Genomic DNA, 71,504 nt, shown 5'->3' with positions numbered 1-71,504 from the left:
GTTATTGAGCTCAGAGGGGCATAGGGAGGCCTTATTGAAAATATTGAAGAAGGCTTATGTTCCTCAGGAGATCACCATCAATCAGCTGGAGACGGTCGTATCCAATGTGCATGCTAGCCATGGGTTGGGCTTTACGGATATGGACCTGACAGTGGATGGAAGGAACCACAACAGGGCGCTACACATTGCAATGGAATGCAAAGGAGCCGTGCTTTCGCATGTGCTGGTTGATACCGGCTCCTCATTGAATGTGTTGCCAAAGAAAGCCCTGGCAAAGTTGAATTGTGATGGGCTGATTTTGACCCCGACAGATTTGATTGTGCGGGCATTTGATGGGTCAAAGCGGGCCGTATTTGGAGAGGTGGAACTGCCGGTAAAGATTGGCCCTGAGGTGTTTAAGTCCACGTTCTACGTCATGGATATCCAACCAGCTTACAGTTGCCTGTTGGGTCGCCCATGGATTCACGTTGCGGGAGCAGTTACCTCGACTTTGCACCAGAAGCTAAAGTATGTCTGGGGAGGTCAGGTTGTCACGGTCTGTGGAGAGGAGGACATTTTTGTCAGCCACCTGTCTTCGTTCAAGTACGTGGAGATGGATGGTGAAATATGGGAGACGCCTAGCCAGGCATTCGAAACCGTCAAGGTGGAGAATGCTCTGTTCGCTAAGCAGGAAGAGGAGAAACCATCCATCGCGTCATACAAGCAGGCTGCTGAGGTGGTGAAAAGTGGAGAGGCTCCTGGTTGGGGCAGAATAATGGAGGTTCCTGAGAAGAAGGACAGATTCGGAGTTGGATATCAACCGGGCCGAGGCTCAGGACGGGGCAGAGGACGTCGTACGTTGGTTACCTTCACAAGCGCCGGAATGCTGGATCCGGATCATGTCTGCATGATGAGTGAAGATACTGATAGTGACTGCGACATCGACCAATGGATAAAGCCGTGCGCACCAGGGATGGAAATCCAGAACTGGAAGGCCGAAGAGATCATCCGGGTCACTCTCCTTGAAGAGTAATATTTTTCTTGTTTTCATTCTTATTTGCATGAAAGCCATACGTGTTGCCCGACACGTAATGGTCCATTGTAAGGGCCACCTCATGTTTAAATTTGCAAATTCGCATCATTAATAAAAGGATGTTTTTCAATCAAAAGCGGTGTTCCCTGTTTTTCATTTATTTTTACAGTTTAAAAAAATAAAAACAAAATAAAAATGGCAATGTTTTCATTTTTCTTTTTCAATTTCTCACACCGGTTCTAAAGCAATGCATGAATCAACATTCATGCAGATGCGATTCCTCCCCGGATCTCATTGATAACAATCCTGTTACACCCTTGTATGACTTCGACAATCCGATCTATCTTGCTGAAGAAGAAGATGAAGAAGATTGTGAACTGCCCGGGGAATTAGCCAGGTTGTTAAAACAAGAGGAGAAGGTGATTCAGCCGCATGAAGAACAGATTGAGGTGGTGAATCTGGGTACCGACGAGGTTAAGAAAGAGGTGAAAATCGGGGCTGCTTTGGAGGAAAGTGTCAAGAGCAGAATGGTGGCATTGTTGAAAGAGTATGTCGACATCTTTGCCTGGTCTTATCAAGATATGCCAGGATTGGATACCGATATCGTTGTGCACAAGCTACCGTTAAGAGCAGATTGTCCTCCGGTGAAGCAGAAGTTGCGTAGAACTCGACCTGATATGGCAATGAAGATTAAAGAGGAAGTGCAGAAGCAGTGGGATGCTGGTTTCCTTGCTGTCACTAATTATCCGCCATGGGTTGCGAACATTGTGCCAGTCCCGAAGAAAGATGGGAAGGTGAGGATGTGTGTGGACTACCGAGATTTGAATAGAGCTAGTCCGAAGGATGATTTTCCGCTACCTCACATTGACGTGTTGGTGGATAATACAGCTCAATTCTCGGTGTTTTCCTTCATGGATGGCTTTTCTGGCTATAATCAAATCAAAATGTCGCCAGATGATATGGAGAAAACAACGTTCATTACACCGTGGGGTACCTTTTGTTATAAGGTGATGCCATTCGGTCTCAAGAATGCCGGTGCTACTTATCAGAGGGCCATGGTGACTTTGTTTCATGATATGATTCATCATGAAATCGAATGCTATGTTGATGACATGATAGCAAAGTCCCAAACAGAAGAGGGGCATTTGGTAGATCTGGCCAAGTTGTTCGACCGGTTGAGACAGTTCAGACTGAGGTTGAATCCGAACAAGTGCACGTTCGGAGTACGGTCCGGTAAATTGCTGGGGTTCATTGTGAGTGAGAAAGGAATCGAGGTTGATCCTGCAAAGGTAAAAGCAATAAAAGAAATGCCTGAACCGAGAACAGAGAAAGAGGTTCGTGGTTTCTTAGGTAGATTGAACTACATTTCACGGTTCATATCTCATCTAACGGCCACGTGCGAACCGATCTTCAAATTGTTGAGAAAAGATCAAACGGTCAGGTGGAATGATGATTGCCAAGCGGCATTTGAAAAGATAAAAGAGTATTTGCAGGAGCCTCCGATTCTGATGCCTCCTGTGGAGGAAAGACCATTAATTCTGTACCTGACAGTCCTCGAGGGGTCTATGGGGTGTGTATTGGGGCAGCATGACGAGTCTGGTCGAAAAGAGCATGCCATATACTACCTTAGCAAAAAGTTTACCGACTGTGAAACAAGATATTCACTGCTCGAGAAAACTTGTTGTGCTTTGGTCTGGGCTGCTCGCCGACTAAGGCAGTACATGTTGGTTCATACCACTTTATTGATTTCCAAGATGGATCCAATCAAGTACATTTTCGAGAAGCCAGCGTTGACCGGACGGGTTGCGAGGTGGCAAATGATTTTGACTGAATATGATATTCAGTACACCTCTCAAAAGGCGATTAAAGGGAGTGTATTGTCTGATTACCTCGCCCAGCAACCTATTGATGATTATCAACCGATGAAGTTTGAATTCCCTGATGAGGACATCATGTTTCTCAAATCGAAAGATTGTGAGGAACCAATCCTGGAGGAGGGGCCTGACCCTGAATCCGAATGGATTCTGATGTTTGATGGGGCCGTTAACGTGAATGGAAGCGGTGTTGGTGCTGTTTTGGTTACGCCGAAAGGATCCCACATTCCTTTTGCTGCCCGGCTAACATTTGAGTGCACCAACAACGTGGCTGAATATGAAGCTTGCATACTGGGGATTGAGGAGGCGATTGATTTGAGAATCAAGAACCTTGTCATATATGGAGATTCAGCTCTGGTGATAAATCAGGTTAACGGAAAATGGTATACGCATCAATCTCATTTGGTTCCGTATCGAGATTATACGAGGAGATTGTTGACGTTTTTCACCGAGGTGAAGTTGCATCATGTACCCAGAGAGGAGAATCCTTTGGCTGATGCTTTGGCTACTCTAGCTGCCTTGATTAAGGTGCAGAGGTGGAATCAGTTTCCCAGTGTGGAGGTAGGTCGTCTGGATAGGCCGGCTTATGTATTTGCTGTCGATACAGCGCCTGATGATGAGAAGCCGTGGTATTTCGATATCAAGCGCTATCTTGAGACGCAGGAATATCCTGAGGGAGCATCTAAGAAAGATAGAAAGACTCTGCGGAGGTTAGCCATGGTATTCTATCTGAATAAGGATGGGGTGTTGTATAAGAGAAATTTTGATTGGGTCTTGCTCAGATGTGTTGATGATGCAGAAGCAAGCCAATTGATGAAAGAGGTTCATGAGGGATCGTTCGGTACCCATGCCAGTGGGAATGCAATGGTAAAGAAGCTGCTGAGAGCAGGTTATTATTGGATGACAATGGAGGCCCAATGTTTTAACTTCGTGCGGAAGTGTCATAAATGCCAGATTTATGCTGATAAGGTGCACGTGCCTCCAAATCCATTAAGCTTGATGTCGTCTCCATGGCCGTTTGCTATGTGGGGCATTGATATGATCGGAAAGATAGAGCCTACAGCTTCGAATGGGCATCGGTTCATATTAGTGGCTATTGATTACTTCACCAAGTGGGTTGAAGCAGCCTCTTATACGAACGTGACGAAGCAGGTTGTGGCCAGATTTCTCAAGAGAGACATCATTTGCCGATATGGGGTTCCCGAGAGAATCATTACTGATAATGGTTCTAATTTGAATAATAAGATGATGGCAGAGTTGTGCCGGGAATTCAAGATCGAGCATCACAATTCTTCTCCCTATCGTCCGAAGATGAATGGGGCGGTTGAGGCAGCCAACAAGAACATAAAGAAGATTGTGCAGAAAATGGTGGTAACCTACAAAGACTGGCATGAGATGTTGCCGTTTGCATTGCATGGGTATCGAACGTCGGTGCGTACATCTACTGGGGCAACTCCTTTCTCGTTGGTATATGGGATGGAGGCTGTGTTACCCGTTGAGGTTCAGATTCCCTCGTTGAGAGTCCTGATGGACGTGAAGTTGCAAGAGGCTGAATGGGTAAGGACCCGATATGAAGAGTTGAGCCTGATTGAGGAAAAGAGGCTGGCAGCCATTTGTCATGGGCAGTTGTATCAACAGCGAATGAAGCGTGCTTTTGACAAGAAGGTGCGACCTCGGGTATATCACGTAGGTGATATGGTGCTGAAAAGGATCCTTCCTCCTCAAAACGATCGAAGGGGCAAATGGACGCCGAATTATGAAGGTCCATTCGTGGTCAAGAAGGTTTTCTCTGGTGGAGCCTTGTTGTTAACAACCATGGATGGTGAAGATTTTCCATCCCCTGTGAATGCGGACGCAGTTAAAAAATACTTCGTATAAAGAGACCCGCTGGACGAGAAGAATAAAATAGTCCAGGCAAAAATGGGCATCCCGGCGAACCAAAAACAGAAGAAAGGTTCGGGCAAAAATTAGGGAAAAAATGAAAAAATGTATACCCGGCAAGTCGAAAACCTGAGAAGGCGACTTGGGCAAAAAGGGGTATCCCGGTGGACTGAAAACCCGAAAGGGCGGTCCAGGCAAAAGAGGGATTGAAACGAATAACTGCGTCCAGCATGATCGTTTTTCACTTTGGTTAAAGCATCAGGGATAATACCCGGTAGGGATCAATTGGAATCGTCTTGTTCGGAAGGCAGAAAGCATGGAGAGTCTGAGGACATATGGGGTGTAACCGAGTTGGAACTCGATGAGATCACGGGTTTCACGTTGCCATTAGGATAGATTTTTCCTTTTGTGCGCAATTACCTCTTTTCAGGAATTGCTTCCTTTGTATTGCTCAATTTGAGCCACACTTTTTCCAATCAATAAAATGCATATTCAGTCAAATAATTTTGTTTTTGTTTTTCATTACCGCTTTGATTGCAAAAACATCCAGATATTTTTGATAAAGAATCTTGCATTTTAAGACATACAGGTTCCTTCCAATGCATGTTTATAAGATTGAAAACTTGAAATCTTATTTGGAAGGTTGAGTGACCCAAGTGTTGAAATCTTGACACGCCTGGGGCACGGTTTTATCTAACGATCTGTTTTGCAGGAACTGTTAGATATCTTCACTCACTTGCAGGTTGTGATGTGGAAGCTTTGTAACAGATCCCCAGAGAGTTCGCTCAGGAACGAAAATGGCAAAAACGTTGAGACGTACGACGGTCCTTGATAGTAATCAAGAAGACTCTTCAAAGTCGGAAAGTTTGAAAGTATGTAATTCCCCAGAGAGTTCGCTCAGGAACAAATGAATATGAAAGAATGACGAAGACGTTGAGACGTACGACGGTCCTTGATAGTAATCAAGAAGACTCTTCAAAGTCGGAAAATTGAAATTTCTGTATAAATCCCAGGAGTACGTTTCTCGTCGAGCGCGGGGCGATTTGGAGTACAAGATGATGGAGCAGAAAAGGTCCAGATGAGTCTGGGAGTTCTCAAAAGTGGAAAGCTGATATGAGTATTGGTGGTGGATACCGTGGTTCGACGAGTCGATGGGTGTGGTACCAACTATTCTCATTTTTCCAGCTAGGTCCCCAAGCAGAGTCATAGGACTAGCTCCCCAGCAGATCCAAGGTCTGTAACTTCTCCAGCCGAGTCAGGATGGTTATCCCCGGCAGGCTTAAAACGATGTTTCTTCAGCAGCCAGGCCAGAAGGTTGCTACTCCCCGAGTGGAGCGGGTTTCAATGAAATATATCTCCAGCAGTGTTCATCCTACCAGTGGATTGAACAAGTTCCCGTAGAGGACCGATATCTGCATCCCCAGCTGAGTTGATTCTACCTATGGATTGCGTGGGTGGTCCCCGGCGGAATGGCATTCGTTTCCCTAGCAGGGTCAGGATGGTTATCCCCAGCAGGTTTCAAATTGATGTTTCCCCAGTTGAGTCTGGAGATTGCTATTTCCCCAGCGGAGTATCTGTGAGCATTTCCCCGGTGAAGTCAACAGGTATCTGTGAGGGTTTCCCGAAGTGGAATCAGGATTGATATCCCTAGTAAGTCAAAGATGGTCGTATCCCCATAAAGTGTTGGTGATGCTTATCCCCAGCGGGTTCTCGAGTGGATTGGGTGCAAAGGAGGTTCTTCCCCGGCCAGGGTTGCCTATTTCCCAGCAGCAGTGCTATTCCCCAGCAGGGTGGAAATCGGAGCAGTGACGAGTTCCTCAGCAGAGTGTCTCGTATTCCCCAAAAGAGTCCCTTGAGGGGGATGTTTCTTTTTATGCATTCATCATGAAAAAAAAATAACATGGCATATTGCATAGAAAAATAAATAATCGCGTAGCATTTCCATAATTATGGAGCATTACGCAGAAAAATCAATCATGCATCATTAAAAGCATAAGCTAGTCTCAAGCTGTGGTTACCGTTTGGGAGGTGGTGTTGCATCAAAGTTTCTGTCAAACGAAGATGGGAGCGATAATCCAAAGAAATTTTCCGGTGTTCAGACCGAGGCGGTATTCAGACCGAAGTGGCAATCAGGCCAATGTTCCGGTATTCAGACCGAGGCGGTAACCAGACCGACGTGGTGTTCAGGCCCAGTTTCCGATTCTCAGATCGAAGAAGTTTCCGACAATCAGGTTGATGCACTTATGGTATTCAGACCAATGTTCCGGTATTCAGACCGAGGCGGTAACCAGACCGACGTGGTGTTCAGGCCCAATTTCCGATTTTCAGATCGAAGAAGTTTCCGACGATCAGGTCGAAGCACTTGTGGTATTCAGACCAATTTTCCGGTGTTCAGGCCGAAGTGGTGTTCAGACCAATTTTCCGGTGTTCAGACCGAGGCGGTATTCAGACCGAAGTGGCAATCAGGCCGATGTTCCGGTAATCAGACCGAAGTGGTTTTCAGACCAAGAAGAAGGAAAATTTTCGGGGTTCAAAAAAAAAAAAAAGAAAAAAAAAAGAAAAAAGAAGAAGAAGAAGAAAGAATAATAATCCCCGACGGATGTGTGGTGTTCAGGCCATGGTTATCCCTGCGTTACCATTTATTTTGGTATCCAGGTCGACGTCTTTAGAGATTGTTTCTTCGCCGATGCTGACAGGCGTTGTTAATTATATCCCATCAGAGTGCAAATTGTTCGTCTGTTCTTGGTATTCAATCACTCCTCACCCTGATCATCCGAAAGCCGAGGCTATTTCGTATCGACAGGTTCACAGTGGATTGAATAGGGGCAGCTGTAACACCTCAAAATTTGCCCTCCTCTCTTGGGACTAGCATTATCATATTGCATATCATTTTAGGTCATTAGGCATTGCATATTGCATATCATGTGGTTACATTGTGCAAGCTATCTTCCCAAGTCTTTGTTGGAAGATGAGAAAGTCAAAGTGCAAGCCTAGGGTTTATTGACTGATCATTGATCATCTGAGGATTGGGCTGTGAATTAGGGTTTTATGATTCTCAATGGAGATTGGCCTTCATCTTGATTGCAATGATACATCATCATCATCAGGGTTGGATGTCATCAAGTGGTTGAAGCACATTCTTTGAGATTAGGGTTTTGACCACTGGTCAACCCTAATCAGTTGCATTGGGCCAATCAGGGCATGATCAGGAGATGAGGTTTATGATGGATATGGGGTTCATTTTATGATTGTATTGAGATTATTGAGGCTGGGGTTTCACCCTTGAGCCATTTCATCAGAGGATTGGGGCTCAATTTGATCTATGCATTGCCAAATTCATCTATCAGATGGAAAAGTCAACTATGGTCAACTGTACATGATCTGATGGATTTGGAGGTGGAAATGAGTTGGATACACTTCATTCATGTTGGAACAAGTGTTATTTGACATCTCAAAGCTTAAGAATGAAGAAAATCAAGTCAGAACTAAAACTGCCAAAAATAGAAAGTGACTTGTAATAGAAGTTTCCAAAAATGGAAAGTTTTTGACCTCAAGACCACGTGTCCAAGGAAGCTTCAATTGAAAATTTGTTCAACATGAAAGTTGTAGATCTTGTTCTCACCTTTCCAAAAAGTCCAAGAACTTGAAAATCCCATGTATGGTTGGAAAATTATGGCTCAGTGAATTTCAAAAATGACCCATAATCAGAGGGCCATAATTTCCACATGGAGTGTCCAAATTGGAAGTTCTTTATATGCACAAACTCCATTTGACATGTACTTTCATGGTGCATAATTGGATTTTCCCAAAAGTGGTCAATGCAAAAAGTCAAATTTCAACTGGACAGTTAAATGAACCAGGGGCAAAATTGTCCAACTTGTGAAATAATTGGAATTTTGAGTGGGGATTTTTGCAACACCTCATAAATGGTATTTGAAACTTGTTGGGATCATCATAATATGCCTAGGCCTTGTGGTTTGGAATTTGACTTGTAAAATGAAATTGCAAAAATGGACAAAGTGCCACCACATAGTGAATTTCCAAAATACTCATCCAATGAGAGTGAAACAAGTTGCAACAGCTCACACATGTCATTTTGAGAGTGTGTGAGCTGTCCATGAGGTGGCAATGAGCTGGCATGGGAAGTTCCAATTTTGCCCTTACTTGAAATTAACCAATTTCACTAATCATTCCATTTGGTTAATTAAACATGGTTAAGAGGTGATTAAGCAATCATATATATTCCTAATCACAACTAAATCATAACAGAAATGCACATTTCCCAAAATCAGATCTCAAATTCTTGAAATTCTCTCAAATTCTCAAGAACACATAGAACTTCGATTGACAAGAACTTCCTCAATTCTTGCTCAATCTTCGAAATTCTTGTTGTGTTGATCTTGATTCATCATCATCTACTTCTGTTTTTGCATCTCAACATCAAATTCGCACCAAAACTCAACTGTCCAAGTTTGCATCATTCATGGTGAATTGCGATTTGGAGCATTAGGAGCTACTACAGTTGAACCTGAACGCGTCATTCACTTTCCTTATCACACTACTGCATCTGTTTGAGGTTGAATCGCACGAAGAACAGCAAGAACAACACTGCCATTGTCAGGTTTTCATTTTTTCGAATGTCACGATTTGGTTAATTATTGTATGCGTTTGGTAGAGCTGTTCACGTAGATCATGGTGATGCTTTTAGTTTTAGGAATGGATAACTATAGATCGCGTAATCTTGATTAGAAGTTTCGAACCAAAACCCTAACTCGATCGATTCAGATAATATAGCAACATTTAGGTTAAATCGAGTTCACATTCGTATTCTATGTTAGAAGACCTTTCCAATGGATGTTTGATTGTGCGTTTTGATGATGATTCTGTATTCACGTGTTCTTGGCATTGCTGGACTTGGAAGATGAAGTTCTGGAAATAAAACTGTGTTTGATCCAATTTTTGGTTTGAAAATTCAAATAAGCTGTTTACCGCCCCGCGTGTAACTATTTACAATACTGCCATTAGTGAATCCATTTAATTAATTTAATTCTAAAAAAATTGCTAAAAATTCATTTCAACTTTAAAAAACTCATAAAAAATTCATAAAAAATCAGAAAAATATGGGAATTTTTGTGTTGACTTCCTAATTCTCTGTAGAATTTTGTTGACCTATTTTTGGAAGTTGTGCTTGGAGAGAATTTAGTTTGACCTAGGGTTGATTAACATGTGTGCAATTTTGATACATTCTACCATATCCATTGTGAAATCCTCATGCTGTAAGAGAAATACTTGAAAATTTTTGTGATGATTGTGGACTGGCTAATGGTGATTTACATGTAAATTTCATGAATTTTGGATTCCTGTGGATTGAGTTATGAATTTTGGAATCTAGGTGTGACAATTTGTGTCACACCTCATTATGTCAACTTGCTGGATTCATTTGAATGACCTAGACTTGTTAGAATGATGTGAAATTTTGCATGGATGTTCATTAACATGTTAAGATGCTATGTGTATTTTTCTGGATTTTTCCATTGCATTTTCGATTTGATTGCTATTTTTCATCTCTGATTGGTCAATTGTGCAAGCTCATGTGATACATGTTGGTAGATTTAATGTGAAATGCTCATATGGTATTGGATAATCATGAAATTTGGTATGGTTGTTGTAGACACATGGTATGACATCCCTGTTTTGGTCTCATTCATTTCTTTATTGTTTTCATGGACTTATGAATTTTTGAAGTGAATGCATGTGTTGATGTTGTGATTTGGAGCATGTAATTGTGTCTGTTTTTGTTGATTTTCATTGACGTGGTTTCCTTTGTCCAATTAAGCTAAAATTTGATATGCCATACCTTGAATAGGTCCTGTTTAGGTGTAATTTATTTGAGATTTTTTGGATTTGTTTTGATATGGATTTGAATGCAATAGTTCTGTTTGGATGTTTTGTGTTCCATTTGAACTAGTTTGACTTGTTTTATGCATAAAATGAACATGATGAATGATATGGACATGGGACTAATTGTGTTGGCTTTTGTTTGACATTAATTTGACTTTGGTCGGATATCCCTTGCTGTTTAGACATTTTTCTTGCTTTTGGACCCTAGGCTTGGCCTAGTGGTCTAGTTTCTAACATTTGATTGAGTTTTCAGGATGGAAAGGTGCAATGCTTATGGAGAATGATCCAAGTCAATTCAATTGATGTTGTTTGATGTTTGTACACTAACATAACTTTGTTTTGTAGGTTGTGAAGATTGGGCTTGAGCTCATAGCTTGCCTTTGTTGTGCATTAGTTTGTATAGTCTGACTGATTAATACTTGCTGTTTATTTTTGTCTGTCTGAGTACTAACTGTGTTTGACTGTTTCCAGGTACTTTTAGTTGCTCAGTTCCTTGTGAACTTTTGCTTTGCTTTGCTTAAGCAACTTGCATTAAGGTATAACTTCCTAACTTCATGTAGTCTGGAGACCCGGTCTGTTATTTGACCGGGCAAACTGTCTGAAGTCCTCCTTAAGAGGCAATGTTTGTGATTGTTTAATATTGTGCCTAAGCAGGTAAAGTCCTTAATCAAGGCAATTGGTGGAAGGTAGGGATATGCAATCTATCCCCCACTATTCAGTTGAGTCTTCTCCTTGCTCCCATTACATGGTTGTAGCATTGAGATCACAAGCCCAAGATCTTGTGCAGTGCACATTGTGTCAGAGTCTCTGAGTATAGAAGGGTTCCCCCATTCTGGACCCATGCTCATTTGTCAGAAGCTCTCCCTGGTCAGGGATAAGAGCTGTGAGGTCTGATCCTCACTTCACCTTTCATCTGCTTCACCTTAGCCTCGTAATGGCAAGGTTAAGAGCAAACACAGCCCGTACAGATGACTTGCTGAGGCAGTCAAACCTATTGTGTGAGCCCACTTGTTTGGTTATAGTGCGTGCTATGTGGATATCTGTTTGAGATGCTTGTTCTCATTTGATGTATGCTTGAATTATTTTGTATGCTTGTATGCTTGCTTCTTTCCTGGATAGGAGTAGTTTGCTTATGCAAGTAGGATAGAAAACTGGACTTAGGGTAACGATGCATGACAACACTAGGCTCGAGTCCAGCTCCCTGGTAGCGTGTCTTCCCCTGGTTTCTGGCTAGTAATTCAGTCCCTTGAGGGGGAACTACATCGCCCTGATCCTTGTTCCAGACGAGGTATGTAGGCAGGTGGTCGTGCGAGACCACTCCGGGCAACCTTTTTCTTTTTTGCGTGTGTTTACTTGTTGTCTGATTGTGTTTTGGTTCGGATGCCGACGTAAGCCCAGTGATTGGCTGTCGGGCTCCACGTTTGCCCTTTTGAGCGTGTTTTGGTTCGGATGCTGACGTAATTCCATCGAGTGGTTGTCGGGCTCCATGTTTGCCACCCTTGCTTGTTTGGTGTTTTGTGTTGTTTGGCGTGCGTAAGCCGAACTACAGTGGCTCTGATTCTCGTTCCAGACGAGATATGTAGGCATAGGATGCGACGTCCTATCGAGCTCCCTTCTCTTAACTCCACCTGCGTTCCCTGTGTGTGTGTATGATGTTTAGCAACCTTTTCTTTATTTTAGAACGTGGATCCCGTCGAGTACGACGGACGTGAGGGGTGTTAATACCTTCCCCTTGCGTAACCGACTCCCTTACCCTTTCTCTTTGGTCGCGAGACCATTTCCTTTCCAGGTTTCTCTGAGCGTTTCCTTTCCCTATTTTGGGATAAATAACGCGCAGTGGCGGCTCTGTGTTGTGTTTTTATTTGAGCCTCGCCGGTTGTTTTTTCGCAGGATGCGACAGTATTAATACTTCATCATTTTAAAAATACACATATTATTGATTGGATTGATCATACCAATAGGAATATCTTGTTACACAAACATTAATGAACAATAACATATATAGCAAAAATGAAATGTTAAATAGGATTTAACTTTATTCAAAACATACATAACATAATAACATATTTGCATTTGACTTGTATAATAGTGTAGTCATTTGTGATATAATCTTTTAATTTTGTGCATATCTTTTTTTAGCTATTATTTATATTGATTTGTTTTTGGTTATTTTTTGTGTTTGTTGGATATATGAGCTTAACCTCAATTCCTATTCATCTCTTTTAATTTTATCAAAGCGGAAGAAGTTATAATAAGTCTAGTATATGCAACGAGTCTAGTGTATCAATTTTATGTTGTTTTTATACAAATTCGGTATGGTGAAATGTTTCAGGGGAAACACGAAAAAAAGCCTTGATCATACTTTACTTAATGATCAATTCAACTTAATTCTAATGCAAGTTTGTAAGTTTCTAAGCATAAAAAATGGGGACCACAAAGTTGTTATTCTCTCAAGGTTTAGGTGTTGCTGTTTTTCCTGTTTATTTATCATTTATCACTTTTGTAATTGAGTCTCCTCTAAATTAGATCTAGCGAATATCTTAGAATTGAGTGCAATGCATTAAATAGTGTTGAACATAAATCGTTTTTTTGCATGCATGAAATTGAATCCTTAGGTAAAAGTCGATGCAAAATGATTCAAGTCAAATTAGTCGAATATTCGGGTCAAGAAACACATGAGCGTTTGGTTCTTATCATACTAGCTTTAGATTCAATCAAACACCATTTTTAAAAAAATAACTTTTGAAGTTTGATTCAAATCAAGGTTATGCATGATTCGAATAAAAAATTTAAATGTGAAAATAAGGATTTGCCACTGCTAGTTTGATTCGAATCACAAGCTTCTCTGACTCAAATTAGTAGCAAACTTGATTCGGGTCAAGCTAAAGGCTGATTCAAATCAAATGTTCATTTTCAAATCACGATTTCAACTCTATCATCCTAATTCAAATCAAATAATTCATTGACTTAATCACTGATTAGAATCAAAGTGTCAAAACTTTGGGGTTTTTAGTTATTAATTCAAGTAATTTCCTTATTTGACTCGAATCGTTCTCACTGCTTCTGACTCGAATCAAAAGGGTATTTTTATTAATTTTTATGCTCCATCTCAAGCACATATATAAATAATTTGTTTCATTTTCACCCGCACACATATGATCATAATATTATAACTTTAAAAGTTGTTCAAAACTTAGTTTTAGTTTTCAAAGTACATTGAATCACAATTTTTGATTAGATCTAAATTCATCTCCAACCTCTAGAAAAATTGCCATGAGTTGGTTGCTTCTTAATTATTAGAGAGTGTGAGATTTGTCATAGAGGAGGTTCATTTATCGTTATGTATGGGAAGCTTTTGAGTTGCAAATCAAGATTTGTGTTGTGTGGTGTTGCTAGAACTAACAAATCTAGTGGAAGCAAAAAAGAAATGATTTATTCTCCACCAAAGACTTTAGTGATGGCAAGAGAAGGTAGCTGCATAACAAGGTTGGGAGTTTCTATCTCGTTATATTGAACCAGGAGCTTAGAGAATGGACCAGTAAGATCGAGTAAAGATCTTTATGGAATAGATTCTTGGAATGAATCTTTGATCTAAGTAAGAAGACAATAATGGCTATGTGAAAGGTCTTGGGATTTGAGCTGCATGGATTGTGTACAACTGAAGAATAAAAGATTTAGATGAAGTTTTTAATTTTGTTTTAATTCCAGCATCTGGTTCCTTGACTGTATAAAGTCCACGTTGTAAAACTTTGTCAACATAATAGAAGACTGAAAAGTTTCAGTGACTTACCATTGAAGACTAAATTAGGCGCAAAGCATGGACGAACGTGTTAAACCATTATAAATTCCGGTGTAATTTTATCTTTCTGCATCTCCTTTAATTTTTCTATATATAATTTCATGTTTTAGATTTTTACCGCTTTCTTAGAAATCACATTTTGTTAGCTTTCTTTTTTCATAGCGATTTGTTATGTAAAGTTTAGGTGTGATAATGATTAAGTCATTAAAATTATCTTTCTTGTGATCAAATCTTTTTTTTTAATTGTAATGTTAGGTTTATTCAATTTATCAATCAAATTCTGTTTAGACACCTCGTTAAACTATTTTTTTAAGTTGATTAATTTATTAATTGGATAGATTGTTCATAATTATATATTTCATTTTATTGCCTAAACACATAGTAACTTGTTATATCAATTCAACGCATACGCAATAAAATTTATGATACACATTTTTGAAAACTCTAATTTTTAGAAAACTATTTTGAAATAATTTTTTAAGGTAAGATTTATTTAACCCCATCCCCTCTTATAGACCTTTCTCATCCATATTCTCCCCACACATCCTCCCCATCAGTTGGACACTTGACCGATGGGAATACATGTCCATCCTGGAAGGAAATTATAGTGTTATATTTGTAATATCCTAGACTAGGGCGCCCTTGCCCCATACAATCATTCTGCCCATGTGATATCAAAGGCACTTACCTAAAGGCAGCCACGACGTGGATACCAAGGAAGCGGGAAATCCCTAGGTCCTAGAGACCCCTATAAATACACAACCCCTGAAAGGGAAAAGGGATAAACTCTATGTCATACTCATTTTCTAATACCTAAAAGAGCACCACACTCCATGTAATCATAACACATAATTATTCAATTTGCATGCTTGTAATCAAATAGCATCGGCTACCAATAGGGTCTTTCACCTCACGGGAATTGGTCCTCTAAACAACCTTAAAAACCACCGCACAAGGTTTCTATCTGTCGTGAGCAAGTCCTCACCATTAAAACATGTTATACACCTATTAAGGCCTTCGAGTCTCCCCGCCCTTGCAAGGGAACACACATGTACTTTTTGACCAGTATAATGGCGCCCACCATGGGCCCCTGATAAAACAAACATGGGCCACACATTCTCTTATCACCGTCATTCTTCATGTTGTGATCCTTAATTCCTCAATTTACCATCCTTAATTATGGTTGTTAGGAGAACTCAATCCCCTGTGCCGAAAGGCACCAGCGGTAATGGTGATGCCGACACCATGGAGGAGATGCACGCTACATTGGATGAACTAGATGTCATAACTGGACGTTGGAAGATGAAATTCATAACATCAAACAACACCAACAAGAGGTCAATCTACCAAAAGATGGGGAATTTCTAGATCCCCAAACACTCTTAGACGAAATATGGGTGAGCCTACTCTTGAGGGTTTCAAACCTCCCTCGTAGCCAAGTTTGACGAATGCCATGATCCCTACGAGCACGTAGCCTTCATCAACACACAAATGGTCATCATAGGAGCATCATACTTATGAGATGTAAGTCGTTATCAGGAACTTTTAGAGATGTCACCCTTATATGATACACTGGTGCTACCCGTGCTTCCATTAATAACTACCAAGAACTAGTACACCAATTCACCTCTAGTCGTTATAGGAATATGTCTATCATAAGCCTGATTAACATTCGCCAAGGTCCATCAAAATCGTTGAGGGACTACCTCACCCGCTTTAATGAATCAACTACCAGGGTCGTCGCTATGAACCAAGAAATGTCCGTGGGGGCGTTCCAAAATGGACCTAAGGTGGGATACTTCAATGAGTCCCTTGATCAAAATTCGTCACTCACATTGGCTGAGGTTGTCACCGGGGCTGAGTGCTACATCAAAGGTGAGGAGAGCAACGTCAAAAACAAAGCTTGTGATGCCAAGGAACACGTCCCCGACGCTGAGAGTTCAAACCCTCAGAGGAAAAACAATTACACCTTGCACGTGAATGAAAAGTCCATGTTCAAGAGAGCGGGGAAAGTGGCAGAAAGCTTCACGTCTTTGAATACCTGCATAAATTCCTAACATCGTCTACTCCCAAGACTGATGTGATGGGATATGAACCCAAAAGATAGGGAAAATTCCCTAGTCAAGGGACATCATACTAGGGACTGGTACTAGCTCAAGAAGAAAATAAAAAAGTTGATACATGAAGGACACCTCAAAAAATACGTGAAGGGTGACCCCTCCAACCCGATTGAGAGACATAACTCGCACCAATGAGAGGGTGTCGGAAGCCTCAAGTAAAACAAGGACAAAAGAGCATCTCAGGGCAAAAGTAACAAAGCGGCATGTCACACGCTTATTACCATAATAGGAGGATCCATTAGAGGTGGGGAAACTAGCTCCGCCCGCAAAAGGTATACTCGCCAAATTCTAAACGTAGAATGTATCTCTGAGGTCAAAATCATGGAAGTACTAGAAGTCATGATTATATTCTCGAAGAGGGACGCATCTGACATCCATCCTTACAACGATGACCCCATGGTCATAGATGTCAAGTGAGAGGAGTGAGAGATTAAAAGGGTGTTGTTGGATCAAGGAAGCTCCACCAATATACCGTATTGGGACGCATTTGAGAGATTGTGTCTTGATCTCGAAGACTTGAAGCATTTAAAAGGATCAATGGTCGGATTTTTAGGAGAACATGTTCAAGCAAATGGGTATCTAACCCTGAGGATCACGTTTGGAGAACATGACCAAGCCAAATAAATAAAGGTTAAGTATATAGTCATAGACGCCCCCCTCTTTATAAAATATGATTATTGGGCGGCAACTGTCATACCCCAAAATTTGCCCGTTAATATTACAAGGCATTTTTCAAAGCACTCCGACTTATTTTTCAAGACATCGATCTTAAGGGAACAAAGACCCAGCATACAGGTGGCCAAATCCAGAAAATGGCCTAAACTGGCTTGCTCGCTAGGCGAGCAAATCCTTCGCCTAGCGAAGCTTGCGAATACCAGAATTTTTGGGCTTTATTCTGAGCCCATTAGGTCACGAAAAGCATTATAAATACCAGTACTTCAGTCAGGAAAAAGGGAGGAGAGAACGAAAATGGAGGAGAAAGGCAAACACCCACAGACAGCAAACCCTGGAGATTAACCCAGAGAATTCAGAGCAACCCTGAAGGAAACCCTGAAGGAAACTCATCTGCACAAAGGTTACCTCCGCCCAATTCAATCCGGCGCCAACCCCAAGAGTGACTTGCCAATTCAAGGTTGCAATTCAATTGCAAACAGGTTTGCATTACTATTACCGCTTTATATTCTTAATTTACATGTGATATCATAATTGAATTCATAAATATATTTGAGGTTTTTGCAAGTGGATTTAAATATATCTGAATATCTTGAATGTTTAACCATATAATTTCTGTGATAGATGCCATAGGGTTTGGAGCTTGCTGAAATCGTACTGTGATCAAATCCAAAACCCGCAGCCGTTCGCTAACACATCGCTAAGCGAACATGTAGCGAGTACTCGCTAAGCCTTCGCTAGGCGAGGCAGCAACGAACATGACAGTCGTTGCTTTTTTGCTGTTTTGATCTTTGCGCATCTGACCTGTTTTATTATAACCATGCATTGTTTACCTGATACTATTACTGTTTTGTTTGGTGCAACCCTTGATTGCACCCCCATTTGGTATTCTGACCCGTTTGCTGAATGTTGTGAGGGCTCACATACTCCCGAAGAAGGTAGTTTGCTAGGTATTCCACTTTATTTGTGGGATACCCTTATGGAGATTCATCCTAATTACCTAATTGATTACAAATGTTTTGGAGATTCATCCTAATTACCTAACTGATTATAAAATATTGCCTTTGAATATGTGATCTTAGCCCTCTCTTTGTTGCCTTACGGTATTATGGTATTATGGTCATGTCCCGCGAATGTGGGGATACCTTAGCAAAGACCCTTCGATTAAATCATCGTGTCCCTATAAGATAAATCATAGTCCCTCGGATGTTGCCTGCGAATATATGATTTTGTCCCTCGATGACCTGTCGCTGTAGCCTACGGTTAAAATGATGATCGTCCCTTCGAATGCTAAGGTATCCTTACAAATGTTGCCTTCAATGACCAATCGATGACCCTACGATGTCCCTTCACATCCAAAGGATAAAATTACTTACTTCTCAATAGTAAGGACAGTTTTACCCTCATAAGGATAGGAAATGCCCATAAAGACCTCGGGTAGGTATAACTCTTAAATGCTGAATCACAACTTAGAATACTTTTCACACCTCACACTTTGCAAAACATCTACTAGAAAATCACCATTTGGTATACATTCATACTAGAATCATTGCCAAGTTACATTTTTCTAAATAGCTTTCAAAATCAAACGAGATAAATACTTTGTATAGATTCGTACGAGAATTATTACAAAGTTAAACTCTCTTTTCAAAACATTTTCTAAGCAATTCACAAACACTTTTTCAGACAAGAAAAATATAAGTGATCAAGCAATTAAGAGCCCATGGATAACCATGGATACAAAGGGTGCTAACACCTTCCCTTTGTATAATGTACCTCCCGAACCCAAAATCTAATTAAGGTCTTTCCTGTTCTTTTCCACCTTTCCTTATTGGATAAAAGAAAAGTCGGTGGCGACTCTTGCTATCCGCGACATTTGCTTTCCAAAGCAAAAACACACAAAGTCAGTTCACCGTATGACAACAACCTTTAACCGACTAGGAGCAACTTTATCTACTTTGTATTTATGCATGAAATATCCAATCCCTAATGGGCGAGTAGGGGTTGTCTAAGGAGATTAGGAGATCGTCGGAAAGTGTTATGCATATAACCTCAAGTTAAAAAATGGTGCGCTTTCCAAGCGTGAAAATAAAGAAATCCAACTCTGGGATAACGCCCCCCTAAGAGTCGAGCAAGAGCAAGGAAGCTTCTTATCCAACCTCGCGGGACAATGAAGTTTGAGGTCGGGAGGGAATTCCCTCTTTCTCCTTTAGTTATTAATGTAGTCATTTTTATGTTGTTATTTGTTTAAGTTGACAGTTTTTCAAAGGCAAGTATTAAAACTCAGTTGATTGCAAGAACAAGTTGTTTGTCGAGGTGCACTGTTTTCCGTTCGCACTTTCCATGGAGCGAGGTTTTTAATGAGGCATCTCACTTTTATGTTTCTATATCGGGTTGTTATTCCATATCTTTGCAGGAAGTCCAAGCTCAAAAGGAAGCCTCTTATGGAGGCGACTACATATGTTGGATCCCCAAGATGGGATCCTTGTCGCCCATGGAGACGATTACGTATGTTGGATCCCAAGATGGGATCCTTTCCATCCATGGAGGCGATTACATACACTGGATCCCCAAGATGGGATCTCCTCCGCCCATGAGGGAGATTACATGCGTTGGATCCCCAAGATGCAATCATTTCCGCCCATGGAGGCGATTACATATGTTGGATCCCCAGGATGGGATCCTTTCCGCATAAGATATTACATATGTTGGATCCCTAAGATGGGATCCTTGTCGCCGAAGTGATTACATATGTTGTATCCTAGATATGGGATCCCTGCCGCCCATGGAGGATATTACATATGGTGGATCCCCAAGATGGGTCTCTAGCAAAGTATACAATTAAGTGAGGTACATAGCAGAAAGGAGTTGGTAATCACCCAAGAAGTTCTTAGAGAAGGAGAAAAAACGACCGCAAAAATCCATGACATTAAAGGCATTGTTGTTCGATAGATAAGGCTCAAAGGAAATTGGAGTGTCCACTATTCTCACCGCCTCGAGCCTCCCCTTTTGGTTCCTTGGCGACCCAAAAGAGTTATTTTCCCTACTGGGAACCTTAAGAGGGAGAATCGCTTGCCCTCGAAGTTTCACCTCGCACCACCCCTTGGACGTCAGTATGACTGGGAGCAAAAGATAACACTGCTCGCTGCTGAGCTGTCTGCATCTTTACTAGGCGCTCCCGTATTTCTTCAATTAACACCACCATAATCTTGCATGCAAATAAAAAATCATCAAAAACATCCATATAATGAAACAAGAATAAGAAAGTACTTACCCGTACCTAAGTACTCCTCAACATTGTCGTCGTCTTTATGGTCTCGGATGATGAGGGTGTTGTATTCCAGGGGGTAAAAGCACTCCAGAACCTGAATCAGTTCACAATCCAGATGAGAAAGGACATGTGAATCCACCCTTGCGATGAATTTAGGATCCTATGTCCAAGATGGGGCAAACATAGCCTCTCCTCCAACTCTAGCGGTAATATGAGAAGTGTTTTTCTCCCACTTATTCTAATGAGTTTGTCTTTTCAATCCTCATAAGGTTGGCGAAAGGCTTCAACAAACGTACCTTGGGAAATGGGCACAATGTTGTCTAGCCGTTGTTGGAAAGAAACTTCATCCTGTAGAAATACGAAAGCACCATAACAGAAGGGGGATACCCCTAAGTTATAGCAAATTAACTTAAAAGCCTTAAGTATACCCCAAACAATTGGAGTAACTAGGGAGGGGTCACATTTGTGGTAGTTAAGGTTTTTATTTCAAAAGAAGAGAAAGGGACCAAATCCCCCAACTCATAGATAAAAGGGAAATGAAGGTAGAAGTAAAGAGCAAATGAATCACTAGAGATATCCATGTTTTCCCTCTCATCCCTCGAGCAATGTTCCATGAGCATGTCTCTCTCGCATCCTATACTAGAAAAGTCTATGCCATGATGGAACTTGTTAATCATGTCCTTAGTGGAATACAAGGAAATAATATCTTGAACATGGATACGCTTAGTTTTCCTCGCCATAACCGATAAAAATGGAAGCTCAAGGGAACAAAATCTAACCTAGAAATGCTTCTATGTAAAAAGAGGGAGTTGAATGATGCTTCTAAAAAATATATAAGAAGTCCAGAGAAACGGGTTCACACGATCACCCATAGATGACCACCAGAAGCAGGAAAGTGTCCATGTCTGGAAGCAACGTGTGAAGATGAGAAACAAATTTGTTTTCTCGATAAACTCCATCATGAGGTGCATTAGATGTTGCCCGTGCATCTTCCCCTTAAACACTCAATCTAGCCAAAGTGACTGACATTTAGACGTCTTGTAACATCACCTCAAAACAAACATGTTTCTCCATGATTTTTAGCGCATATACCACAAAAGTTCTCTTTTGTTGAGGGACTCGCCTACTAGTTCTCGCGCCCTTAGATAAGGGACTCGCCCGCTAACCCCAACACCTTCAGTCGAAGGATTCACCCTACGACTAAGGGACTAACCTCTGAGGGAAGAACGCCTCTGCAGGATGCAACCATTCCCACTCAAGGGAACCTACAATAGGGCGAGGGATGTACTTCTAAAAGATGGGAGTAGTTTTTAAACACTTCACCCTTAAAGAAAAGTCTTTGTGCTTAAGGGACTATGTAGTGTTATATTTGTAAAATTCTAGACTAAGGCGCCCTCGCCCCAAACAATCATTCTGCCTACTAAGGAAGTATGAGTCTTCGCTAATCTCCCCAAATATAGATGGTCAAATAACCCCCTAATAAGAAGGGAGCGATTAAGACCACGAAAAACGATGAAAACCCCTAGTTCCTATAGACTCCTATAAATATATCACCCCTCAAAGGGAAAAGGGACAAACTTTAAGTCATATCCACATTCTACTGCCTAAAAGAGCACCATGCTCCTTATAACCATAACACACAATTATTCGAACCGCCCGCTTGCAATCAAGCAGTGCCGAACATTAACAGGGTCTCTCACCTCACGCGAGTTAGTCCCCTCAACAATCTCAAAAGCTACGACACAAGGCTTCTCGCTGGCATGAGAAAACCCTCACCATCAAAACGTGATATACACCTATTAAGGCCTCTAAGTCTCCACGCCCTTGTAGGGGGAACACACACACACACATGTACTTTTTGACCATTAAAAAATAACATATGATCTCACATCGACTTGGAAGGTCTACCATTGAAATAAACAAATAATCACCTTCTAAGTCTCCTTATCGATGATTTTCACACACACCCTGAAAGAGATATTTCCTCCTCTCACAAGGAAGCTTACTTATAAAAAACTCTCACACTAGTGAAATACCCCAACTTTCTTTCTAAGACAAAGAGTTAGTCAACAATGTCTTAAATCATCAGATACCCATTATTTTCTGGGTGATGATGGTTGTTTGTGACATTCGACACATAGTGGCGGACCAGGGAAGCTCGTGCAATATTATGTACACTGAAGCATATCATAAGCTAAGTGTATGTTTCATCCTTTAAACATATTATAATGGAAATTTTTCGGGCTTCAACGAGAAAATCACAATACCCTTGGGATACACGAAACTTTCGACGACATTTGGGACCAATTATAAGATTAGAACAATCTCGATAAAACTCTTGACCGTAAGGTGTGACTTCATCTACAATTATATCCTCGAGCAACCTTAGTTGGAAAATTTATGGGCAATTTCCAGAACTATACATTTAAAAATCAAATTCCACACTTTGGAAAATCAAATTGTGTTGTTGTAAGCCGACTTGGCATCAACACGAGCTTGCTTCCTAGCTCTTCCTACAAAGCAAATAAACATCAAAGAGCCGCAAGACCTGGGTGAAAAGGAAGAAAAAGCCATAAAATTAGATTCTTGTATATAAGAAACATTTCCACATGAAGCTCAGGAAGATGACAAGGTTACGCTACCAAAAGCCCAAAAGAAGGCAGAGAGACCTGAATCAATAAGAGATTTTACCCCCATTTATGTAAGGGGGAATCCATTGGAAACCATCAAGATATATGCTGGTCTACCCATACCTATGCGCGAGGCATTAAATGAATATTTTCAAAGGAACTCTAAATTATTTTCATGGTCAGCAAAGGAGATTCTCGGTCATAGCCTGAAGGTAGCATTCCATGCCTTGGCCCATGGAGAATACGCCATTTATGTGGCATATCATAGACGGAAATAATCATGGGAAAGGAAGCCAAGAAGAAGGTCATAGACAAATATCTTAAATTTGGAGTCATAATAGAAGCAAGACACATAACCTAGCTCCCCAACTTAGTATTAGTAAAGAAAGCCAACAAGAAGTGTCATTTATGCTTTGACTATTCTGATCTAAATATGGTATGTCTGAAAGACTCTTACTCGCTTCCCAACATTGATAAAATCGTAGAAAAATCATAATGATTTAAACTCTAACCCTTTATGGATGCCTACTCAAGATATACTTAGATACCAATGAACCTTCTTGGTCGAAGCAAGACAACCTTAATGACTGATAAAGGGAACTTTTGCTACAAGGTCATGCCCTCAACCTCCAGAATGTTGGGATAACATACCAATAAATGATGAACATGGTATTCAAAAATCAAATAGAAGAATGTTGGAGGTTTGCATGAATGATATGGTCATCAAATCTAAAGAGCAAGAAAAGCAAACAACCCACCTAGAATCCATATTCAGGGAGGTAACAAAATACATGATGCAATTGAACTCAAGGAAATGCATCTTTAGAGTAAGATATAAGAAGTTTTTAGGGAATAATCTGACAGAAAGAGGGATAAAGGTAAACCTGGTCAAAGATACCATCAAAGTGGACGACACATTTCACCTAAGATTCTGAAACTTGATCGGATCACTTTCTAGAAAGGATGGAAGAGTTCATCAAGTTGAGCGACATTGAAATATAATCAAATAAGGAAAGGTCAAAGATGGAACAACCAATATATTTAGGTAGTGACACATGTTTTGATATATTTTAGTTGTAATCTAACAATGTAACTCGCTTTTTTGTATGTAATGATGTAATCTTGGTACAATTTGTAACGTACATAATGTCTATTCTACTTTAATGTTATAGAATTCAGAGGTAAAATTTGGACAATATCCCAAATTTTCTTTTTAGGTGTGTTTGACTGGTTCTATATCAATATTGGTTCTATTATGGGTGGATCCGGATATGCATCTTTGGACACATCCAATTTTAATTGTAAAAACACAAACAGGGGCTTTTATAGATGTACATCTCCAAACACACTCTTATTTTGTAAAAAAAAAGGACATGTCTGGATATGCATATCCAAAATATGTCCTAATGAAAGGATAAGGTTTCTAAGGTCCACAATGTTCTGCAACTTGTATAAATAGAGGTTTCTTATTCTACGTCCTTTAAAAAAACCAGAATGAATACATATTCCCATCATGTATTTGTGGATTTCAATGGCGCAATCCTCCACTTCAATTTAGGGGTCTCTGAGGACATACTACCCGTCGATCTGAAATTCAAACTGAATATACTCTCACGCGATATATAGAAAATCAGAGAGTTGTCAAACTCGAGTATTGTTCACTCTCAATTGACAACAAAGGGAAGATACGTTTCACCATGCTTGAACAGAAGACATATGAAGATTTAAAAATTATGTGGAGTATATTTTACCGTTTCTCATCAAATGATTGAATTGAAGTGAATGCAACAATTGAAAGATCGACCGAAGATATATTTCCTGAATATTAAAGTTTAATACAGATATGCATCTAAAAAATTATCAAATATGTAAAATAGGGTGCTCACCAATTTGCCCTAAAATAAAGGTGCATTGGTCTTCGAACGCTAGGGATATTTGTGATTTTTTACGCTATTGAGAAAACCTTAAATGTTGAAAGGGGATTGACGTCCTAGTACTAAATTTAGTTATAGCAAAGTTCTAATCCTGAATTTTGTTGGTACATTTCGGAGTAAAAAGAAGTAGAAGAAAAGTAGTTTATTTATTTATTTATTTATAATTATGATGATGATTCGAACGAAGTGAGAGAAAAGAGTTGTCTCTTCATTTCGTCACTTGGGGTTTTCATACACTGCAATAAACTGTAAGCAAAACTCCAAAACCCTCTCTTTTATCGTAATGCTTTTTTTAATTCTTTTCACTTTCACATGTTCATCGCAATCTATGCTTACTATTCTTGCTTCAATTTTTTCTTCAATATGCATGATTTTATTTCCTCTTATTAGGGTATTTATTGATCAGAGTGATTTTAAATGAATAAATTAGAATGAAATATCGAAGAACTAAATATAGCATTGCAAGTTATGACATTATGTTTTAACAAGATTATACTACTATATTCTTGTGTATGTGATTCTATTATTTAGGTTCTTCTATCAAACTATAATTTGATGATTTTGTTTGTTATACAAATGCATGGATTTTAGTGTAGATTTAAGTTATTGGTACCATTTTTACACCAATGTACTTTGGGTTTGTGTATGTCTTCATGTATTATCATGTATGTTGTTATTAGGGTCGGTTAGGGCGCATCATTATGGAGTGGAATTGATGTTTGCTCTGGTGCAATGCTAAATGCTGTGCAGTATGTTTTCATGTTGCGGCTGTGGTGGCCGGTGTCATGACGTGCACGCAAGATGGCAAGTAGGTTGCTGCAATAGGAGATGAGATGTTGTACATAGAGGGCATCAGTTTTAGGGTTTGGCACATATGGACTTTTTTAGGATTTAACATATTGGGCTTTTTAAAAAGTCGAATGATGGGCCTAAGTATCATTAATGAAGAACTTGTTTCGCTCTTTCGGTTTCTTGATCAGTGACAACTTTTTCCTTCTTTGTTACTTGTCATAACCCTACATGTTATACCATTATCTCAGTTTCGAAATTGGCCGCTTTGCGTCACTATTTGGGATTTACAACATATGCAGAGTCTCTCTTTGAACAAGATCCTCTCGAGCTTTTGTTAGTTAGTTGGTAAAAGAAGAGAATTTGTATTCATTTCATGATTTTAATTTACTCTAAAGGGGAACAAGATCTTTCTCATATATTTTTTTGCCTTTGCTGAAAATTTTATCCAATGCATATTTATTTATCTCTCGGTGATATATTTTGCAGAACTGAAACTTGGAAGGAGTACGCAACATTTTCGCAATGAGTACTGTTGGATACAGGTCAGACGAGGAATGCTCCGTTATAGGGGATAAGGCTGAAATTGGATTTTTAGATTTTGAGGAAGAGAGATCTGTTTGCAGTTACGTTCCTGATGACGGGGCTCCGGTAGTCGTATCTGTCCCGTTTGCATTTGTGAATGGGAAGCCTCAATCAGTATTTCTTGGAGATACTGCTGTCGATCTAATAACTGTTAATAATACTACTGATGAACCAATCGACCTGTGGAGTGTTCATATTTTTGCGTCAAATCCTCCAGACTCTTTTACTCTTTCTCTCATGGAGCCTCCACGGGAAAATTCAGATTCAGAGAGCTTTTTAGAATCTTTCAGAGTGGAGGACAGGATGCTTCAGCCTCGCGAGATCTTAAATATATGGCTCTCTTGCAAGACAAAAGACATGGGCATGTACTCATCTGTAGTGTATTTTGACATTGGAGATGAGAAAATTGAAAGGGTGGTTTTCCTCTTAGTTGAAGACAAGATCTCAAAATCTCTGGCTTCTAACAGACCTTATTCAAGAGGAAGGAAGAAAGAAAAATTTGTTGTTGACTCTTTTGTTCCCGGCTCACGCCCTGCAGGTAAGGCAAATCGAAAGTACGTTAATAGGCTTCCAAGATATGACGTCCCCAAGGATATTAGACTCTTGCTTGAGGACAATCAGGTCCCTCAAGTCGTTGAAGATGGTCTTACAAGAAGGAATTATGCGTCTTATTTCAAAACACTAATCATAATGGAAGAGATACAATTAGAGGTAATCTTTTTTATTTATTTTTTAAATGAAAGAAACTAAAGTAAGATAACAAGTCTGACATATGTTTCTGTTATTGTTTGCTATTGACTTCTGCTTTCAGGATGATATGAGAACTTATGATATGGAATGTATAACTATGAGAACGAGAGGCAATAATTATTTGTCCTTGGAGGTACCTGGGCTTGCTGAGAGAAGGCCATCACTGGTGCATGGGGATTATATCTTTGCCAAGCTGGCTTATGAACAAGACCAGAACACTGCACCTGTTTATCAGGTTTGGTTCTTATTTTGTCTGCATACCACCACATTATTACTTGGCATTTCTCATTTGGATAAATCAATTCTTCAGCTTTGTTGAACTGGAACTCGGTCCTCAAACCTAGTTATCAGATGCATTCTGTAATCATGTACACGTTTCTGTATTTTTTGAAGTGTTATAAATGGAGTCTGATCTGTATTCTGTAGGTATTAAGAAGAGTGGATGTCCTTATCATGGATCTTGATCATTGACCATACAATGCCCTTTCATTGGTGTTAATGTATTTAAGAAAATTACATTAGACATGCATTGATTTGATAGCATTCCCTGAGGTTATTTATTTATAGCTTATGGATTCTACCTCTGCATTGATGGTCCTGAGGCAGCTATGACGGACTGAGCTCTTATGTGGACTTTCCATTTTAGTGGATGTAGGTTTCAAACCTTGAATAAAATTAAAGCTAGTGATTAATACATAATTGAAAAATAAAAATAAAAAAGTGGTTGCTTCATATAATAAATTTGACATGTCTGTCTCTTTTCTTCTCTTTGAGAACCTCCTAGGAGTCTCTTTTACAGAGGATATATCACCAGCAATTATCCACTTTTGATATGCCGGTTGACCATGCACTAGGCTAACCAAAGATCATTTGTTTTTAACTCCTCCGTGTTCATATTATGTAGGTCTCGCCTTTGGTTTGAGTTAATTTGCTTTGGCACTAACATTTTTCAATCTTCTAAGCTGTCTCAATTCATTTGGATATACTTCACAATGTCATTGTTAGGTATTCTTTATATGCATATAAATGGTAAATACACAATTGTAGAATCTACGAAACAGTATTTTTATTATTAGTATTGTTAAGAGTCTCACATTGGATGAGATAAGGTCTGGTAATGAGTTTATATGTGGGAGGCATTTCTCACCTTACAAGTCGGTTTTGTATGGTTGAGTTGAGTTAAGCCCAACCCAAAAATTTAGAGTATTTTTTAAGAAAGCACTAATTGCATGTATGTATGTGTAATCTTTAGAGTAGATAAATCCACCAGTGTCTGTATGTATGAAGTGCATGCTGCTATTAATTGATTTCGGGTATCTTTTATTTTTCACAAATTTACTTTCAATTAGTATAAAAATGTATTTACAGTCAGGATCATTCCCTTTATGCAAAAACTAAAATGATATTTTAATTTATACAGGGATTTATTCACCGGGTTGAAGCTGACGAGGTCTATTTGAAATTTGATCATGAATTTCACTATTACCATAGAGATGAAGATCTCTATAATGTCCACTTCACGTATAATAGGATCAATATGAGAAGGTTATATCAAGCAGTTGAGGCAGCAGAAAACTTGGGAACTGAGTTTCTTTTTCCATCTACATCCAGAAGAAGGTGCATTAAAACCACTGCTCTGGTTCCCATTTCTGGTTCTTTAAATGAGGAGCAAATGCGTTCTATCAAAATGATTCTGGGTTGCAGAAGTGCACCGCCTTATGTGATTCACGGGCCTCCAGGTACAGGAAAGACTAGGACAATAGTTGAAGCAATCCTCCAGCTCTACCAACATTATAAGAATACTCGTATTCTTGTCTGTGCCCCCTCAAACAGTGCAGCAGACCACATACTGGAGAAACTCCTTGCTGAAAAGGATATTGAATTTCGAGATAGTGAAGTATTTAGGCTCAATGCCACTACCAGGCCATATGAGGATGTAAAGTCTGAATTTCTTCGTTTCTCATTCTTTGACGAGATGATATTTAAGTGTCCCCCAGTCAGTGCCCTCAAACATTATAGGATTGTGGTATCCACATATATGAGTGCATCTCTTCTTTTTGCAGAAGATGTTTCCCGCGGTCACTTCTCTCACATTTTCTTGGACGAGGCTGGCCAAGCTTCAGAACCTGAAACCATGATCCCTATAGCCCATCTCTGCAGAAGAGACACTGTTGTTGTTCTGGCTGGAGACCCATTGCAGTTAGGCCCGGTAATATTTTCCAAGAAAGCAGATGAGTATCAATTGGGGGTTTCTTACATGGAACGATTGTTTAAATGTGAGTTATATGGCAATGGAGATGCCAATTATATTACAAAACTGGTGAAAAACTACCGATGTCACCCAGAGATTCTGTACCTCCCTTCAAAGCTGTTCTATTTTGGGGAATTGATGGCATGTAGAGATCCCACAACTTTCACGATGACTGCGGATTTTCTCCCTAATAAGGATTTCCCTGTTCTTTTCTTTGGTATCCAAGGATGCGATGAAAGAGAAGGGAATAACCCTTCATGGTTCAACCGAATCGAAGTAAGCAAGGTTGTAGAAACTGTTAAGAGGCTGATTGCTGGTGGTAAAATAACTGAAGAAGACATAGGCATTATAACACCATATAGGCAACAAGTATCGAAAATAAGACAGACGCTTGAAAATCTAGAAATGCCTGATGTCAAAGTTGGCAGTGTTGAGCAGTTTCAAGGACAAGAAAAAGATGTTATCATTGTATCAACTGTTCGATCAACCATCAAACACAATGAGTTTGACAGAGTCCACTGTCTTGGGTTTTTGAGCAACCATAGAAGGTTTAATGTGGCTATAACTCGTGCTATTTCATTGCTGGTTATAATTGGAAACCCCCATATTATATGCAAGGTACTGCCTTTTGTTTAACAAACCATGACTCAATTTTATCAACTTTTTAGTGTGAATAAATCATTTTTATATACCCTTTCATTGATTGCATTGCCCGTAAGTCAAAGGTACCTCTAAAGCAATACTTGTTTAATTTCCATTATTCATTTCCATTTCGGATGCTTACCAATGTGCTATACCGCTTTCTACATTAACTAGTTAGTTAGTTTGTTTAGTTTTATAATTAAGGTTAGAAAAGATGTAAAGAAGTTTGTTACTAAACAAAGACAGGTTCCAATTATGATTGTTTACTAGACTAGACCATGTTGTTTATGAAATCATTCTTCACTTGTCATTTTTGGCAGGACCATCATTGGAGCCAAATGCTGTGGCACTGTGTGGACAATTCATCCTATCTGGGTTGTGCTCTTCCAGAAAGGATAGAACATTTTGACGAGGATGTTGGAGAGAACTCTGGCTTTGGTTTAAATGAAGATAACACATGGCCCTCAAACAATGTAGAATTTGGTCAAGATTCCTTCCAGTCAGAGCTCCCTAAACCTGTCACCAATGAAGCTGAATGGTCTGATGGGTGGAATTCTAACAATGTAGAATCCGGTCAAGCTGAATGGTCTGATGGCTGGAACAAATTGCCCCCTAACAATGTAGAATCTGGTCATGGTGGATGCTCTAATGGCTGGAACACACCCAACAATGTAGAATCTGGTCAAGATTCCTTCCCAGAGCTCCCTAAGCCTGTCACGGATGAGGCTGAATGGTCTGATGGCTGGAAGTAGTCCAGCACCAAGTACTTGGACTCTGAGATTCACATTTATACTATCTTTTTTGGGCAATTAGTTTATGTCGATTTTTAACATCATTTGAGTTTTGCAATTAGAATGATGTGGGAAAAAAGACTGCCGCGAACTTTATTATGACGGCGATTAGAGAATAAGGAAAGTTATAATTATTTTATATTTTTCACAATGATCTGGTACTGACATTGAATCTGGAAGAATTGATTATTTAGATGATGTTAAACTCCTGACTTGGTTATTTGTTTGGCAACTACAAGTTTTCTGGAAACTATCTATAACTTATATGGAATTATTGCAAGGAACAAATGGCGCATGCAACTCTTACCATGCAATTTGGAATAAACAATGGCCCATTACTATACTCAAAGGGGGTAGGTCTGTAATGTAATGGTCATTCTCAGTTGAAATAAAATCAATGTGAGGTGAAACAAAAACTTGAGCTTCAACTATATATTCCATGAATATACAGGATGATGGTAATGAAAACTAGTAAGTACTAGTAATTGAGAAATATTGAGCATTAAAAGTAAAGCATGTTGAGGTTAAAGAGTGGAAGTATAACAAGTAGCAAAAACTTGCAGTAGTATCCACCATCAATGAGTGTTGAAGTAGAACCATTCGACGTTGGAAAGTACAATGTTGTCCCTGGTCCCTTGCCATTGTGAGGTACCGTTTTCCCTCCTGAAGCACTGGACACTGACCCTGTTTAACCACACACATTATTTCACTGTCAATTTTAATGTAAATAATTGAAGGGTTTTGAACTTTCTACGAAGAGTTCATCCAAATAATATTTATAACAACTTAAAAACTATGCATCAAAAAATATAATTAAGACATGTTATCATTCTAAATATTTTTAAATAACTAAAAATAAAACTAGTGTAATTTTTTATTATAAAATGTTAGTACTTACACAAATTTACAAATAGTTAGCTTTAATTACAAAAATATGATACTCTTATTCGTTTAATTTACATAAGTTCCTTCATAAGTAATTAATGATAATTATGATAATTTTGAACAAAACAAAAACTGAGAGTAGAAAATAAAGAAAACACCTGTTACTGAAGAATTGTTGGGATTCCTTAAAATATCAGCGCTACTGAGAGGAGGCAGAGTCGGTGATTCTGTAATCATGTGAATCAAACAAGAATTAAATTTCGATCAATCAATTTTTTGTAGTTAAATTCCAAAGATTTATTGAAAAGAAAAAGAAAGAATGAAGAACGAACCTCCGCAAAGATAGTTGAGAGAAGAGATGGTTGGTGGAGGCGAAAGACAGAGGGAGGAGAGTGAAAGAAGCCTTGTGGAGTTCATAGGGAAGCCGAGGATGTGATTGTCACGGAGGAGATAGCAGAAACAGAGGGAGTTAGGTGCGAACGACGATGAGAAAGCGCCACAGCATTTGCTTGAAGCTGTCTCCGATAGGTTGTTTGGAGGAGACGAAACGTAAGAAAGACACGGAGAGAATAGAATTAGCTGATCGGTGCATCCTCCTCTGGATGAAGGTGGCGGTGGCTGTGGCGGCACCGCTTCTGTAACTGCAAAGATACTCATACTGAGCACGAGGCGGAGGAGGAGGAAGAAGGCGTTTCCCATGCCGGAAGCAGTTACGAAACAGAACGATCAAACAGTAACGAGATTTGGCGGGAGAAAAACTAACTGATTCAAGTGAATTCTCAGAATTACCCTTCTATCTCTATGAAGGTTATGACTAGTAAAGTAGTAAGTACTTAACTAACTCTAGTAGTTGATAAATATCGCGTCTAATTAATTGTTTTTTTAATGTGTGCATTAGTTATTATTTTTCAAACACTGACCAAATATTAGAAATTGGTTAACAATTCTTTGACTGAAAAAGTAAAAAACATTTAATTAATATTCAATGAACACATATTACATAAAAATACAAATCCACCCTCAATGTGGGTTCACACATATTGCAACAAACTATTGATCTCTTACATGAATATCTAGGTAGGATGTCAAAAACAGCAACCTAGTAGTGTTTAGAAACAGTAAGTCCAAGTACAATGACCATAGCAGATGATAGGAGTGTGTGAGATAATGATCCAGCAGAGGATGGAGTGAGATTGGAGCGGCCGCTTCCGGGTGTTGCGGATGGGATATCGGGATTCACTGGCGAAGATGATGGAGTGGTTGCTTCAGGCTGTGGTGGCAGAGAAGGTGTAATTGGTGAGGGGAGTACAGAAGAACCTGTTCAAACAAAACAAGGTGACATTAGACATTAGTACTCAAACTATCTTTATGTATGCAAGATTGAAAATTTTGTCAAAACATAAACATGGTTTGAAATTGCAGTTCAAACTGCGGTTTGCAGCAGCAATTGCAGCCACAATGTAAAAGTTATTTGCCGCCAAGTCTTTGCCAAAAATCGCGACACGACAACAACCGGAACAACCATTATGTACCTTGAGGACTAAGAGATGGAGCAGCTGGAGTAGATGCTGGGGAAAGAGATGGGCCAAAAGACGCTGGTCCTGTCAAAGTCACTCATAAGATTTAGTAAAACTGAAACAGGAATGTAAATTTTAGGCATACTAGAGTATCGCGACGCAGTTTACCTGGAGCAGGAAGTGGTGAACCTGAGGCTGCAGAAAATAACACATGTTGTGTTAATAACGTAAAATTACTATAAACTTTAATTTTTGTTCCATAAAAAAGAAAGAATGAAGATTGAGGAAACAGTACTTTTGCATTGAAGTGGAACACCGGGCAAGTTACAAGCACGGGGAAGAGAGATAGCTAAGGTTCTGTTGATTGGTAGTTGAAAAGGAACATTGGCAGTGACAAGAAGACATAGACAGTCCTTGCTTCCACTTGTGAGGGACTTGATGGAATTGCAGCAATCAGCAGTGGGTGAGGTTCCGTTGCCACTGCTATTTGTGAGGAAGCTCATGCAAGGGCTCATGGAACTAGTTACCATTGATATGTTACACGGCGTTGTGATCTGGGCATAGGCCGGTGCAGCCATGACAGTAACCACGGCTAATACCAAAGTTAGGCGGTAGAGAGACCGAAAATGCTCCATGTAGAATTATGTTAGGAATTTGAATAGTTAAGAGATTTTAATGTGTTCAAGAGTAAAGAAGAAAATGAGTTTGTGAGTTTGATGGTTGGGAATGAGGAATACAACGAGGGAATGGAATTTTATAGATGAGAACTTGTGGAGGGAGCACAATAGGTGGCTCCAAAGTTGGTTTATAAGCTCAACTACTTTAACTAACCTACCAGATATGAAGATTTTGAAGAATGTAACGTTGGCATTTTGATAGGCTTGTGATCCTTATAGAGCTCCCATTTTAACTGAGCAAATTATGGTCCTTTTTTTGTTGTCACAAAATTATTGGCTTATTTGGTCATTAACCAGTTGGTAATTGTCAAGTCAAATCATTCTTTATTAGGTCAGTTGCTATGGTGGATAACCAAATCCTAGTAGCAATTTTCAATTCATTAAACTTTACCAAGTTATCACATACAACTTCTATTAGATTTTCCTTATACCCCAATTAGAGGGTTTATTTTATTTTAATAGAAGTATTGATATTTAAAGCTTTTAATCAAATTGATCTTATCTCTAAATTTAACTAGTAATTTTTTAAGGTGGATTAAAAAATATAGACCTCAACATTAAACTTAAACTTGTAGACAAACATTCACACTTAATCGATTCAATTTAATCCAAAATCTTTAATCCAAAATCAATGCATCTGATACAACCACCCAAAAAGAGAACTTATCCTAAAATAAAAGATGCAACGAGTCCGAAAAAAACATATTTATTTTAAATAAGTAAATTTAAAGGATACGTTACTCTTGCTTTTCATTTCAATTGACTAGAACATAATGTTTGAAAACATTATGAAAATTTCCTTGTATATATTGGTTGAACTAAATATAGAAAAAGTTTTTGCTTATCGCTTAGAGAGAATTTAGTCAGGAAAAAAAAACTTAAAAGGAATTTTTTTTAGTGGTTAAAGGTCTTGGAAATTCACCTAGCTAAATACTACAATAGAAGTACCAATTAACATGTTTTTTTTAATCAGAAAAGAGAAGATAAATCATAAAACAATAAACACAATTTTTATTTACGCAATTCAACCGAATGTGTCTATGCTTCCCACTATAGAACAATGCCTATCAAGTCATGTTTTCAAAGTCTTCTAAGTTGAACATGATAAAGCTATCATCATAAACAGATAATAGAGGTCACTTAACCTCAGATGCCAAAAGTTGGTAACCTGTTTAACCGACTTCTCTTTGGAATTTTCCACTCAAGCTTATATATTAGTATTATTTGTACTCCTACAAGGGCCCCATAATACAGGTTTGAATATCTTATCATAAAAATATTGCCACACAACACCAAATAGATCCTGTTAGATAGTAGGAGGAGTTGTTCACCCACATCAACTTACTATTGTCAGCTTCTTCCCTCCTTGCTCTATAAAATCTTAAACCCTGTTCTTCCAAAACCATCATTGTCTTCAAGTATTACAAAGGTCTTTAACAAATATTAAAAGAATATACAAAGGTTTCCAACACATTTGCATAAAACAATTCCAATGGCACACAGCAAAATGAACATGGGTCTGGTTTTAGTCGTAATGGCAATGCTCTGCACAGGAGCTGCAGCACAATCGAGTTGTACAAATGTGTTAGTCAGCCTGTCACCTTGTCTTAACTATATCACAGGGAATTCCTCAACCCCGTCTTCAGGATGCTGCTCAAACCTTGCTAGTGTTGTGAGTTCATCACCACTATGCCTGTGTCAGGTTCTCGGCGGGGGTGGATCATCACTGGGAATCAACATCAATCAAACTCAGGCTCTGGCCTTGCCTGGTGCTTGCAAGGTGAAAACCCCACCCACCAGTCAGTGCAAAACTACTACTGGTAAGAGAACAAAATTTCTTTGAAATATGTGTATCCAACCCTTTGTCTGCAAATATCCACCATTATAATAGAGAAAACTAGAAACTACTACTATAAGGAAACCTATATACTCACAAAGATAAGCATGCCCCCTTTTCTAAACTATATCTTTCTGCTAACTTCCAATATTTGTTTTTGTCAACAGCTGTTTCCCCAGCAATCTCACCAGCAGGAACAGAAGCAGAGTCTCCAAATTCAGTTCCATCAGGTACTAATATGCTGAGGAAGTATTGAGTTATACAAATTGACACTCATCCGTGTTAACCATTTAAGTTGATTTTTTTACCTGCAGGAACCGGATCCAAATCCACTCCCTCACCCGGTGATGGATCATCCAGTGGAAATTCAATCAAGCTGTCAATTCCTCTGTTACTTATTTTGGCAGCAGCAACATATGCTTCAGTTTTCTGAACATATTGATTCTTCAATCAGCTGGCTACCCATTTGAAATGCTATTTTTTTTTTGCTTGTTATTACCGATTGTTGTTGTGTAATCATTTATATTATCAAGGTCCCTTGTGCTGAAGGGTTCAGTCTATTCATTTTGTAACCTCTATTGGGTTGCATCATTTTGTATTATGAGAAGGCTTTATTCTCTCCTTTATCAATAAAACACGGATTGAAATTTGTTGTGTCATCATGTTCTTCAAAAGCAAAAAATAAAATAAAATCAATGCAGTTGTGTGGTACTTTGCAGCACTATGAAAGGCAGTAATGAGTCAATTAGCACTTGAAACTGATTAATGTAACTGAATTCATTTAACACATCATGAATAACAACACCTGCCAATTAGCACTTATCAAAATAAAGATTAAGAAACGGGAAGACTGTCTCAAAAACCACTTATCAGGAGATATATGTCTAGTTTTTCCATTCCTATTAGAAAGTTGGGATTCACAGGAAGCATGCTAGAATATCTTGAAGTTGCTTCACTTAACAGTCTGTTTACCAAATGAATATCATATTGCAGTAGCAGAAGCAGGGCAAAAAGTAACTAAATCTAAACGTAATCTCCGGTCATCACCATGAATTTGTCATGATAAACGGGTAAGGACACCGGGCTTCCACCCAGTATCAACAAAGCCATTGGACCAGAATGTTCTAGTACTAAACTATCTTCTTAGACGTGGATGGGAATGAAAGAATCTTTAAATTCTGCTAACCATAGAAGAGGTGCGAGAACCCACATAAAATCTTATTTACACAATAATGATTAAGCCTCCCAAGAGTTGCCCATGACGAACTCAAGCCAAAGTAACAGGTCTTACATTCAAGTAATTGCTCATCAAGGTTGCATTTGACCTTCCATAAAACACAGGCTTTGATTATGAGAACCCAATGCAGTGGCAACAGCAAGCTAAAACAGGGAATAAATTAGTGCATCTACTGCAGTAAAAAAGGGAGAGAAAAAAGTAGGGCATCACAACTGCATAAATGAGGAAATACAAAATGTACAGCCAGATATGGATATCTCTCAAACCGCATCTGATTAAGACAGGAAAAGAAAAACGACCGAGATGAAAGTAGCAGAGACACAAATAACAAAACAAATGCTTTTGAAGAAAACATAGTAAAACTCATTCAAAAGAGTCTACATCCTACAATTACTGATGAAGAAAATAAGTCTAAGTAAAGCTAAAGGTTCCAAATGTTGCATGAAAACTAATATGATTGGACAAGAACTTTGGTAGTATAAATTTGGAGACACATAGCAAAACTAAGAGTTTGTTACAATTAAAAATATTCCATTGATTAGATGTTGCAATAGCATATTAATCTTTTGCACACAAAAAAGTGTAAACAGTATGATATTAGAAGTTGGGAATATTTATCTCATCATCCCTCACACATCATAAGACAACAAAAATTCTAATAATTGGATACAAGGAGCTCAAAATCAAAATTACATACATTGATCTCTAATTATGGGTACAAATCAAGAATGTGATCGCGAGCGCACAAATTCTTCTAGTCTGTCCCACACCTCCAATGCCGCAGCCCTGTCTTGATGCCGCTTGTTCTTACTAATCTGTCATCAAGTTAGAAAAGCATAGTTAGAGTGCAATGCAAGTTAAAAGCTGGAGAGAAAAAAACATGAAGACACCATAACAGTAGTTTGAACAAGTGACCCACCGAGATAATCTTCACATTCCACTGCTTAACAGTCTTTGCCGACTCTATACTATCATCTTCAAACCGCATAAAAAATCCAGTAACTGCAATAATTTGAAAGGGGTTAGTACATTACAAAGAGCTAAGAAAATTGCAATTTTAAATGAAATGAAATGGAAAAATAACCTACTTTTATTGAAAATTTCGACATGATCCTTATAAGGCCAGTCTTTGAACTGCCAATCCTTTCCCAAGACAAAAACTGCGACAACACGGTCCCAATCCTCGGGTTTAAGTGCAGAAGGCTTATCCCTAACTTCATAAGCAGTCACAGCTCTATCCCTACTAAGCTTCTTCTGAACAGTAACACAATCAGGTCTTGCACCTTTCATCTGCTTCACCTTAACATCAGTAGGTATATAAACCCCATCTTCCAAAAACTCCTTCACATTATAGATAGTAATGAGTGTCTGAAAAGCACTAGGAACCAAAATAATTGGAACACCTTCCCCAATTTTGAGATGCATTTTAGGTTTAGGAGTTTGATCATAACCCAACTCATCACCAAAATCATCAGAACTACCCATTAACCTGCTCTTAGCAACAAGGCCGTCTTTCCTCTGGTGAGACTCCATTCTCTGGCGCTCTTCTTCGCGCTTGGTGGCAGCAACGAGAACACTGTAGAAGTCGCGATTCTTACATTCGAGGAGAGATTGGCGGTCCTTGAGAGGCTTCTCTGCGGTTCTGATCATGGAGATGAAATCCAATTGAGGCTCTTGAGCTTGAAAAACGACGTCATCTGAATTGGGAAGTAGAGACGGTTGTTGCTGATTTAGGGAAGGATCTTCAGCAATTGAAGGCTCTTCGGGGAGATATTCGATGGAATCGGTGGTGGGGATAATTCCTTGAAGGTAGTTAAGGATTGGTTTCCGATCAGGGAGGGATACGGAGGGGATGCCGAGAGCTAGAGTGTTTTGAAAATACTCGGTGTGTTTGAGGTGGTGGTTTCTGATGTAGTGAACTAGGGTTTCAAGTGTGTAACGGTTACCTTTGGTGGAGCGGTAAGCGGTTTCGAGAGAGGAAGGGAAGGTGTATTCGTCGCCGAAACGGAAGTCGGTGTCGTGACGGAGAATCTTCTCCAATTCACCTCTCATCGTGAAATCTCGAAGAACTGTCAGTGGATCCATTCTCATTCTCATCGGATTCATACTGTTGCTCTGCCGTGCGCCACCACACGCCCCCTACTTAAACTCTTCTAATCAATGACTTCATATTATATATATATTGAATTTGTATTATTAAATAATTAAGGCTAATGCTATCATGTGTCTTAAAAGTATAAATTAATAATATATTTATAGAAATATTCTTTTAGAATACGTGTATTTGATTTTTTGAAACTTAAAATTTAATTTATTTTTATATAAATATTTAAAAGTAATACCCTTAACTTATGCCTAAGAGATAAGTTAGCGAGACTTAATAATTAATTAAAATCCTTTATTGATTTTAGATTGTTTTTCTGAAAATGTTTGACTTTGAGAAAAATAGTTCTCATTAATCAATTACTTCAAAATAAAAATTAATATAATTATAATATATTAGTTATAAAATTATAAAAAAGATGAATATTTATTATAAAAAATAAAATTAATTATCTTCTTCATATTATCAACATAAAAATGAATAATAATTATAATAAATTAATTATTATTTTTTATATTTAAAACTTTAACCTTCTTTTAGTTAAAAAGAGTCATTAAAGAAGTCTTTTTTTCACTAATCATTAAAGAAGTCTTACATCCAACTATATATATATATATATATATATATATATATATATATATATATATATATATATATATATATATATATATATATATATATATATATATATATATATATATGGATTTAATAGTGATGCTTTCACATTGTAAAAAAGTTTTACACTATCATCCAATAAAAATATATTATTTTATCATATCATACATGTAGTTTAAAGTTTTCAATCTGATTTAGCGAGATGTCGATCGTCATTGATTGATAGTATAAAATAAATTTACATGGTCAAAACATCAACTCTTTTTATTTATTTATTATATTAGTTAAGTTATTTACTTTTATATGTATCAATTAATTACAAACTTCAATCCAAGACTCTTCTTAATGAACACTTAATACTCAATAAAAAAAGCACAATATTTTCTATTTTACATACACCTTCACCAAATACTATGATGAATTAAGAATCACGCGAACTCTTAAGAGATAGAAGAACTTTATAGGTTATAAGATATTCAAATCTAGATTAGGATTATAAACTTCTTATCAATATAACTCTTCAAATTAATATCGTTTTAAGGCTTAGACATTTTTGCCATTTTTTTAAAAGTTTAACAAAATCTTAAAAATTGGAATTATGAAAAATCAATGTTAATTCTGAAAATTTATTGTGTAAAAGTTCTTTAATGTTTTTTGAAATGAAACAAGCATTTATAGGCTCTAAGAAGACATCGTGAAACATTTCAATACCTTAAAGATGTATCAAAAACCATTGCACAAATTGAACATTGAATGAAAAGGTATTGATTCGTGAAAAAGTTTGTTCCAACAAGATATAATCGATTACATGCTTTTAATGCGAGAAAAAAACACTTCCAACAATATATATATATATATATATATATATATATATATATATATATATATATATATATATATATATATATATATATATGATAATCAATTACCACTCTATTTTTACCTCTTTTATATTGAAAACAAGTTATAGTAGCAACATGTAATCGATTACATGTATGTGGTAATCAATTACCATTGTCTAGACTTTTGAGATACTCAATCTTTAACACATATTTCATTGGTTTCTACCTTTTTTAATTTAGAAATAAGTCATCTTTTAATTATATGAGTTTTTATGAGCCTTTTGAGTGATATTTAAACTTAAAAGTGATATATCAAAGATAAAGACAATTGCTTAAAGACTTTTAACCTTAACTTAATGATTTTTTCATTGCTTATGATTTTTCATTGTCTTTGCCTTTTAATTCTTTGTTGATATTTGTTGTCTTCATCAAAACCTAATCGAGTTCATAATATATATCTTCTTCACAATCTTCCCCTTTCTGATGATGACAAACTATATTGTTTAAAATTTTTGCTCGACATTTGATACGTCCCTTGTCTTGTATATCTACCAATTTGTTTTGTAATACAAGCTTTATTATCCTGAAATAAGATGAACAAAAACACACCATACCATTTATCCCTCTTTGAGATTATCAAAAAGAAGAAAAAGAACAATAGTACATCTAATAAATGTTATAGATATTAAAAATCAATTTCATCTAAAATTTCAAGTTCTTTTATAATTATGTAGAAAACTTATATGGCCATGGTATTATAAATATATATTCCTATTGTGCATAAGTATCAAAGAATTCAAGTTTTGCATCCTTTTTAAGCACAAGATCCCTTAGAAAATCATGTTTATGTCAATATGTTTAGTTCTTAAATGCATTACTAGATTTTTTGTGAGTTAATAATGTTGGGGTTGATTAAAAATATACATGTTGAAGAAGTCTCACATTGCTTAGTTTTGTGAATGAAGAGAGAGTCAAAGACTAAAAATAACACACAAGTTCTTTGAAGTCTCATATCACTTAGTTTTGTGAAGTAAGCGGGAGTCGAAGGCTATATATAGGATTCAAGTTCTTCATTCCAAGATGCATAAACCAAAAACAATTTAAGCTTGTATTTTACTTTCTTTGTTCTCTTATACTTTTGTATTAGAGTGTTGTGAGATGTAGTTAAATATTTGTTTTGGAGAGTGTGGGTGTACTGGGGACATGGTTTAGTTAAAAGTACAGTATGTGTTGTAACAATTTTCGCATAGTGTTATTCTCTAGTTGTCTATTGACGACGGTCATGGTTTTTTCTTTGGTGTTGGAGTTTCCATATTATGTTCTTGTGTTGTGATTGTGTTCATATTTTTTCTCTATATTTTATTTGTTTTTTTCCCAACAACTGGTATCAGATCCTGGTTTGATTCGGGAATAAGTGTTCGTAATATGCTATGTGGTTACAGTTTTGTCTGATCTTCCACATTAGAAAATAATGGTAATGTTGTGAAAGAATTGTTGAGTTGCAGTCACAAATTTCACTGTGCAGTTTGGGTTAGAGAAAATTAATGGAAGAATTTTTTGACTTATGGGAAGTTCAAGTCAAAGATGTGTTGATACAATCAAGATTACACAAGGAGCAAGACTATTTCGGTGGTTGAAGAACTTCTTACCAACAAGGAAGTTGCACCATAAATTTTCAACTTGACATGTGAAATTCTTGGAGTGGTTTAACTTCAAGTCAAATTTATTCTTCATGATAAAGTATATGATTTGTGGTGATGACAATGTAAAATTCTTAAAGTAGTTTATCTTCAAGTGAAATATATTATTCATGAAAGAGTATGATAGTTTTTTAAAACTATGATTGTCGGTGAAGACAATGTGAAAATTCTTGGAGTGATGTAACTTCAAATAAATATACTTTTTATGATGGAGTATGATTGTCGGTGAAGACAATGAAAGTTAATGTGTTATTTTCAATCAAGGCGGATACTGTTGAGATTGGTTGAAAATATATATGTTGATATTCATTATGGTGGAGTATGATTGCCGATGAAGACAATGAAAGCTTATGTATTAATTTCAATCAAGGTGGAGATTGTTGGGGTTGATTAAAAATATATATGTTAAAGAAGTCTCACATTGCTTAGTTTTGTTAATGAAGAGAGCATAAAAGTCTATATATAGAATACAAGTTCTTTGAAGTCTCACATCGCTTTGTTTTGTGAAGGAATAAAGAGTCCATGGCTATATATATTATTCAAGTTCTTCATTCAAAGATGCACCAATCAAAAACACTTTAAGCTTGTATTTGACTTTCTTTGTTCTCTTATACTCATGTATTAGAGTGTTGTGAGATATAGTTAAATATTTATTTTGGAAGGTGTGGGTGTACTGGGTTATTTTATGGTTATCTATTATTATTGACAACGGTCGCAGTTTTTTCTCCGATGTTGGAGTTTCCATGTTATGTTCTTGTGTTGTGATCGTATTCCTCTTTTTTCTCCACGCTTTGTTTGTTTTTTTCCTAACAAATAACACTAGTATTATCACATCTTATAGGAATATATCTTAAGTCTAGACCATAATTGTTTTAACCATAGAACTTGAGTACAACAACTTCCAGCAACTATATATTATGCTTCAACAGTACATATGCAACACACATTTGCTTTTTGCAAGACCATGAAACTAGAGCATTCCCTAGAATATGACAAGTTTCGTTAGTACATTTTCAATCAATTTTGCATCTCGCAAAATCAGAATCAAAATAACCAACCAAGTCATTTAAACTACCTTTAGAGTGTGTTTGGATGAGGTAATTGAAATTTTTTAGAAATTCAAAATTCTAAGCAATTCAAATGATTCAATTGAAATTGATTCATTTTTAAATTCTTTTGTTTGGATGGAGAATTAAAATGAATAATTGTTAAAAAATTTGGATTATTTTCGTAAATTTTAAAACTTTTGTGCCAAATTTAAAATATGAAAAATATGGGTCAATTTGCAATTTTTAAAAACTTGAAGGGACCAATTTGTAAAATTTGAAAATTATTGGGGGCTTATTTTCAATTTTTTAAAAAATGGAAAATGAATTTTAAATTTTCATAAAATATGAGAACCATCTTGCAAATATTGAAAAATTAATAATAAATAATTTAAAATTCGCATTATATAGAGTGAAGAAGCAATTTTAAATTCTTTACTTTTTTGTGTCATTTGAAATTCCTTAAAATTAATTTGAATAAAATACTTCATAAATATACATCATTTTAACAATTCTCCATATTTTTTTATCCACGCAATGAATTTTTGTCAAGTCATTTTAAATTCCTTCAAACTAATACTTTCCCTCATTAAAATGCTTCTTTCAAACTGTGTATCTCAAAAAATATGATCCAGCGTGAAGTGTTCGCACGCTCGTGGAAAAATGTGTTCAAATAGAGTCACCACCGAACTTTATTTAATACAATGAAAGAAAATGAAAATATCGATAAAACCTTTGAAAAGAACATGGTCGTCGCAACCATATTCGGGTTTGAGAGTCGATTACGTAATGGAAAGGTATTAACATCCCTCACTTCCGTTGTACTAAATGGTAACCTTTTAGTTAAACTTGTGATTGAATGTTAGCTTATGTCAATTATTTTCTTCGAGTGGTAAATGATTAAATAGAAAAAAGAAAGAGGTCGTAAAAAGATTTTTTATTAATGTGTCTGACAAGATTGTGGGTTTTACTCCTACGTATCTTCAGGTGTGATGGAGAAGTCAATGCTATGTGGTTCTGAGTAGAAAATATTTGTTTGTTGGTCGATTTTAGCGAAAGCTATTTTATCACAATCGGCAAAAAAAATTACTTTATCCAAAACAGGTGAGGAGCGACCGTTTCCATCACATTGAATGGATTTCTACATATCAACATTCACGGGAAAACATCACTTATCTCAACTCACATGATTGTGGACGAAGCATTATCTTGCATTGACTTGAGACATAATACCTTTCATTTAAAAGAGTTTGATTTGTTGAAGGTTTCATAAGTGAATGACGAACGCTTGATGAGAATGAGACATAAGCCTCAGTGTCATACCCCAAAATTTGCCCGTTGATATTACAAGGCATCTTTCGAGGCATTCCGACTTGTTTTGCAAGGCACCGACTCTAAAGGAACGAAAGCCCAGCTCACAACAGGCCCAATCCAAAAATGGCCCAAAATAGCTTGCTCGCTAGGCGAGCAACTACTTCGCCTAGCGAACACTTCGTCATGACACTCGCCCAGCGAAGCATCAGATCCAGAAAAAAGCCCAGAATGGCTTGCTCGCTAGGCGAGCAATTCCTTCGCCTAGCGAAGCTTGCGAAAGTCTGAAGTTTTGGACCTCATTTTAAGCCCATTAGGTCACCACCACTACTACTATAAATACCAGCTCTTCAGCCACGAAAAAGACACACGGACAGAGACGGACGGACACCGAAACGGAGAGACCAAGACGAAGGACGGAAACCCTGGTGCGAAAACCCTGCTAACCTGAAGGCAGCCCATCCGCGCCGAAACTACCGCCGCCCAACTCAATCCGGCCTCCAAACAATCAGTCCCTTTCAATATCGCAATTGCACACAGGTTTGCGTATCACCGCTGTATTACGTTTCCGATTGATATTCTTTACATACATGATGCATTCCGATTAAAGTTTTGATATGTAATCTGATTTCGTATGTGAACCTAAGTATGAACATCCTGTATAATTGTCTATGCTATGCCTGTGATCGAATGCCATAAGAGTGCAGGTTTTCGGAAGTCATGCTGCTGTCAAACTCCAAACCCGTGGCCGCTCGCTAGCTCATCGCTAAGCGAGCCTGCAGCGAGCCTTCGCTGAGCCTTCGCTAGGCGAAGCAGAAGCGAATGGGACAGTGGCTGCTTTGTCTCTTTGCTGTTCTATCTTATGTTTATCTAATTGCGATTTTTGCATCACTTGGCCTGAACTCATAACTGTTATGTCTATTTTATGGTGCAATTGTCAAATCATATTTTATCTTAATGCTCTAACCCGTGTGTTGAATGGTGTAAAAGCTTCCATATCCCCAATGAAGCGGCCGGCTAGGTACTCCACTTTACGTGTGGGAGACCTTCATGGAGATGGATTCTAAATTACTTCACTTTGATGTGAAGATTCATATTGATTGCCTAATTAATTTTAATGTATTAATTTTTAATGTATTGATTTTAATGTGTTGATTTTAATATGGAGATTCATCATAATTACCTAATGAACGTTAAAATATGGACTTTAAATAAATGATATCGGACCCCTCTTCGTTACCCCACGATTACGGTATTACGGTCATGTCCCGCGAATGTGGGGATGCACTTAGCAAAGACCCTTCGGTTAAATCATCATAAAATAAATCATGGTCCCTCGGATGTTGCCTTCGAAATTACGATTTCGTCCCTCGATGACCCTTCGGTGTAGCCTACGGTTAAATGATGATAGTCCCTTCGAACGCTAAGGTATCCTCACAACTGTTGCCTTCAATGACCAGCCGATGACCCTACGATGACCCTCCTACATCCCAAGGATAAAACTACTTACTTCTCAATAGTAAGGACAGTTTTACCCTCATAAGGATAGGAAATGCCCGGAAAGACCTCAGACAGGTATACCCTTAATTGCTCATTCATAACCTAAAACGCTTTTCACACCTCACACATTTCCAAACATCCTTTTTGGAAAATCAACACTTAGCATACATCCGTACTAGGGTCATTGCTGAGTTGTATTTTTCTAAATAACTTTCAAATCTAAATGAGATAATCACTTTGTATACATTCATGCAAGAATCATTACAAAGTTAAACTCTCCCTTTTCAAAACATTTCCTACACATTTCTCAACCGCCTTTTTCAAACAAGGAAAACATAAATGATTGAGCAATTAAGAGCCCATGGATAACCATGGATACAAAGGGTGCTAACACCTTCCCTTTGTATAACGCACCTCCCGAACCTAAGAATCTGAATTAAGGTCTTTCCTGTTCTTTTCCACCTTTCCTTATGGGATAAAAGAAAAGTCGGTGGCGACTCTTGCTAACCGCGACATTGCGATTAAAAATCCATTAAAGTCCAGTTCACCGTATGACAGAACTGGCGACTCTGCTGGGGACTACAAAGAGAGGTCCATCTTAAAAAAAAAAAAAAAAAAAAACATTCATGTTTTCCTAATTGTTCCTTCGTTTTAAAGGTATTGTTGAGTGAAAGATCCTACACCCGGATCTAGTGTACCTTAGGTAAGTAGCAATAGATCATCGCGACTATCCGGCGTATACTGGAATGGTTAAAATGATGGCTACGGTTAATGTGACACTTTGGATGTCCTGATGTTCCTCATGTTTACTTGAGGGAAAATTTGGCATTCGCGTGGTGTCATCAAAGCATTAACCAGACCTTTAGAACCCTAATTGACTCATCCTAGCCATTAGAAAGTAGTGAGATAACTGGCTTCGGTTCCGACTGAGGTTGGTTGATACTCGATACTACACTCTTTGAGATTGGACTTTAGGGAAGCTTCGGTCAACCACTTGGTGTTGCACTGAAGTGGACCTAAAGAAAGGTCGATGATCTGAGATCCTTCTAGAACCCGGTTACTATTCTAGGACAGGTTGAACCAACCAAACTTCAGTGGGGAGGGTATTTACCTATGGAACTCATGCAAGCCTTAAAACCTAGGATTGATTGTTGTGTGACATGTCTCTGCTTGCATAACATCATAACATCATAACATCATGACATCATAACATCATGGCATTATACTAACCATTTCAAGGACTTAGGAATTTAGCTTTGCTCTGTTAAACAGGTTATGGCTTCCAGGAAGACTATCCGGATCAATCTTGTAGCAATCTCTCCTCAACTCAAGGATTTGGTGTCAGAACTCCCCGATCATGCTCAGTTCAACAAGAAACATGGTCATCTTCTCAACTTAGTTACCACTGGTTTCAAAGAAGATATGATGAGAGTCCTATTCCAGTTCTTCGATCCTAAACATCATTGCTTCACTTTCCCAGATTATCAGTTGGTACCCACATTAGAAGAATTCTCCCAGCTGCTTGGGATACCTATCCTGGATCAAATACCTTTCAGTGGTTTAGAAAAGATGCCAAAATCTGAAGAAGTTGCCGCAGCTTTACACATGACAAAGTCTGACATTGAGACCAATTGGGTAACGAGGAGTGGAATGAAAGGTTTACTTGCCAAATTTCTGATAAGTAAGGCCCGAGAATTCCTAAAAGTTATGAATGTCCATGCTTTTGAAGATGTTCTAGCATTGCTAATCTATGGTTTGGTGCTATTCCCTAATCTGGACCAATTCATAGATGTGAATGCTATTAAGATATTCCTCACTCATAACCCTGTGCCTACCTTGCTTGGAGATGTCTTGCATTCCCTTCACACTCGTACTATGAAGAGGCAAGGGATTCTCATGTGCTGCGTACCTTTGTTGTCTAGGTGGTTTATTTCGCACCTCCCTCAATCAGTCTTGAAGAATGATCAAAATCTGAAATGGTCTCAAAGGATAATGGCACTCTCCCATTCAGACATCCGTTGGTGTTCTAATCCCAGAGAAAATGTTATCCTCATCGACCGTTGTGGAGAATTCCCTAATGTACCACTCATGGGGATAAGAGGAGGTATTACTTATAATCCTGCCTTAGCCCTACGTCAGTTTGGGCATGCTCGAAGAGATGGTCCACATGAAATGATTATTCAAGGTATAGTGTTTGACTATGACAATGACTCTCAAGGTCTCCGCCAAAGGTTTATACGAGCTTGGGGCATGGTGAAAAGAAGCACTTTAGGACAGAAAAATTCTATTCCTATGGAGCCTTATCTCAGATGGGTACGCGCCAGAGCTCGTGAACTTGTCATGCCATATCTTGCGGTCGGACCATTGATTGTTGAATCATAGGTCGAAGGAGGTACTTCCCAGATCATTTCTTACCCAGATATGCCTACCGATGTTGAGGAATTGAAAAGATCCTGGACCCAGTTGAGAGAGGAGAGAGATACTTTCGAAGCTCGGTTCAATGCAGAAAGGAAGAAAGTATTAGAGCTCACCAGCCAGCTTAATGAGGAACGAAGACTCAATGCATATCTTCGCCCAAAAAGAAGTCGCCCCTGGGAGACTTGAGCTTTCATTGTATTTTACTATTATTCCTTTTGTAATGAACATTAAAAAAAAAATCAGCAATAAACATTTCTCTCTTGTTGGTGATTTACGCAAAGTTAAATTCCAAAAGTCCTTGAAAACATTTCATGCATTACATCGCATAACATAACATTGCATAACAGGTATTCTAAAGGACCATATTCTCACGGTCTGCCTCTTACACAGAAAAATGGATCTCGAACAAACTGTCAAAGATCTCCAGACTCAGAATGCTCAATTCAAGGAGATGATGCTAAGCTTATCCAAGGGGCAGGAGGAACTGAAGGCTCTTTTGGTCGAAAAGAAGAAAGACAAGAAAGCTGTGAGTTTCATTAACCCGGGAAGAAGGCGTAAAGGACAGGCTACGGGAATCAAATTTGGAATCCCGAATGGTCCAGAAGAGGGGGCGGAGAATGATTCAGAGGAAGAGAATGCTGATTTCTCCAACCCTGAGGATGACGATGAAGATTATGAAAATGAACAGTACTCTCCAAGAGATGACAAATACAAGTTGCTGGAAGAACGTATGCTAGCTATGGAGGGTCAGAAGGCGCCTGGTCTGGATTTCGAAAGTTTGGGTCTGGTCTCCGATGTGACCATTCCTCGCAAGTTCAAAATCCCCACTTTCACTAAGTACGATGGTGCGTCCTGTCCTCAGATGCATCTAAGGGCTTATGTGAGAAAGATTCAGCCGCATACCACTGATAGGAAGCTGTGGATCCACTTCTTCCAAGAAAGTCTGTCTGGCACTCAGTTGGAATGGTATTATCAGCTCGAAAGTTCTGACATCCGCACCTGGACTGACTTAGCGACAGCTTTCTATAAGCAGTACCAGTACAATTCCGAATTAGCGCCTACTCGGCTACAGTTGCAGAATATGGCTATGGGATCTAAAGAAAGCTTCAAAGAGTATGCCCAGAAATGGAGAGATTTGGCCGGCAGGGTCAAACCCCCTATGACTGACCGAGAATTAGTAGACCTGTTCATGGGTACCCTGACTGGCCCATTCTACAGCCACCTACTGGGGAGTTCTTCATCAGGTTTCACTGAACTTATACTGACAGGTGAACGGGTGGAGAGCGGCATTCGAAGTGGAAAGTTACAGGCAGATACTTCTACAAGCAGTAAAAAGTCCTACCATGGGAAGAATGAATCGAATGCTGTGTATGGTCAAAAGAATCATAATAAGAAAAATGGTGACCACGCCATTGGAGCAGTGACGATCGCAGCCCCGCCAGCTCAAAACTTCCAGCAAAGACAAGACAGACCAAGAAGGCAGTTTACCAAGCTCAATATGACTTTAGCACAAGCACTGCAAAGTATGCTAAAGGTAAACTTAATCACTCTCAGAGGTCCTCCTGCAAATGTCAACACTGCTTCGCCTTGTTATAATCCCAATGCCAGGTGTGCATATCACTCCGATAGCCCCGGGCATGATACAAACGATTGTTGGCTGTTGAAGAATAAAATTCAGGACATGATCGACGCTGGGGAAATTGAGTTCGAGCCTCCGGAGACTCCTAATGTCATCACTGCTCCTATGCCTAATCATGACAAGGCTGTTAATGCTCTCGATGACGATTCTCTCATCACTACTGTAGCGGACTTAACATCTCCTCTCCCGATCGTAAAGAGGAATTTGTTGCAAGCTGGTTTATTTCCAGGTTGTACTGAAGATTGCAATCTCTGCATACTCTGGCCCGAGGATTGTTTGAAATTGAAGAATGGTATTCAACGGCTGATGGACGATCGTACAATTCTCTTTGAAAGGGTTTCTAAGACGGAAAACCCTATTGAAGAAGTATCTGTGATTGCAAGGTCCAAAGTTCCAGTGAAGATTACTGCTTCCAGAGTACCTGTGAGGATTATTGCTGAGCCCAAAGTAGCCCCCCTAATCATCACTGCCCCTGGCCCAGTACCGTATTCTTCAAGCAAAGCCATTCCGTGGAACTATGGAGGTGATGTTTACATCCATGGCGTAAAGCAAGTTGGTGATTCTGCTAACCCTAATGACATTGTTGGGGCTAGTAAGGTCACTCGAAGCGGAAGGATCTTCTCTCCAGAGATCTCACCTCCAGTTCCCGAAAACCGAGGAAAGGAACCAGTCAACCCTTCTCAGTCAGAGATACCGATCGAAGCTACTACTGAAGACGTTGCCAAACGAGAAATAGAAGAAGTGCTGAAGATCATCCGCAAAAGTGATTTTGATGTGGTAGAACAGTTAGGGCATACTCCTTCCAAAATCTCGATGTTGTCCTTGTTGTTATCTTCTGAATCTCATGCCAATGCCTTGATAAAATTCCTGAAGACTGCTCATGTACCTCAGGAAACATCCGTCGATCAGTTTGAAAACTATGTTGCTAACCTGGCTGTTGACGATGGCCTAGGTTTTTCCAATGCTGACCTGACACCAGCAGGGAAGAATCACAATAAGGCCCTGCATATTTCTATTGAGTGTAAGGGAATCACCCTGTCTCATGTGTTGATCGATAATGGCTCTTCTTTGAATGTGCTACCGAAAGTCGTGCTCGATAAACTCGACTGTAAAGGCATTGAATTGAAGCCTAGTGACATTGTGGTGCGTGCTTACGATGGTGCAAAGAGTGTTGTCCACGGTGAAGTTGTTCTCCCTATCAAAATAGGACCTCAAGTCTTCAACACTACCTTTCACGTAATGAATATCCGTCCTGCCTATTCCTGCTTGCTGGGACGCCCTTGGATTCACGGGGCAGGTGCTGTAGCTTCGTCTCTCCATCAAAAGCTGAGATATCCAATAGAGGGAAAAATTGTCACCGTGTGTGGAGAAGAAGAGTATATCGTCAGTAGTGTGCATACCTTCAGATATGTCGAGATGGACGGTGAATTCTTCGAGACTCCGTCTCAGTCATTTGAAGTGGTTCCTCCGCCCAATCCTGTCCTTAAGCCAACTCCCCTTGTGCCCGAGGTTATTCGAGCTCCTCCTGCCATGGTTTCCCTGAAGGACGCTCAAGCTGTGGTTGAAGATGGTGGCTGTACTGGCTGGGGTCAACTGATCAACATACCCTACAAGTCTGATAAATCTGGTCTGGGATTTAGCTCTGACAAGAGTCAAATTAATGCTGTAGAAGATGCTGACAGTGATTGCGACCTGGATAGCTGGATCTACCCAACAATTGGCGACGGACTCAATAATTGGAAGGCTGAAGACATTATCCCGATCTCCTTTAGTCAGGAGTAATTGTCATTGTCCATTTAGTATTGCAAATTTTAATTTTTCAATTGAACTTCTTAAAGCATTGCGTCTATGCCCGGGGCACAATAGCTAATTTGTTAAGGGTTTTGTCATTTCATAAGCATATTCATATTCAATAAATCAATGGACTTTGTTGCATTCAAAGGTTGCGCTCTTTATCTTTCCTGTCGTCTTTCAAACAAGCTATGCTTTCTTACACACACTCACGTAACGAATTGCAGATCCGTATCCACCCTGGATCCTATGGATAATAATTCCGCTACTGTTCATTATGACTTTGAAAATCTGATCTGCCAAGCCGAAGATGGAGGTGAGGAAGATTGTGAAGTACCTGGAGAGCTTGCCAGACTGTTACTGCAAGAGGAAATGACTATACAGCCGCATGAAGAGTCACTCGAAGTCGTAAATCTAGGTACTGAAGTGGACAGAAAAGAAGTCAGAATAGGAGCAGGATTGGAAAACAGTGTCAAAGAAAGATTGATTCGGATGTTACATGACTATGTAGAGGTTTTCGCTTGGTCTTATGAAGACATGCCAGGATTGGATACTAACATAGTAGTGCATCGTCTGCCCATGAAGGAGGACTGTCGTCCTGTCAAGCAAAAGGTTCGCCGCATGCGTCCTGAAATGTCTGAGAAAATCAAAGCCGAGGTTATGAAACAATTCAATGCCGGTTTTCTAGCCGTTACTTCTTATCCTCAATGGGTTGCTAATGTGGTGCCAGTGCCAAAGAAGGATGGTAAGGTGCGAATGTGCGTAGATTACCGAGACCTGAATAAAGCAAGTCCCAAGGATGACTTTCCACTCCCGCACATTGATGTTCTGGTAGATAGCACCGCTCAACACAAGGTGTTCTCATTCATGGATGGATTCTCAGGTTACAACCAGATTAAGATGGCGCCTGAGGACATGGAGAAAACTACGTTTGTGACGCAATGAGGCACTTTCTGTTACAAAGTAATGCCATTCGGTCTAAAGAACGCCGGGGCAACGTACCAACGTGCTATGGTGGTTTTGTTCCATGATATGATTCATCATGAGATAGAAGTATATGTGGATGACATGATAGCTAGATCTCATACTGAAGAAGAACATCTCGATCATTTATACAAACTGTTCGAGAGGTTGAAGAAGTACAAGTTGAGATTGAATCCGAACAAATGCACTTTTGGAGTAAGATCCGGTAAACTCTTGGGCTTTATTGTCAGTGGTAAAGGAATTGAGGTTGACCCGGCTAAAGTGAGAGCTATTCAAGAAATGCCAGTTCCCCGTACGGAGAAAGAAGTCAGAGGTTTCTTGGGACGCTTGAACTACATTGCTCGATTTATCTCCCACTTGACCGCTACCTGCAAACCCATCTTCAAATTACTGAGGAAAAATCAAGAAATGATATGGAATGACGAATGCCAAGAAGCTTTTGACAAAATCAAGAAATATCTCCAGGAACCTCCAATTCTGATACCACCAGTTGAAGGAAGACCTCTAATCATGTATTTGACCGTGTTAGAAAGTTCAATGGGGTGTGTGTTGGGGCAACATGACGAGTCTGGTCGAAAAGAGCATGCCATATACTACCTGAGCAAAAAGTTTACCGACTGTGAAACAAGATACTCACTGCTTGAGAGAACTTGCTGTGCTTTGGCCTGGGCTGTTCGCCGACTAAGACAGTATATGTTGAATCATACCACTTTGTTGATTTCTAGGATGGATCCCATCAAATACATGTTCGAGAGACCTGCCCTCTCCGGAAGAATAGCGAGATGGCAGATGATCTTAACAGAGTACGACATCCAGTATACTACCCAGAAAGCAATCAAAGGAAGCGTGCTAGCTGATCACTTGGCTCATCAAGCGGTGGATGATTATCAATCTATGAATTTTGAGTTCCCGGATGAGGATGTCATGCTTGTTACTGATTACGAAAAACCTAGACCGGATGAAGGACCCGAACTGGGATCCCGATGGACTATGGTCTTTGATGGATCTTCTAATGCATTGGGCCACGGTGTTGGGGTTGTACTTATTTCTCCCGGGGGTTACCATACACCTTTCACTGCTAGACTGTGTTTTCATTGTACCAATAATATGGCTGAGTATGAAGCATGTATTTTGGGACTCAAGGCTGCTATAGACCGACGAATCAAGTTTTTGAGTGTGTACGGAGATTCAGCCTTGGTAATCAGTCAGATCAAAGGAGAATGGGACACTAAACATCCGAATCTCATCCCTTATCGAGAGCGGGTAATGACATTAATCCCATACTTTGAAGAGATTACATTTGAACATATTCCACGAGAGGAGAATCAGTTGGCAGACGCATTAGCTACCATGTCATCTATGTTCAGAGTCAGATGGGACAGTGAAGCTCCCAGGATCGCCATTAAACGATTAGATGAACCAGCACACTGTTATGAACTTAACACTGAGAGGGTACAGGAGAAACCTTGGTTCCACGACGTAAAAAGATACTTAGAAGATCAGGAATACCCTGAAGGGGCATCCGTCAATGACAAAAAAATTCCTGAGGAAGTTCTCCGCTAAATTCTTTCTGAGTAATGGAGTGTTATACAAACGTAATCATGACTCGACTCTGCTTCGCTGTGTGGATAAAAAGGAAGCAGAAAGGATTATGGAAGACATGCATGACGGTATTTTTGGGACTCATTCTAGTGGACATACAATGGCCAAGAAGATTCTGAGATCAGGGTATTATTGGTCTACCATGGAAGCTGATTGCCACCATCACTCCAGAACCTGTCACAAGTGCCAGATCTATGCGGACAAAGTACATGTGCCTCCTGCTCCATTGAACGTGTTGACCGCACCTTGGCCCTTTGCAATGTGGGGCATTGATATGATTGGGGAGATTAAACCTACTGCTTCTAATGGACATCGCTTCATCCTTGTCGCTATTGATTACTTTACAAAGTGGGTAGAGGCCGCCTCATTTGCTTCTGCCACCAAGAATATGGTGGCACGATTCATCAGGAATAATCTCATTTGTCGGTATGGCATCCCTGAAAGAATTATCACTGACAATGGTACTAATTTGAACAACAAGATGATTACTGAACTCTGCACGCAGTTCAAAATTAAACACCATAACTCCTCTCCGTACCGGCCAAAGATGAATGGCGCCGTAGAGGCTGCTAATAAGAACATCAAGAAGATCATACAAAAGATGACAGTAACGTACAAAGACTGGCATGAGATGTTACCGTTTGCTCTCCACGGTTATCGCACTTCAGTACGCACTTCGACAGGGGCAACTCCTTTCTCTTTAGTCTACGGAACGGAAGCCGTCTTACCAGTGGAAGTTCAGATTCCCTCTCTAAGGATCGTGAAAGAGGCGGGTTTAAGCAAGGATGAATGGATTCAGACTCGACTCGATCAGATAAACTTGATTGATGAGAAGAGACTTGCGGCTGTTTGTCACGGGCAGATATATCAGAAACGCATGACCCAAGCATTTAACAAAAGAGTCAAGAGACAGGTGTATCAAATTGGCAACTTGGTGATCAAGCGCATCATTCTACCACAAGGGGATCCCAGAGGCAAGTGGACTCCCACATACGAAGGGCCATTTGTGGTTAAGAAGGTATTCTCCGGTGGAGCCATGATACTTGCTACAATGGATGGCGAAGACTTCCCGCATCCTGTGAACGCGGACATAGTTAAAAAATACTACGCATAACGGAGACCCGCTAGGTCGATGTACCTAGGTGTAAGACCCCAATTTTGGCCCTAAGATCCCTCATGGCCCATATCATCTCATATCATGGCCTCAAGGATCACTGCATGCCCTAGCTTCCCTCCTAGTGGGTAGATTGACTTGTGGGTCGATTCTTGATCACCAAGCACACTTTGCATTTGTATATTTTTGCCTTTCATATGTCTACTAACCAAAAAGTACAAAAATATTGTCAGTCTAACCTTGTTGCTTGCAGTTGAAGCAATCATCAGCAATTAGGTCAAAGACAGTCAACAGTCAGTCAAAGCAATGGATGGTGGCCATTCTTGCAGAAGTTGGGCACCATGATCAATAATCAAGAGTTCATACAACTTGAGACATCATTTGAAGTCAAGGTCTCAAGGAATTAGGGTTTGAAATTCATCAGAAATGCTCCAATCATCCAAAACCCTAGAAAAGTCAAGCTTGGTCAACTGTGGATTTAATCAGTGATCTGATGGATAGAATTGATTTGAAGGAGTTCATTCATGCTTATATAAGCCTCATCTATCATGTCCAACCTCATCATGGAAGAATTTGAAGTAAAATCAGGAATTTCCCAAAATAGAAAGTGGACCTGTAATTTCAACTGCCAAAAATGGAAACTTCTTGATCCTCAACTTACATCATGATACAAGCTTCAAATGAATTTTTGCCCAACATGAAAGTTGAAGATCTTGTTCTCCCATTTTCAAAAAGTCCAAGAACACCCAAATCCCATGTGTGGTTGTCAAGATATGATCAATTCAATTTCAAAAATTTTTGAACTTCAAATGAGCATATCTCATGATTCCTTTGGCCAAATTTGGTGGGTTTTTTTCCTACAAACCACATTTTTCCTCCTCTTTCCAAAAATATAAATTTCATGAACCAAAACCTTGCCAATCAAAATGGCATTTTTTGACCTATTTCATTTAAAAATCAAGTTTGACCAATAGTTGACTTTTTGATTCTTTGATTTTTTCTCACTTTGGCCAATTGGGATTTGTTTCATATGGTATTTGCAATTTGCTCCAAGCCTAAAACCATGCTCATGCTATCATCATGCTACCATTTTGACCAAAAGGTGCAAACTTGTTAATTTTGCAATTGGCTTCATTAAGTAAAAGCAAGGTTAGCAATTTGTGTACAAGACCCAAAACAGCATAAGTAATGATCATTGGCAGCTGGTTTCCAGGCCCAGCTCGTGCAACTTACACCCTCCATATACACTTATGCAAAATTAGCAACTTTTGCAAATCACTTCATTTAGCATAAACAAGTTTACCATTTGATTAAGCCTTGCTAAACAGTCACATATAAGCTTCATTTCTGCTCATTCCAACCCTAGAAGCAGCAGCCACACGACAGAAAATACTCTCTCCTCTCATTCTTGCATTTTGGGCATTTGAGAATTTTCTGACCAACCCTTCAAAGGACCACGAGCTCTCTTGGATTTTTCATGACCTGAACATCATTGTGAGGCCAATCCAAGCTCTATTCCCCTACTGTCAAGCTCCTTCTCACTCTGTTTTTACCAAACTCCAACCATGGCAAAACACGATTTGGACATTTTCATGCATAGCTGAGCCAAACAACCTCAAGTATCCTTCATTACAAAGCATAATCTTCACCTGTCTGAGCTTGAATCACTCAAAGAACCACTGTTTTACAACTTGCTTCAAAAACAAGTAAGTTTTCGACTATCTTCATTCTCCAATCCATGCTATGTGTTAAGTAGGTCTTTGAATGCTGGTTTGAATGCAACTTGTAGCATCCAAAATGGTTAACTATATCATGAGAAATCTGGATTTTATCTTGTGCACTCAAATATGTTTTCCATCGATTTGTTTAGTTTAGGATGAGCTAGTGAAAATGAACACCATATTTGTGCTGCCTGATGTTTACTGATGCCATGGATGTGTTTAATTTGTGGTTCTGGGCATAATAAATTTTCGAACCAATTTGAAGGTGATGAAGATCATACTGCTGTTCATAAACCCTAGCTAATTTCCAGAAATTTGCATGAACATGTTTGTTTCCCTGTTGCTTAATGTTGCATGATGCTGTACCAATGCCATGTTGTTTGTGTGCTTTTGTTGGATTTCATTTTGATCGATTGCATGAAGTTGAATGATGAAACCTTGCTGTAAAACCCTAAGGGTTTATGTTGAACCCAGAATTTGAGCTCCATTGGCCGAGTCACTGTTCCATTGGCTGGTAGCCAATCACAACATTTCGTTGTGTGTACCAAAACGCAGCGCTTAGGTTAGTGTTGCGCTTAATTACAATTATGCCACGCTGACCACCCTGTTGACTATTAGTTCATGTTATGTGTTCATGTTTGCCTCAATTTATCACTCAACTTCAAAAATTCATTTCTCCTTCAATTTAATTCCAAAAATCATGAAAATTTTTCCATCATCTTCACATGGATGTCTAGTATTTGATTATGATTTTTAATTAATTTTTCATTGGCTGGATTTTAATTGGTAATTGGTTTCCTAACAAGTATGCACATTTGACACCCTTTGCCATTTCTTTTGTGAAATAATGATGATGCATCCTTTGGCCCTGAAATTTTTTGTGGTGAAACTAGACTCATTCATCTTCATTTTGGTATAAAGATTGTGCATTTATCATTTGTGGTTTGTGTGATATGATTTTTTGAAGTTAGAGGTTACATTTGGTGTCACAACATGAATGTGCATTTTCATGAATTTTGTTAACTTGCTTCCTCTCATCCAATTGACCCCAAATTTTGCATGAATGATCTCTTACATGTCTAGTTTGTGTATGAATTTTCTTGGAATTAATGATGCTGTTTTCCATTTATGTGAGAATTTCCTTCCCTGCCTAGTCAATGGTTGACTTTATGTGATACATGATGCCAAATCTTTTGGGAAATTCTCATACCATATTGTATGATCATGAAATTTCATATGTGCATACTAGACATCTTGAGCTTTGCATTGGTGTTAATTTCATCCATTTCTCATCTGTTTTCAATTTGATATGATTTTTTGAAGTTGACCCATGTTTGTTGACCATCATTGTGCATGCTTGAATTTGGTTTGACTTCTTGATTTTAATTGACTGCCTTCCTCTCATCCAAATGCAATGAAATTTTACATGCTTGCCATGCTAGATGTTAGGATTGAATGTGATTTATTTGATAATTTTTGAGATTGTTTGGGTTGACTTTTGAATGAAGTCTTGCTGTTGACCTATTTGTGCTTCCTTTGCCATGCTTTACATTCTTTTGTGTATGAAATGACAATGATGCATGATTTGAATGTGGGCCCAATTGTGATTGCTTCTTAAATGTTTGACCTTGACTTTGGTTGACTTTTCCTTGCTGTTTTGACTTTTTCTTTCATCTTTGACCCTAGGCTAGTCCTAGTGGTCTTTTGAGCTTACAATTGAGCTATTGTTTCAGGTTAAGCACCAATACCTCAAAGATCATTCAAATTTGATTGAGTTGGATTATATATATCATGTGCTAACCCTTGTTTTGTAGGTTGACTCATGTGACTTGAGTCTTGTGCTATGCACATTGGTCCCTCTGTGGTTGACTGTTGTTTCATTTTCTTTTGGTTTGAACTGTTGACTTGTTTACTAATAAGTTTGACTTTTTCAGGTACACTTTAGTTGCTTTAGTTGCTTGCTTTGCTATTTAGCATTTGCTTTGAGGTATAAACCTTTCTTCTTCATGTAGTCTGGAGACCCGGTCTGTTATTTGACCGGGCAAACTGTCTGAAGTCCTCCTTAAGAGGCAATGCCTGTGTTTGTTTAAAATTGTCCCAAGCAGGAAAAGTCCTCATTTGAGGCAATTGGTGGAAGGTAGGGATAAGCAATCTATCCCCCACTATTCAGTGTGTCCTCTCTTTGCTCCCATTACATGGTTGAAGCATTGAGATAAAAACCCAAGATCTAATCGAGTCAGTAATGGGGAAAGAGTTCCATCTTTCTGAACTCCCCCACTTTCTATTATTTGATGCTCTCCCTGATTAGGGATAGAAGCAATGAGGCACACCCCTCATCTCCTTTTCATCTGCTTCACCTTAGCCTCTCAATGGCAAGGTTAAGAGCGACCTTTACCTATCACAGTGGACTTTCATAGTCAAACCCTCTTGTGTGAGCCCCCTTGTTTGGCTATAGAGTGTGCTGTTTGATATTCATTGATTGATTGATTGCTTCATATGCACATGTTTGCTTGTATGTTATGCACTCATCATCATCAATTGCCATTAATGCATGATCATCTCATTTATCTTTGTGATGTTATCATTGTTGTTTGCCCATTGAGGACAATTGTAAGTCCATTGCTTTGGCATTTGCTCCTATGATATGGAAGGATAGAGTGTAAGACCTCATTGGTCACTCATATCTTCTGTTGCTTTGTTTGTTTGTTTGTGAGGAAGCAATTGTAAGTCCCTGCAAGTTGGCATTTGCTTTCCTATGATCACATGTTGCTTTGTTTGTTTGTATGTGAGGATACAACTGTAAGTCCCTGCAAGTTGGCATTTGTATTCCTAGGACCATACTGTGGAAGTTAGAGTAAGCCCAGACAGATTGGCATCTGACATCCATGTTTCGCTTCTGTTTGTATGTGAGGTTACAATTATAAGTCCCTGTAAGTTGGCATCTGCTTTCCTGTGATCATAGTTTGTTTTATCTGTTTGTATGAGAGGTTGCAATTATAAGTCCCTGTAAGTTGGCATTTGCATTCCTGTGATCATATTGTTGCTTTTGTTCTTGTATGTGAGGATCCATTGTAAGTCCCTGTAATGTGGCATTGGATGTCCTAGGACCATACTGTGGAGTTAACCTAAGTCCAGACAGATTGGCAGTTAACTTCCATTTCTCATCTTTGTTTTCTTTTGAGGAGATTAGTGTAAGACCATTGAGTGGCCTCTGATATCCTGTTCTATTTTAGGAGACTGGTGTAAATCCATCTATTGGTATCCGGTATCCGCCTTTTATTTCTTTGTTTGAGGAGATTAGTGTAAGTCCATTGAGTGGCATCTGACATCCAGTTTTATTTTAGGAGATTGGTATAAGCCCAGTGATTGGCATCCGGTATCCGCCTTTCTTGACTTTCTTTGTTTGTTATCATTCATTGCTATTCCAAAGGACACACTTGAGTCATCTGCTATATGATTTCAAGAAGTGAACCTTCTAAGAAGTTTTACTTTCCATCTTCATCCATTCATCATTCATTATGTCCTAGACTTTTCACACTTTACCGTTCAAATTTGACATAAATGTTGTGCAAACATCTTCATGTTTTCTAACTAAAAACCTGGACCCAAGTCCTTGACCTTTTTTCAAACTCCATTTCATAATACTTCTTTTGAATCAATCTTAATCATACTTTGACTCCATTTTCATAATCACAATCAATTAACTTCACTCATTCACTTGTTTTGGCTCTGTCCATTGTTAATCTTTTCATGCATTAGCCATAGGTTTCAATTATCATTGTGGTTGATGTAAATCTTGCCTATCCTTAGTGAGTCGACAGTAAGACTTCCGTACTGAAAACAGGGCTAACCCCTCTAGTACGTCGAAGCTATCCTCGCATGGTGGATGTTGTTTTTGGTCGAGTGTTCTCCCATTGATAATGAAAAGCCTCAGTGCTTGTGTTTAAAATTGAATCCACCAACTTTTGGAAATCTTTTAGCCGAACTACGGCGTTTTGATCCTTACCTTTGATGGAAGGTACGTAGGCAGCGGGTTTATCCGTTCAAACCCAATAAAAATTGTATATTCTTTTCTCATCATCCCAATCATGTTTGCACAATCTTTATGTCATAACAAATAACAATCTTTTACAACAAATGTGAAAAGGGCTCCCTAGGAGTACCTAGGACGTAGTGGGTGCCTAACACCTTCCCATTGCGTAATTTACCCCTTACCCAGAATCTCTGATCTTTTTTATTAGTTTTCTACGTGTAAAACTTCTTAGGCTTTTGTTCGCTTTTTAGCCAATCCTTTGGATAAATAAAAGTGCGGTGGCGACTCGAAATTTCATTGTATCCATTGCTTATGGTTTAATCGATAAATCATATAGCGACGAATACACTGCTACACTAGGCAAAAGTAAGGGCGTCCCGGCGAACCAAAAGGGTTCGGGCAAAAATTAGGGATAAATATATAAAGACGTATACCCGGCAAGTCGAAAACCTGAAAAGGCGGCTTGGGCAAAAAGGGGTATCCCGGTGGACTGAAAACCTGAAAAGGCGGTCCAGGCAAAAATTAGGGATTAAAGCGTATGACTATGTCCCGTTTTCTGTCAGCTTCAACCAAGTTCAAGGGACTGAACAAGCCAACCACCTCTATCCGACAGCAGGAGATGAGATGCTTGAAGACATGATGACAGTAGTGGAATTAAAATAAATAGGACTTTCTCTGCATAGCTTTCTCTTTGTTGTCTTGACAATTTCCTCTTACTAGGATTTCTGTCTCCTTGCACACAAATTGCCTGGTCATAGGCCCTCTTTCAAATGCAATTTTATTTCATTTTTACTTTTCTGTTTTGTCCGCATAAACGTCCATTGATTTAATTTGAATTGATATATGTGTTTGAATATGATCAATGTTTATCAAAAATACATGTCTAAAATGGAAATAGCAATTACTACGAGACTTCAGGACCAAGGAGAAGGTCTAACCACGCTTTCCAATGAGTCCGTTGCTAATTCGATTCCCCGGCAACGCCAATTATTCCCCAGAAGAGGTCGGCACCGCCATACCGAAAGGTCATCTCTTCCATCCCCAGCCAGGCTCTGTTGAGTGTTTCCATCGTCAGACAGAAATCAAGTATCCCCCAGCCGAGACAGGGTCATCAATACCAATGTCTCCGACCAGCAGACTGAGATTTATCTCCCCAGTAGTGTCCCCTGGAAGAATGTTTCAGACGCCTAATGCATTCATTACATCATTTCACATCACATACCTATATACAATTTTCATCCCGCATCATATACATTACATCATTTCATATACATGCATACAATGCTCGCATTTATTCCAGACGCATAATTCACTCATCACATCATTTCACAGCACACGCATGCATACAACATTTGCATCTCATGCATCATGACATTGCATGAAACTAACTTTATTTTTCAGGCTAATTATCCTCCTGATCACATTCAAGGTTCGAATACAGCTCTCAGATATAATTCATCTGACGAACGTTCTGACATTCTCCCAATGGTGGCATCTCTAAGCCCACCTCAGATATTCGCTGCAAATACAACAAATATTATCAGATACAGCCTAACGTGCGGTTCATTCTGATTCAGCCCAACATATGACTCTTTCAGCTCAGATACGGTCTAACGTACGATCCATTCTGACTCTCAACAACTCCAATACGGTCTAACGTACGACCCATTTGGATACTCAAATCCTCAGATACAGCCTAACGTACGGCTCATTCGCCAACTCCAATACGGTCTAGCGTACGACCCATTTGGACTTTCAACTCAGATACGATCTAACGTATGATCCATTCTGATCTTCAACAACTCAGATACGATCTAGCGTACGATCCATTCTGACCTTCAACAACTCAAGTACGGTCTAATGTACGACCAAGTTAGACCTTCATCTTCTCAGATGCTACCTTCGGACAGGTACATTTCTGAATGGTAGTCTAGTATACGACTACTCCCTTTAAAGCAGATTCAGCCTAACGGACGGCTCATTCTGTTACTCAGATGCTACCTTCGGACAGGTACATTTCTGAATGGTAGTCTAGTATACGACTACTCCCTTTAAAGCAGATTCAGCCTAACGGACGGCTCATTCTGTTACTCAGATGCTACCTTCGGACAGGTACATTTCTGAATGGTAGTCTAGTATACGACTACTCCCTTTAAAGCAGATTCAGCCTAACGGACGACTCATTCTGTTACTCAGATGCTACCTTCGGACAGGTAGATTTCTGAATGGTAGTCTAGTATACGACTACTCCCTTTAAAGCAGATTCAGCCTAACGGACGGCTCATTCTGTTACTCAGATGCTACCTTCGGACAGGTACATTTCTGAATGGTAGTCTAGTATACGACTACTCCCTTTAAAGCAGATTCAGCCTAACGGACGACTCATTCTGTTACTCAGATGCTACCTTCGGACAGGTACATTTCTGAATGGTAGTCTAGTATACGACTACTCCCTTTAAAGCAGATTCAGCCTAACGGACGGCTCATTCTGTTACTCAGATGCTACCTTCGGACAGATACATTTCTGAATGGTAGTCTAGTATACGACTACTCCCTTTTCAGCAGATTCAGCCTAACGGACGGCTCATTCTGCAACTCAGAGACGATCTAGCGTACGATCCATTCTGATCTTTCATCCCCATCAAAGTCATCCGCCTAACGAACAGCTCACTCTGGTACTCAGATATGATCTAGCGTATGATCCATTCTGATCCCTTATCCCCAGCAGTATATAGCATACTCTGACTCCCCAGCGAAGTCAACAGCATGATGGATGATTCACTATACGGTCTAGCGTATGACCCGGTATGACATCCATGTCTTCAGACATCGTCTAGCGTACGACGCAATCGGAAGCTCGTCATCAAACTTCCTGGATGGCATCTCTAAGCCCATCTCCATCAAGACTAGCTCCTGATTGACAAGCACAAATTTTTGGGGCATTCTAGTGTTCAATAATCTTTCACCTCCAGACCACGAACGGCACATACCATTCTACTCTCTCGGTTCAAGAATATTGAACAGGGGCAGCTGTCATACCCCAAAATTTGCCCGTTGATATTACAAGGCATCTTTCGAGGCATTCCGACTTCTTTTGCAAGGCACCGACTCTAAAGGAACGAAAGCCCAGCTCACAACAGGCCCAATCCAAAAATGGCCCAAAATAGCTTGCTCGCTAGGCGAGCAACTACTTCGCCTAGCGAACACTTCGTCATGACACTCGCCCAGCGAAGCATCAGATCCAGAAAAAAGCCCAGAATGGCTTGCTCGCTAGGCGAGCAATTCCTTCGCCTAGCGAAGCTTGCGAAAGTCTGAAGTTTTGGACCTCATTTTAAGCCCATTAGGTCACCACCACTACTACTATAAATACCAGCTCTTCAGCCACGAAAAAGACACACGGACAGAGACGGACGGACACCGAAACGGAGATACCAAGACGAAGGACGGAAACCCTGGTGCGAAAACCCTGCTAACCTGAAGGCAGCCCATCCGCGCCGAAACTACCGCCGCCCAACTCAATCCGGCCTCCAAACAATCAGTCCCTTTCAATATCGCAATTGCACACAGGTTTGCGTATCACCGCTGTTTTACGTTTCCGATTGATATTCTTTACATACATGATGCATTCCGATTAAAGTTTTGATATGTAATCTGATTTCGTATGTGAACCTAAGTATGAACATCCTGTATAATTGTCTATGCTATGCCTGTGATCGAATGCCATAAGAGTGCAGGTTTTCGGAAGTCATGCTGCTGTCAAACTCCAAACCCGTGGCCGCTCGCTAGCTCATCGCTAAGCGAGCCTGCAGCGAACCTTCGCTGAGCCTTCGCTAGGCGAAGCAGAAGCGAATGGGACAGTGACTGCTTTGTCTCTTTGCTGTTCTATCTTATGTTTATCTAATTGCGATTTTTGCATCACTTGGCCTGAACTCATAACTGTTATGTCTATTTTATGGTGCAATTATCAAATCATATTTTATCTTAATGCTCTAACCCGTGTGTTGAATGGTGTAAAAGCTTCCATATCCCCAATGAAGCGGCCGGCTAGGTACTCCACTTTACGTGTGGGAGACCTTCGTGGAGATGGATTCTAAATTACTTCACTTTGATGTGAAGATTCATATTGATTGCCTAATTAATTTTAATGTATTAATTTTTAATGTATTGATTTTAATGTGTTGATTTTAATATGGAGATTCATCATAATTACCTAATGAACGTTAAAATATGGACTTTAAATAAATGATATCGGACCCCTCTTCGTTACCCCACGATTACGGTATTACGGTCATGTCCCGCGAATGTGGGGATGCACTTAGCAAAGACCCTTCGGTTAAATCATCATAAAATAAATCATGGTCCCTCGGATGTTGCCTTCGAAATTACGATTTCGTCCCTCGATGACCCTTCGGTGTAGCCTACGGTTAAATGATGATAGTCCCTTCGAACGCTAAGGTATCCTCACAACTGTTGCCTTCAATGACCAGCTGATGACCCTACGATGACCCTCCTACATCCCAAGGATAAAACTACTTACTTCTCAATAGTAAGGACAGTTTTACCCTCATAAGGATAGGAAATGCCCGGAAAGACCTCAGACAGGTATACCCTTAATTGCTCATTCATAACCTAAAACGCTTTTCACACCTCACACATTTCCAAACATCCTTTTTGGAAAATCAACACTTAGCATACATCCGTACTAGGGTCATTGCTGAGTTGTATTTTTCTAAATAACTTTCAAATCTAAATGAGATAATCACTTTGTATACATTCATGCAAGAATCATTACAAAGTTAAACTCTCCCTTTTCAAAACATTTCCTACACATTTCTCAACCGCCTTTTTCAAACAAGGAAAACATAAATGATTGAGCAATTAAGAGCCCATGGATAACCATGGATACAAAGGGTGCTAACACCTTCCCTTTGTATAACGCACCTCCCGAACCTAAGAATCTGAATTAAGGTCTTTCCTGTTCTTTTCCACCTTTCCTTATGGGATAAAAGAAAAGTCGGTGGCGACTCTTGCTAACCGCGACATTGCGATTAAAAATCCATTAAAGTCCAGTTCACCGTATGACACTCAGGATCAATCATTCGGGGTTCCACCGGAATGCATGACTTTAATGGTCCATTTTCATTCAATTAGGTCAAAACAGGGCTGACGGTCCGACCGTCATGACCCTGGCGGTCGTCGACCTTGGGAAAACTCACATGTCATCGTTGACGATCGTTGGGGGCATAACGTTCGTCGCGATATGCCGACAGTCTAACCGTCAGGCTCGCTAATGCCCGTCATCAAGCGATGACACATCTTCTTCCTTAGCGAGATGACAGTTTGTCCGTCATCTAGGATGACGCCCGTCATCACTGTAGAAACACATTTTCCGCATTTTCTCCATGAAAATAGATCTGTATCTCAATTTTTCTCCCAATTCATGTAAGAAAAAATCCATACATCGATTTACATAAATAAACATCAGATTTCACATCAAAGAATATAAATCTAATATATATCACATCAAATATTCATGTTTTCTTCATCAATTCATCGTATAGCATATGGACATCAACAATCTAATTTTCAATCATAGATTTACACGAATCAGTATCAACAATACAAAATTAGAGTCTATTATTAACATAATCATTGTGGTTTTACACAAACCTCACACAATTCAACAATAACATCAGAAAAGTGAAAAAGGGGCAAAGGGATCCCAACTATCCCTAAACTTAAACACCAATTATGAAGCAATCTCCCCCTACCTTGATTAAGTTGAAACCTTCGAGTTCTTGGTGATGGAAGTTTCTATTATTGAGAATTCCTCTTTTAGACTTTGCTTTAACTTTTCTCTTTTTGATCTACTGACACACTCTCTAAACTTCCCTCACCCTTAAATTGAAAAATAGATTTTATTTTTATTTTACTAATTCTTACTAATTTCCTTTATTTTAATAAACCCTGTTATTTAGTCCATAATTTCTTAATAATCTCAATCCTTCCTATTTTCTATTATTATTATTATTATTGTTATTATTATTATTATTATTATTGTTATTATTATTATTATTATTATTATTATTATTATTATTATTATTATTATTATTATTATTATTATTATATTAACTACATTCTCATTTTATTTGATAAAACTCTAAATAATAACACACTAAATCACAAAGCACAACAAAAATCTAATAAATCTATTAAAATGTCCTGAGTGTTACAGTCCACACTCTAGTGTCCATTTGAAATTTACCTATTTCTTCTATAGTTTGTAGAATGGAAAGACATGTTAGGAAGATTTGAAAATAAACCCTTTGAGGGAGGTAAACATCCTGTTCATCTTTCGTATTATCTCTTTTGTGAACAAACTCTTCATATTGATGATGCCATCACAATTTTTTGGGATAACTTTAATTCCCTTCTTGATGAGGTAGAATCCCAAAAAATTTATAGCCTTAACCCCAAAGATGTACTTCTCTGGGTTTTACCTCATGTTGTTTGGAGAACACGGTTGAACACGCCGATAATATGGCTTTTATGTAGATACTCATCTCCAAACTTGAAGATCGTCATTTGGAATCTTGCACCTGCATTTTTCAAAACAAAGGGAATTACGTTATATATGTAATTGGCATGTTTTGTCATGAAAGTTGTCTTATCCCAGACCTTCTCGTTTATTAGAATTAGATTGTACCTAAAATATGCATACATGAATGATAAGAGGTTGTGACCTGCTAAGTCGCCCACCAATTTTCTAATATTGAGGAGAGGGGACGAATCTTTGGAACAAGATTATGGAGGTTGGTGTAGTCCACACACATGCGCCACTTTCCAAATTTCTTCTTGACTACTACTATGTTGGACATTCACTCATTGTACTTCAGTCCAAAAATGAAATCGCCTTGGAGGATTCCATTAACAATATTTTTGGTGGCTTCAGATTTCTTAGAGATTACAACATACTTGGAATATAGGACGATCTTCATTTGGTGGTGCACCACACTAAGGTCAGTGCTTGACATTTACTTAGAGGAAATAGAGAATAAGTCTGCATTGGCTTTGAGACATCTAATGAGTTCATGTTTTAAATAATTTGCCTTATTCTTTACAATACATGTTAAATTATCGTCGAGTTGAACATATATAGTGTCGCCATCAGATTCTCACCTCATAATCTTCACTCTAGACTCTATGGTGAAAGGTCTCTTTGGGCCGTGTTTATCCTTAGACATGTTATCCCATATACTTGCATCAAAGTCTTTTACATTGGTAACTAGAAGGAGAAGTCTGGAAGAAATGGTCTATATTCCCTACTCATTTTCCTGGACAACAATTGTGTCCATGTTTCTCTACAGGGCCTTATGGCAATGTCGATCTTTTGCTTGTGGTATTTCATCATGGGCGTTGTGGTATTTCATCTTTAAATAAACTATGGACGAAACTATGTCCAAAGATATTGCTTTGCACAGAACCACCATGAACAATATACCCATCATTCTAACATTTTTCCCTTCTCAAAAGGTAACCAATGGCTCAACGAAGCGCCAAACATAGCTTACAACTTTATTGAAATATTGCAAGTTTGTGCCCATGTAAGGTGATAATGCTTCTATTTTAAGCCCACCTTAGGGAACAACTCATCATACATTATGTCATAGGAATTCCTTTCATCAATGATAATTCTTGAAATGTCAAAGTTAGTCACATTGGTCGTTATTACCATGGAAATATCTTGTAAGGATATCTCATAGCTTATCATTGTATCTAAATCCTATAACGGGCCATTCAGACCTATTTTTTAAAGATGTTTATCGATTCCAATTGATGGTCAACAACTATGTTGTCTTTCTCTTTAGATGATTGTTGTTTTCTTGATTTCCATTTCCACGTCCCTTATTTCTATCAACTTTTTCGACCAGAAGCTTTTTTTCATAATTTATATAGGGTTGGGATCGAGTAAGAAGATCACTCATGCTCTCTGGCTCCTCAAATCACAACTTCTCGTTGAACATTCAATCTGACCTTAATCCATTCTAAAAAGTCCAACATTTTTATTTTGTCATTAAGTTGTTTGATTCCACAACTTCTTTGGTGAATATGTCAATGTATTTCTGGTGCGTGTCATTCTTCCTTCGTTAAATGACATTGAGTATGGCCATTATCTTCGGTTGAAGATTATGGTTTTTGAAGTAAGAAGTAAAGTCGTCACACAATTTTCTCCAAGAGATAATGAAGGTGTTTTTTAGGGCTATGAACCAGGTCACAACAACTCCTTTGAGTGTTATAGCAAAAGGTTTTCACTTCACTACATCTCTAGCTTGGTAATAGTCAATTACGATGTCCATATGTTATACGTATTCACAAGGATCTTCAATTTTGTCATACGTCTCTAGCTTTAAGTGCTTCTTCAAAGACTTACATATATGACACTCAATGATATGTTTGGTGAATGTAATATATTAACAGTGAATAAAGGCATATTCGACAAAACTGTGCTTATATCCCTTTCGATAGTGGTGGGAGGAAGATATCATTTTGTGGTGTATGGTTATAATCTTCTCCCCATAGTCATGCGGATAAAAGTTGTTATCAAATTGATAAGGGTGATACCTCCTTAGAAACTCTTGAGCTATTGACGGTTCTAACCTGACGCCGATGGGAGCATCCATTGGAATGGCTTCGAAGTGGTATTGCTGCAACATCTCCTGTTAAGTTGCTATAAGAGTTAGAATTTTCTATTGGTTTTCTTCAAAGCAATATCTCATGTTGTAGAGGTTCTTCTTTTACATGAGAAAGAACTGGTGAATTGTTATCTTGAAGGATGTGAATCATTGATTGAAGATCTTTAATCATGATGTTAGTGCGATTTGGACTTGAACCGACCATTAGAAAAGGTAATAGAATGAGTAGTTATGAAGAAGGTTACAATTGTGGGAAGTATAATTCGAAAACAGTTGCGGCAATGCAACAATGTAATATTGAAAAACTCGATGGAGAGATCAGAGAATCAAAAGACGATTCAAAGAGATGTCAGTAATCCATACTGAAACAAAAAACAGATAAAAGGTTGAAGATGATAACCAAGATAGCTTGTGATAAAATGGTTATGGTTCTCTAATGATCAGAGGAGGTACCTGCAAATGTTAGCACTTCAACGCTTAATTTAGCGTTTGAGTGAGGTGAAACTTTGTAAATACGTATAAAGAGAATACCTGAGTGTGACTTAGAGACACACTTATATAGAAGAGACTGGTAGAATAATTATCGATTAGTACGAGGTGAAGTACAAATGGTCATTGGATGTAAAACAATGATCAAAAAGAACAAGGAGTTTGTACTCCTATTTTGTGTCTAGTAAGGAGGGTTCACATGTATTTCAATGAAATAGACGCTCTAACATGATTGGATATAGGAATTGAACCCGTCTTAACAAGCCTTTGCCCAACCCACAACAAATTGCTTCTAACTGCAAGCCTAGTATTAAATTTTAATAGGTCCACTCATATTGAGAATGAATACACTTCTTAAAAAAATGAAAAAGAACTCTAAGAAATTTCAAAAATTAATTGTATTCATCTTTAAAGTTTGTTGTTTTTTCTTATAATAATTAAAAAGAAAATGCAAGCATGATTTTTTTCTATAATTCTTCCAGGACCAACCAACAATATGAAAAAATAAATTGTTGGTAAACAACTTTTGCAATGCACGTAGATTCATCATTCTGCTTTTCCATGTCTTGTAAAACACAATATAATTACACACTATTACACCGGTGCCATTAAAAAAACTATTGGTTTTCTGTGTGTTTTCAAATCCAAAATTAGAATTAGAAAAATCAAAATTGAATTCCAAAACAGTTATACAAAACAATAGTAATTTACAATCTATAAAGTAGAGAACTTCATTCTTAATTCAAATAAGCACCTCTCTCCCAAGAAATATGAAGCAAATAAAATAAAATAAAATAAAACTTGCTCATCTACTACTAATTTAATTTAATGTCTGAATTGTTCTCTG

At 38.7% G+C, this 71,504-nt stretch overlaps 5 protein-coding genes and 1 long non-coding RNA gene across 8 annotated transcripts; 3 read left to right on the top strand and 3 right to left on the bottom strand.

The window, feature by feature from the left end:
* Positions 1 to 25,021: 25,021 nt before the first annotated feature.
* LOC127120922 (probable RNA helicase SDE3) lies at positions 25,022 to 31,134 on the top strand. Of its 3 annotated transcripts, none has more exons than XM_051051532.1 (6): positions 25,085 to 25,342; positions 25,845 to 26,231; positions 26,373 to 27,179; positions 27,280 to 27,453; positions 28,639 to 30,087; positions 30,432 to 31,134. In XM_051051532.1, exons 3-6 carry the CDS (start codon positions 26,409 to 26,411, stop codon positions 30,861 to 30,863), a joined length of 2,826 nt encoding a protein of 941 aa, XP_050907489.1. In that variant the 5' UTR covers positions 25,085 to 25,342; positions 25,845 to 26,231; positions 26,373 to 26,408; the 3' UTR covers positions 30,864 to 31,134. The 3 variants fall into 3 exon arrangements, with proteins under 3 accessions (XP_050907488.1, XP_050907489.1, XP_050907487.1); XM_051051530.1 differs by having other exon boundaries at positions 25,775 to 26,231; XM_051051531.1 differs by lacking the exon at positions 25,845 to 26,231 and having other exon boundaries at positions 25,022 to 25,342.
* A 124-nt stretch (positions 31,135 to 31,258) lies between these two features.
* Positions 31,259 to 32,608, bottom strand: LOC127120924 (non-specific lipid transfer protein GPI-anchored 25). The gene is made up of 3 exons (XM_051051536.1): positions 32,120 to 32,608; positions 31,946 to 32,014; positions 31,259 to 31,586 (listed from the first exon to the last, which is right to left on the bottom strand). Exons 1-3 carry the CDS (start codon positions 32,484 to 32,486, stop codon positions 31,405 to 31,407), a joined length of 618 nt encoding a protein of 205 aa, XP_050907493.1. The 5' UTR covers positions 32,487 to 32,608; the 3' UTR covers positions 31,259 to 31,404.
* LOC127120925 (uncharacterized) lies at positions 32,470 to 33,669 on the top strand. The gene is made up of 3 exons (XR_007803276.1): positions 32,470 to 32,612; positions 32,865 to 33,122; positions 33,210 to 33,669. It is a non-coding gene; the product is annotated as an uncharacterized LOC127120925 (long non-coding RNA).
* LOC127120923 (non-specific lipid transfer protein GPI-anchored 20) lies at positions 32,743 to 34,484 on the bottom strand. Its single transcript, XM_051051535.1, has 4 exons — positions 33,600 to 34,484; positions 33,473 to 33,499; positions 33,320 to 33,388; positions 32,743 to 33,104 (listed from the first exon to the last, which is right to left on the bottom strand). Exons 1-4 carry the CDS (start codon positions 33,937 to 33,939, stop codon positions 32,887 to 32,889), a joined length of 654 nt encoding a protein of 217 aa, XP_050907492.1. The 5' UTR covers positions 33,940 to 34,484; the 3' UTR covers positions 32,743 to 32,886.
* Positions 34,485 to 35,170: 686 nt separating this feature from the next.
* On the top strand, positions 35,171 to 36,477 carry LOC127120921 (non-specific lipid transfer protein GPI-anchored 5). Its single transcript, XM_051051529.1, has 3 exons — positions 35,171 to 35,801; positions 35,986 to 36,048; positions 36,133 to 36,477. The coding sequence occupies exons 1-3, from the start codon at positions 35,474 to 35,476 to the stop codon at positions 36,249 to 36,251; spliced, it is 510 nt and encodes a 169-aa protein (XP_050907486.1). The 5' UTR covers positions 35,171 to 35,473; the 3' UTR covers positions 36,252 to 36,477.
* A 78-nt stretch (positions 36,478 to 36,555) lies between these two features.
* Positions 36,556 to 39,222, bottom strand: LOC127120919 (protein CDC73 homolog). The gene is made up of 4 exons (XM_051051528.1): positions 38,144 to 39,222; positions 37,975 to 38,057; positions 37,753 to 37,870; positions 36,556 to 37,198 (listed from the first exon to the last, which is right to left on the bottom strand). Exons 1-3 carry the CDS (start codon positions 39,159 to 39,161, stop codon positions 37,778 to 37,780), a joined length of 1,194 nt encoding a protein of 397 aa, XP_050907485.1. The 5' UTR covers positions 39,162 to 39,222; the 3' UTR covers positions 36,556 to 37,198; positions 37,753 to 37,777.
* Between the last annotated feature and the right edge of the window lie 32,282 nt (positions 39,223 to 71,504).

Source organism: Lathyrus oleraceus, chromosome 2 (assembly GCF_024323335.1).
Source record: "Lathyrus oleraceus cultivar Zhongwan6 chromosome 2, CAAS_Psat_ZW6_1.0, whole genome shotgun sequence".
NCBI lineage: Eukaryota > Viridiplantae > Streptophyta > Magnoliopsida > Fabales > Fabaceae > Lathyrus > Lathyrus oleraceus.
This window is presented reverse-complemented; position numbering and strand designations above follow the sequence as displayed.

Excerpts from the sequence above, each read along its gene's own strand:
- LOC127120922 (XM_051051531.1), top strand. The coding sequence starts at position 26,409 with ATGAGTACTGTTGGATACAGGTCAGACGAGGAATGCTCCGTTATAGGG. Across the intron at positions 27,454-28,638 it reads ACACTGCACCTGTTTATCAG|GGATTTATTCACCGGGTTGA; the intron begins GTTTGGTTCTTA and ends TAATTTATACAG. Across the intron at positions 30,088-30,431 it reads ACCCCCATATTATATGCAAG|GACCATCATTGGAGCCAAAT; the intron begins GTACTGCCTTTT and ends CATTTTTGGCAG.
- LOC127120924 (XM_051051536.1), bottom strand. The coding sequence starts at position 32,486 with ATGGGAAACGCCTTCTTCCTCCTCCTCCGCCTCGTGCTCAGTATGAGT. Across the intron at positions 32,015-32,119 it reads TCTCAACTATCTTTGCGGAG|AATCACCGACTCTGCCTCCT; the intron begins GTTCGTTCTTCA and ends ACATGATTACAG. Across the intron at positions 31,587-31,945 it reads CAACAATTCTTCAGTAACAG|GGTCAGTGTCCAGTGCTTCA; the intron begins GTGTTTTCTTTA and ends GTGGTTAAACAG.
- LOC127120923 (XM_051051535.1), bottom strand. The coding sequence starts at position 33,939 with ATGGAGCATTTTCGGTCTCTCTACCGCCTAACTTTGGTATTAGCCGTG. Across the intron at positions 33,500-33,599 it reads TGTTCCACTTCAATGCAAAA|CCTCAGGTTCACCACTTCCT; the intron begins GTACTGTTTCCT and ends TATTTTCTGCAG. Across the intron at positions 33,105-33,319 it reads TCCATCTCTTAGTCCTCAAG|GTTCTTCTGTACTCCCCTCA; the intron begins GTACATAATGGT and ends TTGTTTGAACAG.
- LOC127120921 (XM_051051529.1), top strand. The coding sequence starts at position 35,474 with ATGGCACACAGCAAAATGAACATGGGTCTGGTTTTAGTCGTAATGGCA. Across the intron at positions 35,802-35,985 it reads TCAGTGCAAAACTACTACTG|CTGTTTCCCCAGCAATCTCA; the intron begins GTAAGAGAACAA and ends TTTTGTCAACAG. Across the intron at positions 36,049-36,132 it reads TCCAAATTCAGTTCCATCAG|GAACCGGATCCAAATCCACT; the intron begins GTACTAATATGC and ends TTTTACCTGCAG.
- LOC127120919 (XM_051051528.1), bottom strand. The coding sequence starts at position 39,161 with ATGAATCCGATGAGAATGAGAATGGATCCACTGACAGTTCTTCGAGAT. Across the intron at positions 38,058-38,143 it reads TGTCGAAATTTTCAATAAAA|TTACTGGATTTTTTATGCGG; the intron begins GTAGGTTATTTT and ends AAATTATTGCAG. Across the intron at positions 37,871-37,974 it reads GGAATGTGAAGATTATCTCG|ATTAGTAAGAACAAGCGGCA; the intron begins GTGGGTCACTTG and ends ACTTGATGACAG.